This window comes from Neomonachus schauinslandi, chromosome 4 (genome assembly GCF_002201575.2).
Source record: "Neomonachus schauinslandi chromosome 4, ASM220157v2, whole genome shotgun sequence".
NCBI lineage: Eukaryota > Metazoa > Chordata > Mammalia > Carnivora > Phocidae > Neomonachus > Neomonachus schauinslandi.
In genome coordinates this window covers 143,817,252-143,889,340 of record NC_058406.1, presented here as the reverse complement: position 1 = coordinate 143,889,340, position 72,089 = coordinate 143,817,252, and the positions used below count along the sequence as shown (strand labels likewise).

Below are 72,089 nucleotides of genomic sequence, written 5' to 3'. Positions count from 1 at the left end.
AGGAAATACAGGTAAATGTTTTGAGTGGACATAACTGGGTAATGAGGTTAAGGGGGTTTTTTTTTTTTTTTAAGATTTTTATCTATTTATTTGACAGAGAGAGTGGGAGAGCACAAGCAGGGGGAGCAGCAGAGGGAGAGGGAGAAGCAGGCTCTCCGCCCACCAGGGAGGCCAATGCTGGGCTTGATCCCAGGACCCTGGGATCATAACCTGAGCCGAAGGCAGATGCTTAACCGACTGAGTCACCCAGGCGCCCCAAAGTTAAGGGGGTTTCTACTGTCTTCTCTGTCCTCTCTCCATTTTCCAATGTTAAAATTCTTCTATAATAATAGAGAAAGTAGAAAAGTTACTAAAATAATACAATAAAATAATTCATTTTTTGAAAAATTAGTGGGCTCAATTGAGCTTGGTTTTTTAGAACAGGAAATTTTGCCCTTCTTTTTTTTTTTTTTACCTCATGGCTGGTCTCTACGTTTATATAACTGTCTATCTACCTACCCACCTGCCTACCTACTACCTATCATCTGCATATCTATCATCTACAACTGCCTGCCTATCCATCCATCATCTCTATTTACTTTCCTCAGCTGAGCTTTCTAAACAAGTTTGTTCTGGGTTTTGTGTTTTCTCTTATTTAGTTAATAGCTCTTACGGTTATAAATGACTGCTGCCAGTCTTGTTGAGTAGACTTGGTATGTTCTTTGTAGAGAAGGCACATATAATTTTTCCAATAATAAGAGTATTATTATCATAATTCCTTACCTCTCCAAATGTAAACTGCTTCATGCTGTATTTTGTTTAAATGTAGGACCACTCTTATATGCTTTTGAGTAATGATGCGTTATAAAGCACATTTAGCTTAGAATTCCTACAGCAAATTTGTAAAGACAAGCATGCAACTACCTACACTAAGAAATTCATTTTCCAATAAGTAGTTCGTATTTGTTCAAATTAAACATGGAAGTTAAATTCAGTCCTGGAAGATGAATTCTTCCACTCGTACAGATTGGTATTAGTAAAAACCGTTTGGAAAAGAAATCTGTTGCTCAAAGAAGCAATTTTATTTTCCCAAAAGAGATAAGATTAGTAATCAAAATATTGGTATCAATAACAATGATTTTAGTGCAATCTGTGCTCATAAATAATTTTCCATTCCTAAATATTCCTTTATTCTATTACTTGCTAATACATCTAGATGTCATTCTATTCATTGTTCTTTCATCTTATTAGTAATAGCATTTTTAGCAGAGACTAAGTACATTATCTTCTAAGGTGTAAGTGCTTAAGAATTAGATGCTCCCTGGGGCACCTGGGTGGCTCAGAGTCAGCAACCAACTCTTTTTTTTTTTTTAAGATTTTATTTATTTATTTGACAGAGAGAGACACAGCAAGAGAGGGAACACAAGCAGGGAGAGTGGGAGAGGGAGAAGCAGGCTTCCCGCGGAGCAGGGAGCCCGATGCGGGGCTCAATCCCAGGACTCTGGGATCATGACTTGAGCCGAAGGCAGACGCTTCACAACTGAGCCACCCAGGCGCCCCAGCAACCGACTCTTGATTTCAGCTCAGATCATGATCTCGGGTCATTAGGTGGAGCCGGGTGTCTGTTGCTCCCTTAACTGTGTTTTCATGGTGTTTTCCTCATATATCCATTAGTGAAGAAATGCTTTGATTTTCTAAGTGTATGTCACACTCAACTGTAAACCCCTCAAAATTAGAAATCATGCTTTATTCGTTTTTTAAAAAATATTTATTTATTCATTTGAGAGAGAGAGAGAATAGGGGTGAGGAGGGACAGAAGGGAAGGGAGAGAGAGAAGCCTCAAGCAGACTCCCTGCTGAGCATGCAGCCCCATGCAGGCTCCATCTCACAACCCTGAGATCATGACCTAAGCCGAAATCAAGAGTTGGATGATTAACCAACTGAGCCACCCAGGTGCCCCCAGAAGTCATGCTTTATTCTTTTTATGTCCCCACACTTAGGATAGTGCTTGGTAACAAAGTAAGCAATCAATAAGTGATTTTTATGATTGAAGAAAAGGGCAGATGGTAAGAATAGCTGCTCAGAGAAAACAAATCGAGCAGTGGTTGAATCTGAAACTCTAATATTATTGTAATGAAAGAATTTCAAATATTTAAAACTTTTATGTTATCTTACTGACTAATCCTGGGAAGCATTTTTGTATAGGTTATGTTTCTAATCCTCTGGCTCACTAGAAATAGGAGAAAACTTAAAGACAGAAACATTTGTTTAGAGCTTATATGTTTTATTTTAATAAATTTTTCCTAAATGGAAATATATATTAATATCTTCAAGAGATGTTTTCAACTTTTTTAAAAAAAGATTATTTATTTATTTATTTATTTGACAGAAAGAGAGAGACACAGTGAGAGAGGGAACACAAGCAGGTGGAGTGGGGAGAGGGAGAAGCAGGCTTCCCGCTGAGCAGGGAGCCCAATGCGGGGCTCGATCCCAGGACCCTGGGATCATGACCTGAGCTGAAGGCAGACGCTTAACAACTGAGCCATCCAGCCACCCTTATTTTCAACTTTTAGAAACAAAAAGTAAGTCACATAAAAATGCAGATCTTTCTTGTATTGGCCCAACTAAAAGTTACCTATTTATCTCTGATTATTACTCTGAGTTGAAGTTAATGGTATTTCTACCAAGCGATTATGTATTTTGTATACAATAGAGTATTACTTTTGTTTTCATGTACTTTACTTTCTTCTAGTTTTTGTTTGTTTTGTGTTACTAATACAAAGTAGTTAGGAATTTAATTAAGAATTGAGATTTTTGCCTGCACTGAGTTGTTCATTACCAGACACAATTTAAGAGTCAACTAAGGACCGCTAAGAGGATTTGCCTTTGTGTTATGGTGTGGGGAAGTCCTTCTGTGGAAGGTAGAACAGTGGCTCACCATATCTGAAATCCCTGTGAATGTGTTACCTTACATGACAAATGGGACTTTGCAAATGCGATTAAGTTAAGAATATTTAGATGGAAAGAATTTCCATATGAATAAGGACTCACAAGAGTCCTTATATGTGAAAGAAGGCAGGAGAGGCAGAGTCAGAGATTTGAAGATGCTGCACTGCTGGTTTCGAAGAGGGAGGAAGGGGACATGAGTGAAGGGTGAAGGCACATGGGTGGTCTCTTAAGGCTAGAAAAGGTGAGAAAATAGACTTTCTTTGGAGACCTCCACGGAGGAGTGAAGCATTGCTGACAGCTCAGTTTTAGCCTAGTGAGAACCACTTCGGACTTCTGACCTCCAGAACTGTAAGATAATAATAGTTTTGCATTTTTTTTTAATTTGAAAGGAATGTATTGCTCGCCCTCCATAAAAATAGAGCTTTACACACTCACAACTAATGAACAAAATCCTACACTATCCTATTTCATTGTTTTAAGCCACTAAATTGGTGGTAATTTGTTACAGCAGCAAAGCAAACTGATACGCTTCCCTTACGTTATTCTACAAATGCGATATTATTGGTAAGTAAAAAGCTCCTCCCGTCATGCAGGCCAGAGACAGCTGCATGGGACCAGTTTAGATAATCGACCAGTTAGTGTTCATCAGTGTGGCCAGGGTGATTGGTGACCAGCGAGACCAGCGAGAATATGACAATATATGACAATATGTCACTGAGTGACAAACTGACTCAGGCAGACAGAACAGGATGCCTTGGAAAGACTGAGTGACTTGAGGCATAACCTTAAGCGTCAAATGACCCAGAGTAGCCTTGAGAGTAAATGCCCAAGAAGACATGAGAAGGACAAGGCAGGAAATGGTACTCTGCTAACTCATGTATCATGTATTCTAGGTTTAACACGAAATGAGAAAGAATGAGGATGGGGTTCTATCAGCAAAAGAATACAGTTTGATATTTCATGGGCTATAAATTACAGAGCATATAAAGGAAGATCATATACAGAAACAGCATATATTGAAAAATAGGCAATCATTAAAAATACTTTCAATACAGGGGTGCCTGGGTGGCTCAGTTGGTTGGGGGTCTGCCTTCAGCTCTGGTCATAATCCTGGGACCCTGGGATCGGGCCCCATGTTGGGCTCTCTGCTCAGTGGGGAGCCTGTTTCTCCCTCTCCCTCTGCTGCTCCCTCTGCTTGTGCTCTCTGTCAGATAAATGAATAAAATCTTAAAAAAATATTTTCAACACAGACAAAATCGATAGACAATAAACTAAGAAAAACATTTGCCTTATTTATTATATGTGTTGAACTTTCAAAAGCTGACTGAGAATCAAGGGGATAGGTACTTTATTCAAGCTGTTGCAATAGAGAGAATATCCAAAGGGAATGTTTCCTGGAAAATGGGAAACAAAAGGAATTGTATATAGCAAAGATACAAAAGTGGCAGAGTGTCAATTAAAAGTTTGGTGACTAATCAGGCAGGTGCTGCAATGCGAAGCTGCTGAGAAAGGGAGAGTCCCAGTCACCACAAGTGGGGGTAAAAAATGGTTCTCAAGTCCTAGAGGGCAACTGACAATACACGCCGCAAGATTTTTACATGCATGGTCTCTGATCTAGCCTTCCCATTCAAAAAATTTATCAGGAATAAATATCAGAAAAGTGTTCAAAGATTGACTGAAGTCATCCTCGACCTTTGTCTTTCATACACTGAATGAAATCCATCAGGAATTGGTTGACCTTCACAATATATCCAGAATCTGACCCTTTCTTTCCAAAACTGTAGGGGTGGCGGGGGGGGGGGGAGGGGGAGTTGGTTTGCTTTGGAAAAGAGGGCGGGGTGCGGCCCTTTTTTTGCAAAAGGGGGGGGGGGGGGGGGGGGGGGGGTTGGAGAGAGAGAGAGATTGGGAAGAGTGGGGAGAGAGAGAGAAAGGAATGGGGAAATGGGGAGAGAGAGAGAGGGAGAGAGATTTGGCCTGTTTTAGTTCATTACATCCTGTTCTTAGAACTGTAACTCAAAAAAGGAATTGAAAGGAATGGATTAGTCTCTTAGTACCAGGGAGCATCAGGGTCAATGTACATTCAGAAAATAAAGTTTTACATTTCTCCACACAGGCAAAAGATAAGTATATTTGCTATATGAAGATAAATAAATTCTTTATAACTCTTTCTATATATTTCTTTGTAAGGGAGAACACCTCCTGCTGTAATAAATAAACTCTGAAATTTCAGTGGCTTTTAACACAATAAAGCATCTTTCTTTCTCACAAAACACTTCAAAAACCATTGTTCTTGGGCAGCTCTCCTGTATGTAAGTGATTTAGTGTCTCAAGATACTTCCTTCTTGTACCATTTTCAACATGTGACTCCCACGGTCTCCTTGGGGGTCATTTCCTGCCATCTATCTTAGAGAGGAAAAGAGCTTTGGAGGATCATGAAAGGGAGGTTTTTATGGGCCAGGCTAAAAGTAGTCTGTATCACTTCTATGAACCTTCCATTGGCCAGAATTTGGACATACAACTCTCCTTAAGTGCAAGGATGGCTGGGAAATGTAACTTAGCTCGGTTTTTAGGAGGAAAACAGAATGGGTTTGATCAATCAATAAAATTTTATTTTTTATTTATTTTTTTTAAAGATTTATTTATTTATTTATTTATTTGAGAGAGAGAATGAGAGAGAGAGAGCAGGAGAGGGAGGAGGGTCAGAGGGAGAAGCAGACTCCCCGCTGAGCAGGGAGCCCGATGCGGGACTCGATCCTGGGACTCCAGGATCATGACCTGAGCCGAAGGCAGTCACTTAACCAACTGAGCCACCCAGGCGCCCCAATCAATAAAATTTTAAATTAAACTCATAAATGAAATTTTTAAGTGGTAATAAAAAAGATGAACTCTCCAGTGGAAAAATGGCCAATACCAAGGATTAATAAAAATATTCAATAATCATTAAGCATAAAGTTAAATAAGTTACAAAAAAAATCTACCTTTCATATTAAACTATCCATATTAAAAATAATAGTCCATTTATTTTCCTAAGCTGCTGAAAAATGGAGCGTCCCAGTCACCATAAGCAGGGGTAAAAAATGATTCTCAAGTCCTAGAAGGCAACTGACAATACACACCCCAAGATTTTTACATGTGCATGGTCTCTGATCTAGCTTTCCCATTCAAAAAATTTATCAGGAATAAATATCAGAAAAGTGTTCAAAGATTGACTGAAGTCATCCTCGACTTCTGTCTTTCATACACTGCATGAAATCCATCAGGAAATCCTTTAGATTGACTTTCACAATATATCCAGAATCTGACCCCTTCTTTCCACCTTTACTCCTTCTTTCTTACCTATAGTCTAATTTTATTTTTTTATTTTATTTATTTATTTATCTGACAGAGAGAGAGAGAGAGACAGGAGAGAGGGAACACAAGTAGGGGGAGTGGGAGACGGAGAAGCAGGCTTCCCACCGAGCAGGGAGCCTGATGCGGGGCTCGATGCGGGGCTCGATGCGGGGCCCGATGCGGGGCCCGATGCGGGGCCCGATGCGGGGCTCGATCCCAGGACCCTGGGATCACAACCTGAGCGGAAGGCAGCCGCTTAACCGATTGAGCCACCCAGGCGCCCCACCTATAGTCTAATTTTAACACAAGTAGCCATTGTGATCCTTTTAAAACCTATGTCGTATCAAGTCCTCCCCTATCCTAGGCCTCCAAGAGCTCCAGTTTTGTCTCAGAGGAAAAGCCAGACGGGCTGCCTACGATCTGCCCCACCCAGGTCGATGGCAAACTTCTCTGATCTCATCTTTTACTCCTCCTCCCCACCCCCACTCCCCAGCTCACTTTGCTCAAGGCTGCACAGGCTTCCCTGCCGTTCACTGTCCACATCTCTGCTCAGGTATCAGGGAAGCCTACCTAGTTCCTCCATGCGAAAAGGCAACGCGCCCTCTCCACCTTTCTCTCCTATTTCTCCTTACCCTGCTTGATTTCTCCCCATAACATTTATCACCATCTGATGCATTATATGTCCTCACTCGACTGAGTGTTACCTGTCTTCTATTGTAATGAGGTAAGGGGTTTTGTAACCCCTAGAACAGTGCCTGACACATAAAGGCATTCAATAAATACTTGTTGAATGAATGAATAAAATATTGCAAAAATCCTGAAACATCAAAAAAAATAGAGGACTGGTTACATAAACTGGGATGATGCAGTGAAGGGTCAGACAGGTAAGACAGAATCAAAAGCCTAGATGTGCGGAAAATAAAACTAGAATGTGGTTTTGTATTTCATAGGAGGAAACTCTGGGAATACCAATTTCTAAAGAGGTAACAGTTATTTTTCTTACCCAACTGGTTTCTGAAACCATAGGAATGGGAAGTTTCTCATCATAAAATGTGTTTTACATTTATCAACTGCTTCTCTGGTCTCGAAGAGGTTTTTCTGTGAACATGGGTGTCTCCAAGGGCTAAAAGGATTTTTAAAAAGCCATCTATTCTTTGCAGACTGTATTTGTCTGCTGGAGTAGCCATAAGAAAATGACACAGACTGCTTGGTTTAAACAGCAGAAATTAATTTTCTCACAGTTCTGAAAGATGGAAGTCCAAGGTCAAGGTCCAACAGGGCTCAATTTCTGGTGAAGACTCTTTCGGGCTTGCAGATGGCTGCCTCCTTGCTGTGTCCTCAGCTGGGCTTTCCTCAGTGCAGATTCATCGGGAAGAGAGAGGCTGAGAGAGAGCATGCATGTGCGAGTGAGCCCAAGCTCTCTGGTGTCCCCTTTTCTATAGACATCAATCCTATTGGATTAAGGCACCATTGTTATGACCTTATTTAACCTTAATTACCCCTTAAATGCCCTATCTCGTCTTTGTAGCCCCAGCATTTAGTACCAGATACTTGTATTTCTTAGTCAAAAATGTTTTAATCAAGGAAAGCTTGAAGTTGGGGCAGCAGTCATATATTTTTCCATTCTATCTATCTATCTATATCTATCTATCTAATCTTCCATCCATCCAAGTTATTAAACCAACTTAACTCAATGAGGTACAAATTAAGAAATAGTTATAGTTTCCTCTAAATGCTGTCCCTAACATGGCCATTTAAAATTCCCCCTTGCCTCCCATAACATATCTTATCACCTCTTGGGTAGATTCTGTAACTTCCTGGTCAATTTCAGTGATTAAAAATCCATTCAGTCTATAACTCTAATTTCATATCCAAATAAAAGATTTCCTTTTTTCTGTCATCTGCTAGCATTGTGTGTTTTTTTTTTTAAAGATTATTTATTTATTTATTTATTTGACAGAGAGAGACACAGCGAGAGGGAACACAAGCAGGGGGAGTGGGAGAGGGAGAAGCAGGCTTCCCGCGAAGCAGGGAGCCCGATGCGGGGCTCGATGACCTGGGCCCATGACCTGAGCCGAAGGCAGACGCTTAACCGACTGAGCCACCCAGGAGCCCCTAGCATTGTGGTTTGAAGGACCTAAAATGGGGAGGGAATATGGGCTTCTCTTCGTTCTCATTTTTCTACCTTAGGTGAAAGAAAGCAGTTTACCTCTGGGCTTCAGGTCCTTCCTTCCTTTTCGGTTGCAAGCTTCTCCAGGGAGTGGACATAGGGAGGAGTTAGAGGGATTCAAGCGGCCATCATTGTAGTCTTCCTTGGGCTGTTTAGCACTAACTGTTGGACCCACACTACCTGGCCATTGACAGTAGTCTCGCCATGGCAGGTTTTCAGATACTGTATTTCCAGAGGAGGCACAGATGTGAGTTCTTTTTTTTAAGAAGACTTTATTTTTAAAGTAATTTCTACACCCAACATGGGGTTCGAACTCACAACCCCAAGATCAAGAGTTTCATGCTCCACTGACTGAGCCAGCCAGGCGCCCCTCGTGTGAGTTCTTTAGGGACCTTCCTGGTCCACAGTGCCCTGTTTCAATTCCTCCGACTCTTCTCAGCTCTTGCACTCAGTGGTAGACCCATGGGTTCTCGTCACTGGGGGATTTTTTTGCCCTGTAGTTATTTTTTGTGTGGTGGTGCCGCATGCTGGCCCAAGCCCAGCTAGTTCTGTGGTGCTCACTTGGCCCACCAGAAACTCATGTTCTCATCAAAGCAGAGGTGATTGTTGAGCTACACCATAAGCCTGTTTGTCTTGCCTTCATTCACCAATTCTTTTTTCCTGTTCATACAGACTTTAGGAAGATGGGCTAGCCTGTGTCCTAATTTGATGTACAGCTAGAAAATGAGGTGCTGGTTTTCCTTTCATGCAGGTACCCCCAGACTTTGCAAGTAATTCTCTTGGGGCCCTTCTCACTTGGCATTTTGGAAAAGGTTAGGAAAAAGCCACAGCAGAACTTCTCAGGCCAACAATTTATGACTCCAGTAATTCCCATTTTCCTCTTCCTTCTCTGGCTTATATGGATTTAGGGTCATTGTGGTTATTGGGGGACCGGTGTGGCTGATTTAGCATCTGCAAGTACTGACTGCTTCTTTGTCCTCAGCTTGGACCCTGGCTATCAGTTTTGGGTCAACAGGGAAAGTTTGACCCAAGTTCAAGTCACATATCCTCTACAGAACTTTGCATTTAACTCTTCTCTTTTGGAGGGCGCTTCTAGAGCTTATGTCTTTCTTTACACTTATTAGCATCCTATGAGATGTAGGACAGCTATCCCCCATCTTGCTGATGAAACTGAGACAGTGACGGGCAATCTAGGATTAATTAATTGAAAACAAATTCTTCTGTAACTGCAGTCAAGCCTGTAACCCTTCTCAATTGTTTTTGCAAAATGTTGCACCTTTTACAACTCCAGAACATGGCCTTGTTCTTTCAGTTATAACTTTGTCTGCTGGAGAAGTAAACAAAAACCCTTGGAGCTGAAGGTAAAGCTCTTTACCCTAGGCATAGCAGAGTACCCATCCTGCAAGTTTCCCTCACCTGACAACCAGTTTCTTGCTTTCCCAAGGCATGCAATAATTAAGGAGCATTCATGTTACATTCTATATGTGAAATCTAAATCCCTGTTCCCTTGGACCTGACGGTGTTCCTCAAAGTTTTTTAATAGGCATTTCCAAAAGACCTGGGAAAATTTATGCTTAAATACAACCTCCTCAGGCCTGCTAAGATGCTCCAAAATTCTTGCATTAAGCATGCAGACTACACACAGAGATGCTACCCTATATAATTGCAAGGTAAGGTAAATGAATTAGTGAATTTAAAATATAAACATACTCCAGGGGTGCCTGGCTGGTTCAGGCGGTAGAGTGTGTGACTCTTGATCTTGGGGTCATGAGTTCAAGACCCATATTGGGCTTAGAGCTTCCTTAAAAAAAATACACACACACACACACACACAAACGTACTCCAGACCGTTGTACTTTTAGCTTAGTCCAGTCATGCTTATCCCCTGGTTTCCCTTCTAGAGTTAAAAAGGGAGAGGGGTAAAAAAGCTTATATTTATAGCTGCCAGGCACTGATAATTATATTCCATACATTTTCTCTTTTAATTATCATAAATACCCCACAAGGTAGGTATTATTTTCTTTGTTCTACAGACTAATTAGACAAATGAGGTATAGAGAAGTTAAGCTAACTTAACCAAGATTACCACTTAGAGGTACTGAATTCAAATTATATAGAATAATATTCAAATATAATTGATTTCCAAGTGTGGGCTACCCCAGCACAGAGGAGAAAGACTGAGAGATCAAGGGGACAGAGTGGAGGAACCATTCTGGTATGCACTGAGAAAAGCAGTTATAACCCTTACAATAAATATTTAATATGAACATACTTTACATCACATAGATATTCATAAAATATACTTCTTAGAAGGACTTTCAAATTCCGATTTGAACTTCTTCCCCAAAGCATGGTGTTTCTTGAAGAACTCTCCTTTGTCCTTCTCAGTGCTTTTCTTACATCAAATATTGTTTTAGCTGTGATAGGTCTCTATATAGTGACATCTCCCTGCACTCATGTCCCCCTGTATGTGATACCACCACACTTTCCATCAAGAGACTCAATTTATCCCTCTGCTCACTTGAATGTCTGGCCTTATAACTTGCTCTGACCAATAGAAAGTGGTAGAAGTAATCCTGTACCTGTTCCAAAACTTGGGACTCCTGAGGCCTTGGCAGCATCTACCTTTGCCCTCTGGGGAACGCTATTCTGAGACTGCCAGGCCATAAAGAAGCCCAGGATGAAAGTGAGTTTGGAGAGAGAGGTTCAGGCAACCCAGCTTTCTCAGCTGAGCTCAGTCCGCAGCTGAGCCACCAGATGCATCTTTCTGAAAAATATTGTTATTTTAATCCCTAAGTCTTAGGATGGTGGTTCTTCCAAAGCAATAGATAAACCAGACAAAGTGGGACCAGAAGTACAAAATAATAGATTAATCTGACAGAAATTGGTAAAGTATAAAGCAAGAGATGAACGTAACAGAAATTAGTATTGTTCTAACAAAACCCAAAGCACATGACAGTCTTCAGGGCCAGGCAGCAGGTGAATACTGGAAAGGGTAGAGAGGAGACTGTTGGTGCAAGCTAGGAAAGCAGGATGGAAATTGCTCCTGGAGACCAGAGGACAGAGGCGGACCAATTAACTGTTGCCTGTGGTACTTTGGAAGGTAGTGAATGTACATAATGAACCTGTTGATCTCACTAACATAATTTCCTTGTAGAATATAGAAAGTAACAATTAGCTTCTTTTAGCTGTCTTTGATGGGAGGTGGCATTTTTCTATTGCTGCCATAAAAAATTATAACAAACTCAGCAGTTTAAACAGCATAAATGTATTATTTTATAGTTCTGTCAAAATCCTGAGACAGTAAAAATTAAAACAAGATCAGTAGAATAGTATTTAGAGTTTATTGTACACAAAAGAATAGTTCATGAATGCGGTTCCTGAGTGGCTCAGTCTCTTAAGTGCCCAAGTCTTGGTTTTGGCTCAGGTCTTGATCTTAGGGTCCTGGGATCCAGCCCGGGGCAGGCTCTGCGCTACGCAGGGAGTCCGCTTGAGGATTTCTCTCCCTCTTCCTCTGCTTCCCAGCCCCAAATAAATAAATAAATCTTAAAAAAAAAGAAAAAGAAAAAGAATAGTTCACGACTGGGAGTCTTCAAATCCAACACTGAGATGAAGCTCAGAGGCATGCTGTTATTAGATGGCTTATAAGGTGGAAATAAGGACGTTGCTTAATCTTTACAATGATTGAGTATCACAATGGAAATCGACCATGAAAAGAGGCCTCTGAACCTAACTTTCTTTGGGCAGAAAGCAGGAGGCAGGCCGAAGGAGAAGAATATGGGAGGGACATTGCTTGAGACCTGGAGCCTAGATCTGAAAAGGTACCATAGCTTCCACAATCACCCTCTCACCCTCTTCAAACACTGCTCAGAGACTACCAGGCATGTGAAGAGCCTGGAATGGAAGACTATATGGAGAGATGGAGAGAGAACCCTCCCGCCTTCCTCCCCGCCTCCCCTCCCCTCCCTTTCCAAGCCGTCCCTGCTGAGCGAGCCCCTAGCCAATCTGCCAGCTGAATGAAGCTTCCTGAATATAAGCCCAGGCAAGAAAGATAGAATAGCCACACAACTAATCTATAGAATCATGAAAAATAACAAATCATGTTGTGTTAAGCCACTGGGTTGTGGTATGGCTCAGTAGTAGATAGCTAGAATTGTAGCTTAAGTAGCTCAAGTAGTAAGATGTAGCTTTTACTAGCTCACACATCATCTGTTTATATTGTACTATTATTCCAGAAGACACATTACCTCATCCCCTGAGTAGAGATGGAAACATATCATAATCATAAAATGCCTTGGATCGAGATGAGTATTATTTAATGTTTATTGAGTAACCATAAACTACTGTATTATTTTAAAGCTAGAATGAAGTGATACTCACCTAGTAGAAGTTTTTCCTTTTTATGAAATTTCGGATTGCTGCAAATATAATCTCAATATACCTTCTACCTTTCATAGTGTGAGTAATTTCCATTAGCTGTGTCACCCTCTAATGAGTTCTGAAATGGATAGAGAAGCCATATAAAGAACTAAAGAAAGAAAAAAAAATTCTTTATACCTGGGCAATAAAGAAACCCTAGTTGTAGAGAAATAATGGAACAATAAAAACACTGGTCAGATGGCAAAACTGTCATCTTCATAAAAAAATCAAGACATGCTCAACGCTTTTCCTGCTAACAATTTGCTTTAGTAAGATTCTGGTACTGTGTAGGTTTTCCTCATACACTCCTTTGCTTATTTATTTGGCAAATATTTATCCAATCCTTCCTAATGAGCCAGGCATTGCGTTAGATACTGGAGACACAATAGTGAATGAGTTAGTTACAGTTTCTGACTCACAAAGTCAGTTGGGAATAAAGGGCAGGTGGATAATGGAAATGTAAATGCACTGTTAAAATAGTGTGATAGGTGACAGGACAGGACACCATAGTCATAGGATTTTGCTGATTCTTCTCAAGTTTCTTTAACTCAATAGCTTCCAGGCTGCAAATGTAAAAAACAAAAACAAAACAAAACCAAAAAACCTGCTATTCATTTTGTAAATTGTTCATTTTTTGCAGGGAGTGCTATATCTTGACCCCTCACTTTTCAGGTTTCTGGAGATCTATAAATGCCCTTGGATTATATCATATGGGGATCCTTATATGGTGTTGGGTCTTCATACTACTGACCCATAAAAGATGCTGCATAATAGAAAACATTATTCTTTGATTTTCTCTTAGGATTTCCAGCTGATGCCTAAATGTTTTTTTTTTTTTTTTTTTGGAAGAAAGAGTATCTTCAGAAAGCAAAATGAAGACCCTTCTTAATGTAATATGAGAAGTAGTTTCAAATGTCTAAAGTCAGCTTTCCTCATGACCCTTTAAAATCTACAGCTGGGACTACCAGCCTCATTTTTTGTTTGCTTTTGACTGTGCTACCACACAGACATCTGGAGGATCAAGACCATTGCTCTACTGATTCCTCTTTGTATACCCAGTAAGCACACCATATCTGTTTGTTGAATGACTCAAAAATCATTGAAGAAGAATGATCTTTTGAGACCTTCACTGTTTTCCTATTGCCTTTTTTGTCAGGCATATTCAAAACTTTGATTTCTAAACCGTTTTAGCAAACCACCAAAATAAGAAAAGAAAAACATAAACATGAAAACATGCCGGTAACTAGCTTTTTTGTTTTTTACTCTCTTTTACATGCGAAATATTATTTTAAAACACTAGCTAAAGAAAATATTTTTTTAATTGACTTACATCATTCATAAACTTCATTTTTGTATAAGGTGTCAGGGACAATATAGTCCAAAACAAAACTAAAATTTTGTCAAATTAACCTTGTAAAAGCCAACAAACTCTGCATCGTTTCAATAAGGTACTGTTACTAGCATGCCAAACACCTACTAAAAAACAAGGACAAGCAAGGAATGGCACCGCTCTTGCAGAAATGTATTTCCTCTCAGACAACAGATGTTGAGAAGTGATTTTCTAACAAAAGCAGCAGCCCCCAAGAAGGAATTGCTAACCCTGGGAATCAGCTTTCTTCGATAATTGCTGCAAAGTTGGACAGCACAGAATCCCTCCTCCTCCCCCGCTCCAGGAGCTAAACTTGAGATCTGTGTTTGCTGTAGTTTTTCTGTAATCAAGTCACAGGCCTTTTCTCTTACCTCCTTTCAGGTTGCTCTTTACCGTTCTTCCCCCTTTTCTCCTTAGTTAAGGAAATGTAAAGTACAAAGAGGGGAAGAGTTGCAACCCCTTCCTCTCGCCTCCTCCGCCCCTCTTTCTGTTACTCCGCACCTTCCGTTCCCCGCCTTTCCCGAGCAGCCCTACTGTGTTCCCCGGCTCCTCCTCCTCGCCTTCTCCCAGCCTCCCCTCTCCCCTCCCTCCCCCAGACAGGCTTCCCAGCGCGCCGCCCTTCCCCCGCCTGCCGATCCCGCACCCTCCCCTCCCCCAGCCTCCGGCCTTGTGACACATCCCGGGTCCTTCCCGAGGCGGCAGCAGCTGCGGAACAGCGCTAGCCTCCACCTCCGCGGGAGCCGCAAGCCCCGGCTCAGCCTCCCCGCCGACCCCGCGGCTGCTGCAGCAGTCATGGCTGCTGATGGGGTGGACGAGCGCTCGCCTCTGCTGTCAGCATCCCATTCGGGAAATGTCACCCCTACGGCCCCGCCGTACTTACAGGAAAGCAGCCCCAGAGGTAAGGCCAGCATGGACCTTTCTACTTTTGTAGGGAAAAGCCTAGAATGTTAAAGACCCGGGAGCTCTAGCTCCGAGGTGGAGGCGAGCCTCTCACTTGGGCTGGGAGGCAGGGATGCTGACTGCGCCTTACCGAGCCAGAGCCTGCTTTCCTGAGAGCTTCCCCGCAGGGCTTTTGGTGGGGTAGGGTGAGGTGTGAGCGTGAGTGTGTGCGAGTGCGTGTATTTCACCCCTTCTCACCCTCTGGGGTGTGTGTGTCTGTGTGTGTATTTCACCACTTCTTACCCAGGGGTACAGGATGTGACATGAATTTCCCAGGCTGGGCTTTACCGTTTTAGAGCAGCCCCTAAGTGCAGCTGGAGGAGGGGCAATCTTTCACAATCATTCATAAATCCTTTCAGGTTGCCGAGAAACCCCTAGTACTGCTCACCTTGGGATCTGTCCTTGAAAGGGCTTAGCTTGAAAAATAGGCATATCCTGCCATCCCCCCCACCCGTGCTCTGTTCAATCAGGGAATTGTCTTACCAAAAGGAATAGAATTAATCAATATTCCTAATATGTCCGAAATTGCTGCCCTTCCTTATTACTCCCCTTTCTTAGGAGTGTTAGCTTTAGTGGTGAATGAAGAAGAATAGAAAGGAAGATGTAATATTTTTGATTCGTATCTGGGTGAGATGGAAATGAACTTACTTCTAAAAGTAACCCAAGTTAATCCTGCATGTATTTCTATTTATTTCACTTCTCAAGATGGAATCAAGAAAGATTTGATAGCTGTGGGATCTGAAGAAGTGTGTGGGGGGGGGAGGGGGGAGGGTTATTTAGCAAACTATTCAAAGATTTATCTTTGTTCCAAGCCTTTTAGTGGCTTTCTATAGTAGAAAGAAGGTGGAGTCAGGATTTATAGAAAAGGGAAGGCAAGACTTGAAAAAACCACTCAGTTATGAAAAGAATGGTCAGATATGGCACTTGCAAATGTAGCTTAAGTGCGTCTCTCTCTCTTTTTGGCTGAATATGAGAGGAGTTAAAAACCCAAGGAGACAAATGTTAATGCTTTTGAAAATAGAGGCAGATCATGTTTCTTGTAACACAACTTTTTCTAAGTTCAAGTCTGGAATTGGAGCAGTTGTAGAGCAGGTTGAACTTGTTTAGTATTTAAAATTTCCACTTCATGCATTACAACTTGAAAAGGAACAATGTAGGTCTTAATCAACACCTAACAAGAAGCAGGACTAAGGAAAAAGATGTTTAGCTGTGAATAATTCAGTGTGATCAATGAGTTGAGAAATAAGGTGCAAAATGGAACAGAGACTCACCTACAGAAAACCCACAAGTCATGTTTGTATTAAACTTGTGTTAGAGACATCAGTTGGGGGGATTTCCTTTAATGCACAGATTTGATATTAATATTTTACTGTTATCTAAATTGGATGGTCTAGAATGAGTTTAAATACTTACAAATGAATGTTGCAACTTCATCAAATCACCTTTTTAGGCAAAATATTTGCCATTTATTAAAAGACAAAGTTTGGATTTAAGCAACTGTCCTATAACAGATTTTCATGCCCTCTATCTTCTATCTTTGTTTTTGTATTTTTAGTCATAGTGGCTAAATTATTCCCCCAAAATATTCATGCTCATGGACCTGCTTATAGATTTATTTATCATTTGCTGTATATTTGTCTAATCTGATAAGACCCCCTCAAACTACACAGTAAGGTACAAATTGCAGTTCAGCCACTGAGAAAAAGAAGTTTCATTCCAGATAGCTAAATAACTGAAGAAATTCAATGTATTAAAAAACAAAATTCAATGAGTAAATTTTAAAGATCTTATGGGCTTTATTTAATGATTCATGACTCTATAGCATCCAATCTAACAGAAAGGAGCTTCAAAAAGGTGTACTAAATGAAAGACTTCCGTAGGCAGAAGGGAGTGGGGGAAAGGAAGTTATCCTGGCAAAAAGTGGATTGGTTGTGGCAAGATAGATAACTTTCCTTTAGAGCATGGCAGTGGTCTATCAGGCAGATGACCTCACTAGTGCTAATAAGGCAGTTCCTGACTGACTTTAAGATTCCATTCCTGGAAGAAGCCAAAAGTGTAATTAAGTCTCTGTTTGGTGATGTGGAGCTTAGCATGAGTGCCTCCATTTTGAGCCTGTTCTCTTGTTTTTAACAAATGATTTAGCAAAAAGCCGTTTCTGCCTTATGGTAGAATATAGTTTTGTTTGTTTGTTTGTTTTTAAACTGGTGAATAAGACAGGTTAGATAATTAGAAACACTAATTTCATGTGGCATAATACCTAGGAAGCAAGAAGCATAAATGAGAAGTAAAGACATTTTATGTATTGGCATTTTTGTCAGAATATCTTTTCTTAAATAACAAATAAGCATCTTCATAAATATTTTGAGTAATACATAAGATCTGATTCTAGGAGACCAATGTTATTTACTTATTGGCTGATTTAATGGGCAGCGTGATGCTCCAGAGACTGTTCTAGGTTAACAAGACCGACCAAACCCATCCTTTCTTGGAGCCCATGTGGAAGTGGGAAAAAAGCATAAAGAAACACAGGGCTGAATTATTATTGTAGGAAACACTCCGTCGTTAGACCAGATGTTTTCAGTAGTTTACAAGAATTAGAGTTGAAGGTTGGGATTTAAAAGACCAGAATAGAATGTACTTTTTGATAATGAACTTTGTTTTATGATACCATTCATAATTACACACTTTTTTTTTAAAGTAGTTAAGAGCCATAACTAGTGAATATTTTCTCCAATCAAACCCTTTGCTCTTTGTGTCACCATCTAAGGACAGGAATGTTAGCTCTTACTCTGAGATGAAATATTCCATTTTAAGTTGAATGTTGGTGAAGTGTTTATTTATAGACAAGTTATTGATAATGTAGTGGAAAGCAGTTAGTTTTTTGCATTTGGTTTTAGCACAATGAGAATCATGTGTGGTCTGTGTAACAGTCCGCCTGGGTTTCTAAGTTGAATGCTTCTCGTGGTCTTTATTGTCAATATTCGATCCTGCATAGAGTAGGAGATCACCTTTCCTGTGATTAAAATGCTCCGTTTGGTACATGTGTCAGCTTTTGTTAAGGCATAGAAATTACAATCAAAGACAGTTTTAGGCTCATTTAAAAAAAAGATTGGAAGAAATACGACAGAACTTACACAATTTGGCTATATTTAATTGATTTCTTTACTATCTGCGGATTTTACAGGTAGGATATGGCAAAAGAATATGACCTTTACATTTATGAGACTTCCTCTGTGAAAATGGTTTATATTTGGGGTTGTCTAATTACCTATATATTTACCTTGGGAATGTGATTACTTCACTATAATTTTAGAGGAATTGTTATACAGAGACAGTTTCATTTACTTAGTTTAGTTCATTCATTCAGCAAATAAATATTTGAGTACTAGCCAAGCTCTTTGTGGTAGGATGGGAAAAACAGATATGACCCCTCTTCCAGTCTAATGAGGGATATTGAGACACAAATTACATAATCATTTAAACAAATGCAACGTGCAGTGGCGATGAGGACAGTGCCAGAAATGTATCCAGAGCCATGAAAGTATGTAGTAAAAAGATTTAGCCTGGTTAGGGAAGACAGGAAAAGCTTTCCTGAGACTTCATTGAGATTTTTAGAAGTTGAACTTGGCAACGGGGGGACTGGAAGAACATTCTAGACTAAGAAAACAGTATGAACAAAAGCCTTTAGGAGGATAGAGTATGGTAAGTACAAGGAACTGAAACAAGGCCAGTGTGGCTAAAGTGAAAGCACCAACGGAATATATTGCAAAATCCGATTGGGGAAGTGGGTGTGGTTGATATTCTCTAAAGACCCACCTCTCACTCCAAAGAGCCATGCTTTTTGATATTCAAGTCCTTGGATAGGTCCCCTCCTTGAATCTGGACTGACCCTGTGATTCAGTTTTGACTTACAGAATAAAGTAAAAGAGAGCTGAATGACTTTGGAGACTAGGTCATTAGAGGTCTTGCAGCTTTCACCTTAGTCTCTTATAAAGTGCACCCTGAAGAAAGTTAACTTGTCTTGTAAGAATTTGAATGCACTGAAACTACCTTGCTTTGAGGAATCCCTAGCTAGACACGTGGGGAGACTACATGGAGAGAGGGATGCCTGACCAGCTCTCAGACATGTGAGTGAAGAAGCCATCTTGGATGCCCAGCCCAGTTGGGCCTTCAGATGGTTCCAACCCAAGCCAAATTTTTATTGTACCTGCATGATAGATTCTAGATGATTACCATTCAGCTCAGGCAGAACAATCCACAGAATCATGAAAGGTAGTATTAAACTGTTGTTTTAAGTCACTAAGTTTTGGGGTTATTTGTTCTGCAGCAACAGATGACCAGAACAATAAGTATTGCTCAGTCCAGGCAGGGTATTATTGGTCATGTTGAGAAATTTTGCCTTCAGCAAAGGGATGATCTGGTTGGATCTTTATTATTATTATTATTATTTTTAAAGATTTTATTTATTTATTTGAGAGAGAGAATGAGAGAGAGAGAGAGCATGAGAGGGGGGAGGGTCAGAGGGAGAAGCAGACTCCCTGCCGAGCAGGGAGCCCGATGCGGGACTCGATCCTGGGACTCCAGGATCATGACCTGAGCCGAAGGCAGTCGCTTAACCAACTGAGCCACCCAGGCGCCCGGATCTTTATTATTATTATTATTATCATTATTTAAATTGAAATATAGTTGGCACACAACGTTACATTCATTTTAGGTGAAGAACACAGTGATTCGTATTTATGATATGCTATCTCGCCACGTGAGGCTACCATCTGTCACCATTCAACACTGTTACAGTACCATTGATTATATTCCCTGGGCTGTACCTCTTAGCCGTGTGACTTATTCACTCCATAATTGGAAGCCTGTATCTCCCACTCCCCTTTCTCCATTTTGCCCACCCTCCCCCCGCTCCGGCCACCATCAGTTTGTTCTCTGTATTTATGGATCTGTTTCTTTTTTTTAAAAGATTTTATTTATTTATTTGACAGAGAGAGAGACAGCGAGAGAGGGAACACAAGCAAGGGGAGTGTGAGAGGGAGAAGCAGACTCTCCGTTGAGCAGGGAGCCTGATGTGGGACTCGATCCCAGGACCCTGGGATCATGACCTGAGCCTAAGGCAGACGCTTAACGACTGAGCCCCCCAGGCGCCCCTATGGATCTGTTTCTGCTATTTGTTTTGTTTTTTAGATTCCATATATAAGTGAGGTCATACAGTATTTGTCTTTGTCTTATTTCACTTAGCATAATACCCTCTTGGTCCATCCATGTTGTCATACATGGCAACATCTTATTTTTTTTATGGCTGAATAATATTTGAGTGTGTGTGTGTGTGTGTGTGTATACTACATCTTCTTTATCCATTCCTATGTTGATGGACACTTAGGTTGCTTCTGTATCTTAGCTATTGTAAATAATGCTGTAGTAAACATGGGAGTGCATATATCTTTTTGAATTAGTGTTTTCATTTTCTTTTGGTAAATACCCAGTAGTGGATGGAATTACTGGATCATATGCTATTTCTGTTTTTAATTTTTTGAGAAACCATATTGTTTTCCACAGTGGTTGCACCAATTTACATTCCCACCAACAATGCACAAGGGTTCCTTTTTCTCCACATCCTCACTAACACTTGTTGTTTCTTGTGTTTTAGATACACAGGTGTAAGGTGATAGCTCATTGTGGTTTTGATTTGCATTTCCCTGATGACTAATGATGTTGAGCATCTTTTCATGTGTCTGTTGGCTATCTGTATGTCTTCTTTGGAAAAATGTCTATTTTTTTAAAGGTTTTATTTATTTGACAGAGAGAGAGAGAGCACAAGCAGAGGGAATGGGAGAGGGAGAAGCAGGTTCCCCACCAAGCAGGGAGCCCGACGCCGGGCTCGATCCCAGGACCCTGGGATCATGACCTGAACCAAAAGCAGACACTTAACCAACTGAGCCACACAGGCACCCCAGAAGAATGTCTATTTTTATTATTTTTTAAATCATTCTATTTCTGGATTAGAGCGTGAATGAGAGGGGAGCGGGAGTCAGTGAGGATAGATGACTCCAGTGCCTACAGTATGATTCAGGCAGATTTGAATAACTGTGATGATAGCAGGGACCCAGGGGGGTGGAGGAGGAGAGACAAGATGACATTAAGGAAGTACAGACGGCTTGATGATAGATGGGCTGTGAGAGTGAGAGGGAAGTGGCAAGGAAATCTCCCAGAGTTCTGGTGTCCACAGGCTGACGGTGTGATTGCCTCGCTGAGACAGAACACCCGAAGAGCAGCAGGTTTGGGGGAACACAGATCATGAGCTTAGTTTTAGCTATGATACATTTAAGATGCTTTCAAATATCCAAGAAGAGGTGGCAGATAGGCAATTGCATCCACAGGTGTAGACAGAGAAATGAGGCCTGGGCTGAAAAATATAAAATTGTGTTATTTGCATATTGGTAACAGCTAAATAGACGGATGTTGGTTCAGAGCTTCCCAAGGCCCCACCGGTGTGCCAAGCAAGGTGCTGAGATAGAACATACAGGGGTTAAGATATTGGTTCTCCCCAGTCCTTAGAACAGCAGAAACCTTTAGGCCAGAGGCCTCCAGCTCTGCATAGCTATAAACCTATTGTCACTTTCTCTGGGTACTGAGATGTAAAAAAGTTTGGGAAGCTATGTATGAGACTACTTAGGGAGAAAAAATAAAAAGAAGAGAGCCTAGGACAAAGCTTTGAGAAACTCCCACATTCAATGACTTGTTAGAGAAAGATGAGTCTCCAAGAAGACTGATAAGTAGCTTCCAGGAAGGTCAGAGGAAAACCAAAAGACTCTTAATATCACAGAGACAAGGAGAAGAGAACACTTCAAGAAAGAAGCGGTCAAACATGTCCAAAGCTGCAAAGAAGAGCAAATAGATAAGGATTCAGAAATGTCTTTTGAATTAGTGACCTCAGAATTGTTTCTATGTGTTTATATTCAAATCCTTTGTAAAGAACTGAAAACTTCTTCATTTCCGTCTAATGTCGATTTACTTTAATTGTAAAATCACTTCAAAGCCACTTCACTACCAGGAAGAGGCTAATATTCCTTTATTCTGAAACACTTAGGTTTCCTATGAAACATAACTAGAAAGGCCTTGTCCTTTTCTTTTCACCTTTGTTTCACTTTTTAAAAATGTGTAAATTTGGAATTGCTTAAGAAAATGTTTTCAGTGGCTAGAAACTAATTTGGCTTCTGGGTTAAGAGATAAGTTATTTACTACGTACTCCTGTGCTTTTCACTTAGAAACTGGATGGTAAATAAGGTGTATTTATAGTGATCCTCATCTGTCCTCTACCTGGAGAAATCTAAAGTTAGAAATGGTGCCTTAGTTTGAAGTGGGGCAAAGTCTCATCTCACTTGGAACTATGTTCTGTACTAGACTAGAGTTCTTTTTTTTTTTTTTAAAGATTTTATTTATTTATTCATAAGAGACAGAGAGAGAGAGAGAGAGAGGCAGGCTCCCTGCTGAGCAGGGAGCCCGATGCGGGACTCGATCCCAGGACCCTGGGATCATGACCTGAGCTGAAGGCAGACGCTTAACCATCTGAGCCACCCAGGCACCCTAGACTAGAGTTCTATTGAGTATCTTAGTTTAGGTTGCTGTCACAGAATACCATACACGGGGTGGCTTAAACAGCAAACATTTATTTCTCACAGTTCTAGAGGTTGGGAGGTCTAAGATCAAACTGCCAACAGATTCCGTGTCTGGTGACAGCTGGTGTCAGGTTGCAGAGGGCTGACTTCCTGTATCCCCCTCACTTGGTGGAGAGAGAGCCCAAGAGCGCTCTCCCATTCCTTTCCTAACAGCACTAAACTCATGCATGAGGGCTCCACTCTCATGACCCAATTACCTCCCCAAGGCCCCACCTCCTGCTACCATCACCTTGGGGTTTAGAGGTTCAACCTGAATTTTGAGGGGACATAAACGTTCAGTCCATTGCACTGAGTTAGAGTTCTTGAATATATTTGGGCCGTCTATTAAATTTCCCAACCTCCTTGCATCCTTGCAGAGTTTAGGGTTGGCAGGAAAAGATGATGCAGACCTGGGGCCCTACACCACATGCATAACCCACTGTAAGATTAGATTAACTTTTCATTTTATTTGCCAAGAATTCTGAAACCCACTGGAAGCCAGGTTGTCCCAATGAGCAGAGATAGAGGCGGCATATTTGAGCAGCTCCCTGCCCCTCCCTGAAGGCCTCAATAGGGGTGCCCCTCCCTGAAGGCCTCAATAGGCGTATGCACCAGCTGTGATACCAAGCGTGGAGGGTCTTGCTGAAGCTTGATTTTGTGATATGCTGAAGCTAATGCCACATTTAGGAGAGTTTTTTCAAATCGGTTCTTGAATCAAAATCTGCTTCACGGGGCGCCTGGGTGGCTCAGTCGTTAAGCGCCTGCCTTCGGCTCAGGTCATGATCCCAGGGTCCTGGGATCGAGCCCCACATCGGGCTCCCTGCTCGGCGGGAAGCCTGCTTCTCCCTCTCCCACTCCCCTTGCTTGTGTTCCCTTTCTCGCTGTGTATCTCTCTGTCAAATAAATAAATAAAATCTTTAAAAAAAAACAAAATCTGCTTCACTTGGGCCACATAGAGCCCAAGCATTGGTGAAGGGTATCTGCTTCCAGTTTTCCAGTATTGTGGCAAGCCCATTTCCTATTCTCATCCTTTCCTATTATTTGGCAGGCATCAGTCTCCGTGATTTTTTTTATTCTATTTTATAATGCCCACATTTCCTCCTGGCTCTACCCAGCATCTTTAATGCATTAATCAAGATGTGTTTCAGTCAGTCAGTCATCCTTTCAATATCTGAGTGCCTATTATACTGTTCCAGATGCCTGGGAGCTTACATTCCCGCTAGAGTTACATCCAGTGAGCGCTATAGTTTCCGAGAGTGAAGAAAATAAAGCAGGGCATGAGGATGGAGAGTAACCGGTTGCGTGGGGAATGTTTCAGATTGCTTCGGGAAAGAGACCTCAGAGATGACAATTGCTCAGAGACCTGAAAAATTCGTTGGAATTAACCATTGGAAGACAGAGGAGGAATGTGCCAGGCCACTGGAACAGCAGGGATAAAACACGACACTGTTGCAAAACACGGAGGGCAGTAGGCTAGAGCGTGATGACTTAGGGGCTAAGTGTGGCAGAAGGGACTGGGGGACTGGACTAGGGAAGACAAAGGAGATTTTGTAGGTCACTGTCAGAGCTGTTGTGTTCTGAGGGTAATGGGAAACCATGGGGGCTTTGGAGCAAAGGGGAGACATGAAATACTTAGTTTTTAAGAAAATCATCCTGGGGGTACCTGGGTGGTTCAGTCGGTTAAGTATCTAACTCTTAATTTGAGCTCAGGTCATGATCTCAGGGTTGTGAGATTAAGCCCGTGTCAGCCTCCACGTTGGGGGTGGAACCTGCTTACAATTCTCTCTCCCACTCCCTCTGCCCCTCCGTCCCTTAAAAAAAAAGAAGGAAAGTCATCCTGGTTGGTATGTGGAGAATGGACTATTGGGGGAAAGATAAGACACTAAGAAGACATGAGACTAATCAGGAGGCTGTTAATGCGGCATAGGCAAGAGGTGATGTTGGTCTGAACCAGGGTGGAGGTGATGGAGGCAGTGGGATGTGGCTGGATTCAGGACATATTAAACATAGAGCAGCAGGGGGGCGCCTGGGTGGCTCAGTCATTAAGCGTCTGCCTTCGGCTCAGGTCATGATCCCAGGGTCCTGGGATCGAGCCCCGCATCGGGCTCCCTGCTCGGCGGGGGGTCTGCTTCTCCCTCTCCCACCCCCCCTGCTTGTGTTCCCTCTCTCGCTGTGTCTCTCTCTGTCAAATAAATAAATAAAAATCTTTAAAAAAAAAAAAAACATAGAGCAGCAGGACTTGCTGTTGGAGTAAAGATGGATGGAAAGAAATCACAAATCTCCAGAAATGACCCGAGCAACTAGGAAAAAACTGCGCTTTTTTCTAAGGTAGACAAACAGGAGAAGGAGTTAGGTATGTGGGGTGGGAGGGGAAGAAGGACAGTGGAAATCAATATTCTGTTTTAGACATGTTGAGTTTGAAGTACCTTTAGTCCTCACTTAGTTGGAGGTGTCAAGTAGGCAGTTGGATGCAGAAGTCTGGAGTGTGAGGAGACATCAGGGCTGGAGAGTGAATTTTATTCAACAATTATTTACCATCGCTGTGAGAACACTTCACTGTGGTGAGAGGTGATGTTCTCCATTTCCCATTTATTTCCAAGGGCTCTGCATGTTGTTTTCAGGAGAGTCAAACTTTTAGGGTAGAGCATTCCGTTAAAGTCTTGCAAGATTGCCAGATGGATACAGATGTTCAAGAGGCGAGTTAGCCAGATGGATGTTCCTAACTGTCTTTGAGGGCAATAAGCAACTATCTGGAAAGTGATCCAAACGGGGAAAAGCAGACAACACTGGATACAGCTTTGAGCTCAGCTGTTTTGTGTTTTACTTTTGTAAGGATGACGAGATGTTGCATACACTGGGAATGACATCCCTTTAATAGCTCTTAAGAGGAATACCTTTTACCTGCTGTTTTCTGTTCTTTTGAGAGAATTTCTCTACTTTTTTGGGGGGCGGTGGGGAGATACATTGGAGTTTGTGTTGCTTTGGCACATTTCAAGATTCTTTCCTTTCCCTGATTGCTGTTGTAAAGTGAATTTCTTTTTCTCTGTAAGAATAAAAAAAAAGTGAAAAAGAAATGGAAAGCATGGCTCCTCTTCCTGGCCTTCAGGTAAGTTTGTCAAGCATCGCATAACTGCATCCCTTTATAGTCTCAGAGGTGATCTTGCCACCACGTATGGTTTACCTGACACTTGAGTTCTCTCTGCCAGTGATCAGCTGTTGACCTTAGAATAGTTACTTTACATCTTTGTGCCTCAGTTTCCCTACCTAACAAGGAGTGATTTAGTATGTTCCTTTTTGCTTTTATATACTATGACACAGTTGTTCTTGGTAGGGAATCTGGATACATCTAGGAGAATGTATCCATAACTTTAAAGTATAGGTGGTTGTTATCTTACCTCTTTTACTTCCAGTGTCTCTCATTCACTTAAATTTCTATTCCATTATCCTTTGAAAATTGGAAAGATTCTATATTGAACATTAAAGAGTATTACATGGCTTTTTTAAGCATTGGAAGCCCAACCAGCATGCAGTATTTTATTCTGTAGAATGTATTTGTATGTGTCACCTGACTGGTTAGGGCGTTCTATCAAAGCATGTATTTCTAAAGGTTATGGCAAAATCCTGCTTCCTCCCATACTTTGTCAAGTTGAGATATTTAAGCTTGGTAGACTCATAATAGGGATTTTAAAACCGTGTACAAGAAAGCTTCTAATTGTTCAACATTTGACCATGTGATTTCTACAGAGGAGAATTTAGGGGAAGGTATGTGACAAGATGAAATTTTATAGTTTCAGAGATTAAATACGAAGATTTCACAATCCAGAGGAAAAGCAACACATGGGGATGGTAGTGAGTAGATTTAAAGTGAGAAGACTTTCACAAACACCTGAGTCGTTATTAATCTTAGGCCGTAAGATGTTTCCCAAAAAACACATTGATTTCTACTGAGCTGAATGGATTCTACCAATTAATACAAAAATATTTAAAAAATTTATAGGAAAATGATTTTTCAAATTTACAGAATTCAGGGATCCTGTTCTGGTGATTCTCCATATAGAATACTTTGCCATGCTCAACAAAAGAGTATTTGCATTTGTTACCAGCCCTAAATGAAGACACAGGTTATTATTAAACTATTAGACATACCTGAATACAAGATGTTATGTTTTAGAGCATGCCCCACATCTCTGTATGGGTCCTTGCCCTTGCCCTTGCCCTTGCCCTTTGCATTTCAGTGTGTTGTGTTTGATTTGGTCCATTACTCCAGCCTGTCAAGGTCTTAATGGGAGGGATCCGGTCCTGAAATGGAAAACACATCACTGTGTGTACATGCTTTTCCTTAAGACCATACTCATTGCCTCATACTGGTATCACTTATTAGCCACTTCTAGTCTTTTCTAGATAAGGATATACTATTTACTTCCTATGAGTAAATGAGTAGGAAAGGGATTTTGGAATCTAAAACATTCAAATTCTATGCATTCATCAAAGCCATTTTCTTTCATATAATTCTTTCTAATGTATATTACTGGAAGATCTATATTCCCAAAGCAATATCTCTCAACATTTCCATTGTGTATCTTTTTTTTTTTTTTGAGAGAGCAAGCGTGAAAAGGGGGTGAGGGGCACAGGGAGAGGGAGAATCCCAAGAGAGAGCCCCACACAGGGCATGATCCCACGATCTGGAGATCATGACCTGAGCAGAAATCAAGAGTTGGACGCTTAACCAACTGAACCACCCAGGTGCCCCTCCATTCTATATCTTAATATTTATTTGTGTATATGAGCCTGTTAAGGGAGACAAGGAAGGAGATAGGGTTCCTGTATCTTTCATCACTGAGTCCCTTTCATAGCCGCTTGCAAACGATCATATACATCTAGGCACTCAACAAATGTGGAATGAATGAATGATAGACTGAGAAAGCAAGAAAGGATGGCATGACGGGGATTTTGAAGTCACTCAGGGGGTGAAGGTTTTGCAGCTCCAGTAACAGGAGAGCAAAAACAAAGTGAGCCGGCAGAGCAGACAGCCAGATCTCCTTGCACGTTAGAAGTGCCCGCATGGCAAAGGAAGGAGCTCCAGGGCTATACCGTCTGCTGGCTGTAATGAGGAACTTACTCTCCTGGATTAGCTTCTGGATTTCTTTAGCAGTCTCTGTATTTTGAAATGAAATTTAACCCATGAGGTAAAAATACCTAAGCACTAGAATTTAAGGGACTTGGGGCGCCTGGGTGGCTCAGTTGGTTAAGTGTCTACCTTCAGCTCAGGTCACGATTTCAGGGTCCTGAGGTCAAGCCCCACATCTGGTCAAGCTCTCTGTTCAGTGGGGAGCCTGCTTCTCCCTCTCCCTCCTTGTTCCCTCTGCTTGTGCTTCCTCTCTGTCAAATAAATAAATAAATAAATAAATAAAATTTAAAAAAAAAAGAATTTAAGGGACTTATTCACTAAATATCTTTATATACTTACTGTATGCTTAAAAAATAAATACTGGTTTTAAGAAGTTCATTTCACTCCATTTTTGTGTCTAGAATCTTTTAATCCCTAGGTCATTTTTTAAATGGGTGAAATATTTAAGATAGGAAAATACTGAGTATTATATTATCATTCATATATCCTACCATCTAATTATGCTGGACCTTGGGTTTCTTTTTTTTTTTTAAGATTTTACTTATTTATTTATTTGACAGAGAGACGGAGAGAGAGAGAGCACAAATGGGCGAGCAGCAGGCAGAGGGAGAAGCAGGCTCCCCGCTGACCAGGGATCAGGACCTGGGCTGAAGGCAGTCACTTAACCAACTGAGCCACCCAGGCACCTGGGTTTTATTTTGTTTTGTTTTGTTTTTAAGTAATCTCTATGCCCAAAGTGGGGTTTGAACTCACAGCCCTGAGATCAAGAATCAAATGCTCTACCCACTGAGCCAGCCAGGTGCCCTGATTATGTTGGAACTTAACATTCTGCCATGCTGTTTCATATATTGAAGCAAATAAAATTACGAATCTGGTTGAACTTTTTTCCCTTCCTCACATACTGAGGTCATTTTCCCTCCTATATTCTCTCTTATCTAAAATGTCTTGTAACAGATTTGGGGCTCAATTATATTTGAGTATATTTTAGAACTGATTTATGAATACTTGTAACCTGTAAGTTATCATTTAGTGTGCATACTTAGTTATATGTAAAGGAGTGTCTTCCTTTCTTTTAGAAATGCAGCCTTTAGAAATGTAGATACGTAGTGAAAATGAGCTGTCTAGGAAGAATGACAGAATAGGAATTCTTTATCTCCTTAGGCTATAGGAGGAGTTTCTTAATTTCTAGGCAAGTCCATTTTTTGCCCTGGGAACAACAATTTCTTTTTTTTTTTTTTTTAAGATTTTATTTATTTATTTGACAGAGAGACACAGCGAGAGCAGGAACACAAGCAGGGGGGGTGGGAGAGGGAGAAGCAGGCTTCCCGCTGAGCAGGGAGCCTGATGCAGGGCTCGATGCGGGGCTCAATGCGGGGCTCGATCCCAGGACCCTCGGATCATGACCTGAGCCGAAGGCAGACGCCCAGCGACTGAGCCACCCAGGCGCCCCAACAATTTCTTTTTCTGTACTGAAAGTAAATGTCTCTCTATTTTTCTTGAAACACATGCTTTCTTGGAAGCAATATTGCAAATAACAAATTATGAATGTGGCCATGCATGTAAACAATATGATTGCCCATAAGTCATGTCAAAAAAATTGCATCTTTTGAAATAGAAATAAACACAGTTGTTGATAAAGTGAAAGAATACATAATTTGGGGCCCTTGGGTGGCTCAGTCAGTTAAGCATCTGCCTTCAGCTCAGGTCATGATCTCAGGGTCCTGGGTTCGAGCCCCACGTCAGGCTCCCTGCCTAGCGGGGAGCCTGCTTCTCCCTCTTCTGCTCCCCCTGCTTGTGCTCTCTCTCTCTGTCAAATAAATAAATAAAATCTTAAAAAAAAAGAAAACATAACTTATTCACTGTCAATACTTGAAGAAAGTGCTAGTGCCACAGATGAAATGCATTATTAGAATGAGGCAGAAATATTGCCTTATGAGAAACAGAGAGGGCAGAGCACAAGTTGGTCATCCAGGAATTGGCCATTGGCAGGTCAGTGGGCATCCTTGCCGGCGTCCCCAGTTATGTGGCAGTGTTTTGATACAGCCCAAATGCCTGAGACCACGGAGGGAGGGAAAGAAAGAGATTAATAGCTCAGAGTGGAATTCAGTCCCCATTATTACCTGCTAGAGAAAACGCCTGGTTTGCTGTTGCCTTGGGCACATAAGCTCTTACAAGCAGTATTGGGGGCATTCGGATGTAGATTGGTATTGGTTCCAAGCTGATATTACAACCACACTCAGTAAGGTTAGGCTGTTTCTCTAGAGCTACTGTTTGTAGAAAGGAGCGAAAGGAACAACGTGGAGAAAGGTTGCGGTGTTGGAGGAAAGCTGAACTGTGCTAGACTGACTCTGCCACCAGCCTGCTCCCCTGACACACACTCCGCCTTAGGCAGAATTAGATGCCGTCTTCTGTGCTCGCAAAGCGCCCGTGCACGTCCTTAGCACACCCAGTTGTACTGGCACTTTTCCCGTCTTTCTCCATGTTAAGAACATGAGCCCTTGAAGCCCTGGAGCCTGTCCCGTTACCCATGGCATTCCTGACGTTCCTCTAGCGCTGCGCCTGGTGCACAGTAGATGCTTGAGACCCAGCGCGTGCTCACTACCTCCTGGGAACCTGCCACGGTGTGTCTGGCTGGCTGCTGCTTTCCTCCTGAACGGAGCTGAAGGCCTCTGGACTTTCCCTGGCATCAGAGCGTAGAGCAGGGCCTTGTATCCCATCCTCAGTTAACACAACTAGGAGTGCCGGGGAGCAGCAGTCCAATGTAGAAAATAAGCAAATCCATGTAGTAGGGTTGTGGGCATGCCCATTTCATCTCATAAATCCACGCCGACATTCTAACTCCCTAAGCTTTTGATTCTTCTTCTGCGCTATGCTAGCGATGTTCTGACATCACAAGTCCATTAAATATAAGGCCGAGTCTCACCAACAGACAAGCAAACTGACAGAGAGCTACTTCCACCTTTAAAACAAACGTCGAATCCAGAGCATCTGGTAAATCCACCCATATGATTAAACTTGGCTCAACTCAGTGTTATGTTCCATCCTCTTTGGTTTGACACTCTCAGGATCTACCCCCACACATATTCTCCAAGTTTCTGACAATATATATTTTCAAAACCTTGCAATTCTCTTGATGTATAAGCTGCTGCTTCCTAGTCATGCTTTCTACTTGTCCTCCTGGGACGTGTTGAGATCTGAGCTTAGTTCTGTGTTTTGAGGCAAACAGAGGTGAGGATGAGTCTTAAGGAGAATGGCTGTCCACTAGCGAGACAGTTTTCCTGTGAGGGAAGGCTTGTCTCTTCAAACACAAGGAGAAAAGCTGCTTTCTACTCATAAGGGAGGCTCAGAGTGACTCAGAGTTTCTCACTTCTGTTTGGCTACAGCTAGATGTCTCTGTTATATGTTTCAGGGGTCCACCCCTTCACAATCAGTGTTCCAACTTTCACAGAGAGCTTGGTAAGCCTGTGGATTTACCTGACATTATAGTTTTGAAATCTACACAATTGAATTTGTGTTTGATTTACAGCAGGATAAGCCCCGTGACAATTGGATATAAAAGATACTTTTAGGGCTGCAGTAGAAGTTCTCTGGTTCTCTGACCATGACTTGAGCTGAGAGTTTAAAGACCTGAGCTTCTCATTTCCTTTCTGTAAATGCTCCAGTGTATTCATGGGAATCCACCCCATATCACAATCTGTGTAGTAATTATTGCTGCCATATGGTCTAGTGAAGGGGCCACAACTATCACAGTCATCTATAGGGGATAATCTGATTCATCAGGATGCCACTGCAAGCCATCAATTTCTACCATACTGTGTCCCACTGGTAAAGGAGCTCAGCACTGCATTTGAGCCCAAGGCATGATCAGACCATTTCTCCAGTCCCATTTTTCGTAAAGATTTATTTATTTGAGAGGGAGAGATTGAGAGAGAGAGAGAGAGCAGGGGGAGGGGCAGAGGGAGAGTGTGAGAGAGAATCTCAAGCAGACTCCACACTGATCCCAGAGCCAATGTGGAGCTTGATCCCATGACCCTGAGATCAGACCTGAGCCCAAATCAAGAGTTGGATGCCCAACCAACTGAGCCACCCAGGCGCCCCCTCCAATCCCATTTTTGAGGGTCAATTTCCTGGGATTACTCTTGGCATGAGTTTTTGTATCAGTTAAGACCTGAAGATAGAAACCATACAATGCAATATAATAAAATTGTTAATTAGGTATGAAGTTGTTCACTAGGTACTTAAAAGGTAAAAATACTATCCTGAGGTATCAAGTAGGTATCAGATGTAGGAAGCAGCTACCATGAGGACTAGGGCTGAGAGAACAGAGGGAAGGGATTAGAGTCATTAAGATGTAATAATTTAGAGGTGGGGTCCTACAGAACTGAGACATGACTTCTAAGAGGCACTGGCCAGCTGGTGCTGATGTCCCTGAGCTGGGGAGAAAGACAGTGCACTGGGGAAAGGGCTGTGAGTCCCTTCTCCCTCCCCCAACCTTGCAGGCTCCCTTTATCACCTCCTGCTCACAGATGTAGCCTGCAGCCTGCTCACAGATGTAGCCTGCAGCCAGCTGGCAAAGCTACAGTGTGGTCTGCGGAGTTTCAGCTCCAGCATGACAAAGCAGAGAAGGGTAGATTGGAAGCTACGGGTCAGTAAGGTAATAAGTAGCATATTTACCCTTCCATGCTGACTTCAGCCTGATGGAAGCTTCTGAGGGTTTCATGGTTCTAGAAGAACCCAAGAGTCTCCCAGAATAGTTTTATTTCTTTGGTTTCACAGAGGGGAGGAACAGAAGGTGGTCTTCCCCTTCTCAGTGCACAGCTGGACTGGACAGGTTTCACCCTGGAAGTAGAAAACCCATACTAGCCAGGCTCACTCTGTCCCTAATCCATATTCTCCACAAAGATCCTAAGGAAGAGAAAAAGCCAGCCAGGGCTTTCCTCACAGGCTGGCCCTTTACACTTTGCTCACTCATCCTGTAATCTTAGTGTCCTAAAATATCTCTCATTTTAATTGGATGTCATGTTTCAATTTTGATACCACATCTTTGTCAAGGGCCTGAAGGGGTGAGTATAAAGAGTGCATTAATGAAGTAAGTGAATTAAACTGGAAAAGATTGCCATTGAAGAGGCTTATAAAGGAATAACTGAGCTAAGAAAGGCCAGAGCAGTGCAGCAAAAACAATTTCAACCTTTAAAATGCTGGAGGATATATGGTAAAAAAAAAAAAAAATGAAGTATGGATTAATACACTAGGATGAATTAGCAGGACAAGGGGCTGTTTGGCATAAAATAGATAAATTAGGTCTGTGTTTATGATGGGAAAATGTAATTTGATCACCTGTGGGTTTACAGAATAATAATGGTTCCTTTGGAGTGTTTCGGGAAGACCATTATGTATGCCTTGTGATCCATATTCTTTCATATCGTCTCTTTACGAGTCTCGGTTTTTCTATTAAGTTTTTTTTTTTTTTAAAGATTTTATTTTTATTTATTTGAGAGAGAGAATGAGAGACAGAGAGCATGAGAGGGAGGAGGGTCAGAGGGAGAAGCAGACTCCCCGCCGAGCAGAGAGCCCGATGCGGGACTCGATCCAGGGACTCCAGGATCATGACCTGAGCCGAAGGCAGTCGCTTAACCAACTGAGCCACCCAGGCGCCCCCTTTTTTTTTTTTTTTAATTTTCCCTGTCTTCCTTCCCCTCTTCCCTTTTAGCTCAGATCTGATTCTTGTCTAAGTGTTTCTACAGAATTCTAACTAGTCCTTACGTTTTTGCCTGTATTAAATTATTCACCAAGAGGGAAAACTGTTACTGTGGAGAAATCTCTGGGAGTGTAGTCAGCTCTTGACTTTGCTGAAGGCTGTATACAAATCTATTCAAAAGTTAGAACTTCTAGGCCTCAGTTTTCTCTTCCATAAGTGGAAGAAGTTAGACTATGTTATTCCTAATATTGCTTTAATTTCTAACATGCTATAACTCTGCAACTTTGAAGGAGTTTTTCAGGATTGGGGACTACTGGTCTAACAAATACTGCTCACATGGAGGAAAAAAAGATTTTTCACTTAGGCAAACCCCATAGAGAAAGTGAACATTGTTTAAATAATAAGACTCTTCCAAAATGAAGACTTTTTGTGGCTCTCAATATCTAATGATCCTGAGTTCTGAGATGACAGTGGACCTTTTATCCAGGGCAGAAATTTGAAATAGGTATGATAGTTGTGATCTGCTGACTTTTAAAGTGAAAAGAGACAGAAAGAACGATCTAAATTGCCAATTATTATGGGTTTACTAACTGTGGAAGATATCTCTGAAATTAAAAGTCCCTCACAAAAGGAGGTGGAGTTATAGATGAAGGGTTTTTTGGGGGTTAAGTTCAAGACATATCTCTATATTGGCTTAAGGCTGAAGTAATGGACAGAGAATTGAGACAATAGGCCTGGAAGCACTGCTTAGTGGAGCAATTAGGCTGCAGCATCTGTCATTCTATTGATCTCTTGGACTGATTCCATTTATATGGGAGGCCAGGCCAGTGCCTCTTGACTACCTCACCTCTGTAAGTGCGTGATTTGGAGGCTATTCTTCTATATAGTAGAGACCCTTTTTTCAGGGGGGCTTACTCACATGATAGGTAGAACCCAAGCTCCTCTTCAGTGAGAGCAGCAGTAATATACTTAGTGTTATTTTCCCAAGAGAAATAGATGTGTCTGAAATATTGCAGTGATTCGCCCGTCCATCCAACCGTCCGTCCATCCATCCATTCGATGAATAGTCACTGAACATCTACCATAGACCAGGCAGTATGACAAGTGCTGGTGAGTCAGACACGACTCTGGTCTCATGGAACCTACAGCCTCTCCCATCGTAAATTTCTGATCCTCACTTGTTTTTCTTTTCCCCTCCCTCCTCTTCTCAAGCCTCCAAAAGATTCAAGCATATTTTTGTCATAATCGAAAGCTTTTTTTGACAGGTTAAAAATTATGTGGTACAAATCTTAGAGAAAAAATTCACGGGGTTTTGTTGGCTGTGATGCACTTTATTTATTTATTTATTTATTTTTAAGATTTTATTTATTTATTTGAGACAGAGAGAATGAGATACAGAGAGCATGAGAGGGAGGAGGGTCAGAGGGAGAAGCAGACTCCCCGCCGAGCAGGGAGCCCGATGCGGGACTCGATCCCGGGACTCCAGGATCATGACCTGAGCCGAAGGCAGTCGCTTAACCAACTGAGCCACCCAGGCGCCCTGTGATGCACTTTAAATGCTTTTTTAATCCCTCATTGGGAGTTTTAGATTCCTCTGAGCAAAGCTTTTGCCTTTTGGAGTAGATGGGCTTTACTGGCCTTTTATGAATGCTGCAGTGTGTGGCCTCCCCTTGCCCCTCATCCTCAATGCACTTGTTTTCTTTGTGAAATTCTCGTCTTTAAATTTCTTTTCTGTCATATTATGTAAGACGGAGACCTGGAATTATGGGAGAATCTACTTCATGTTACTTCATAACTCAAGAAAAGGCAAGAGATGAAACTACTTTTATTAATAATGCTAATAATTATTAAAGTAACATTTATTATTAAACACCAGGCAGTGTGTCTAGAATTTCTAGTGAGGTATGTATTTGTTTTCTAAGAACAATATCTTCTTTATTGAGATCTGATAAAGTAATCTGCAAATTGCAAGGGCCCCAATGTACTGTTGACTCATTGTTTCTTTAACCTGTTTTCCTTCTTTTTTTTTTTTTTAAGATTTTATTTATTTATTTGAGAGAGAGAGAATGAGAGAGAGCACATGAGAGGGGGGGAGGGTCAGAGGGAGAAGCAGACTCCCTGCCGAGCAGGGAGCCCGATGCGGGACTCAATCCAGGGACTCCAGGATCATGACCTGAGCCGAAGGCAGTCGCTTAACCAACTGAGCCACCCAGGCGCCCCTGTTTTTCCTTCTTGATTAATATATTGCAAGTCACTCTGGATCAACCTCAAATTCTTTCAAGGATTTAAAGCTATTTTTATAATTTAAGACATCCATGGCTTCTTTTCCAATTCAGTATTTGGCTGTGTTCTGGTAGAAGCCTCCCAGAAATGTATGTGTATTGTCATTTCAAAGTGGTCTCTTTCAGAGCCTGACTGCTGTGGAAATTTAGCTTATCATGAATCATTTATTATTATTTTTTAAAGATTTATTTATTTTAGAGAGAGAGCATGTGTGTGCAAGTAAGGGGAGGGGCAGAGGGAGAGAATCTCAAGCAGACACCACCCCCTTGCTGGGCGTGGCGCCTGACCGGGGGCTCAATCCCACAACCCCAAGATCATGACCTGAGCTGAAACTGAGTCAGAGCCTCAACCGACTGAGCCACCCAGGTGCCCCTTATTATGAATCATTTAAATGAGTAGCACTTATTGCTAATCCTTTGCTAGTCTAAAAAAATCTATATGATAAACCTCAAGGATGCCAGGTGGTAATATGCAAATTTTAAACATTCCATGTTGTACTATGCTTTAAAAAATACCACAGAGTTTAGAATCTAATTCACTGGATAGAAAATCTCTGTTTCAAAAATAACTCTTTTCATAATTAGCTATTGTGATTGTATCTTAGAGTATCACAGAAGCCCTTCGAAATACCAGTTCTCTTTAGGGGGGCTTCAATCATGAATCGTGTGTTGAGGTGTGGCCCATTCTAGAAGTCCTAAGACAATACCTTTCCTGAAAAGGGCCTCTTATGCCTGTAATTGAGGTAGCTACACAATGGGGTTAGACTATCCCCTTTAGAAATCCCATTCCAGAGTAGTACATCTAGATTCTTTTTCTCAGACTTCCACAACAAATATATACTTCTGGTAGATGAACATGATTCTGAAACGGGGCTTCTACCCTTTACCCAATCAGGCAAACTTAGGACTCAAAAAACTGTGTGTGTGTGTGTGTGTGTGTGTGTTTCTTTTTTAAGGTTTATTTATTTTAGAGAGCGAGCACGGAGTGGGAAGGGGCAGAGGGAAAGGGACAGGGAGAGAGAGAATCCCAAGCAGACTCCCTGCTGAGCACAGATCCTGACACACATGGGGCTCAGTCCCAGGACCCCGAGATCATGACCCAAGCCAAAACCAAGAGTCAGACGCTCAACTGACTGAGCCACTCAGGTGCCCCTATTCTGGCAATTTCCAAACACACACAAAAGTAATAAGAACAAAATGACTATCTATATCATCATACTTATTCATTATCAACATTTTGCTAATCTTGTTTCATCTCTTAGACCATTTTTGCCTTAGAGTATTTAAACCAAATCCCAGAAATCATATATTTTACCCACAAATACTTAAGTGCATTTCCTGGATTTTTAATGGTAAAGTTACAAATTTGAGATAAAAAAATGTTAAGTTTATTTTTGTTTTGTGTCTGAAATTAGCATTGTTCTATTCCAATTAGCTTTGTTCCATGTTGATACGTTTAGTTTTCCTACATTCACTTTTGTCTCTCCTTAGCTGCCACCAAAACTGTTTTGTTGTTGACATGGCCAACAGTTACATGCTGGTCCCTTTATAAACACAGCATGACGGCTGCACAATTTATGGGTATATATAAGTGATTTAGAAACTTTGCTCTCACTGACTGTTTCTCTTGGTAACCAGATCATTAGTGTCAGATTCTTTAGGCATGAATCATCACTTTCCCATTACAAGCTCTCCGAATTTCTGCAGGAACAGAGTGGATACGTTGTGTATAGGTTAGTAAAAGGAAACCGGATCATTTGGGTAGACCGAGGCAAACATGATTTAGATTTTATCAGAGGAAGAATTATTCTACTTCACAATGTAGTCCCATGTGTGTTTGTGCTCTGAAACTAGGATAAGTTGGCTAGTTTTGAAAACATAAATACAAGAATGAGGTCATTTGTGATAGTTTCTGCTTTACCTCTATTCTCTGTAATACGGCTGGCTCTGATTCAGTGACTGATAACCTTTTCAGCGGAACTCCCACCTCCATATACAGCCATTGTCAGCCCTGATGCCAGTGGTATTCCAGTAATAAACTGCCGCGTGTGCCAATCTCTCATCAACTTGGATGGCAAGCTTCACCAGCATGTGGTTAAGTGCACGGTTTGCAATGAAGCTACGGTAAGTGGGGATTTCCCTTAATAAAGCATAAATTGTTATCTGACATCTTGTCTCTAAAGGAAATACTCCAGTAATGTTACTTAAAGGTAGATGTGGGCTGGATATAGATATGGCCGTATTTTCTCATCCTTTCTTTCTTCTCTCTAGTTCTCTTTTATCATACAAAGATGTCTCCAGGTGTTTAAGGCTAATTCCATTATGAAAATTTCATGGTTAATTTAAATATAATGCCATTTGGCTCTTTTTTTTTTTAAGATTTTTATTTATTTATTTATCAGAGAGAGAAAGAGAGCACAAGCAGGGGGAGCAGCAGAGAGATAGGGAGAAGCAGACTCCCCGCTGAGCAGTGAGCCCGATGTGGGGCTCGATCCCGGGACCCCGGGATCATGACTTGAGCCGAAGGCAGACGCTTAACGACTGAGCCACCCAGGTGTCCCGGCTCTTTACTTTTTAACATGAGACTGACCCTAGTCAGGTATTTATAATTATCCTTAGTGTCTATCACATCACAACTAAATCCATTTTGATTTTCACAAAAATGAAGATATGCCAAATTTCACTTCAAATGTGGACTTTGTACTTACTATGTCGAAAATTATTTAAACCTGCTTTACATCTGTAGGATGTCTGTATGGTTTTTCTGGACTTAAGATTATGCATTTATTATTGATGTCTGTGCCAAAGTGTTTACAGATAGCTTGGTATTTTATTCTATTTGCTTGATAGTAATTTAGAGAAATGTTCAAAAAATTTGAAGGGCACATTTTTTTTTTAACTGAACCTGGTGAAGAACAACTACATTTTAAGTAAAATTTTTAGTTTCAAGTAATGAACTGGAAAGTGTATACTAGTTAGATTAAATATATTTCTACTTTTATGGTTAGGCTTTATTTTTATTTTTAAAATTTCAATCTCTCTCAAAATCTGCAATTAAATATCAATTGTTGGTATTTGTATATTTTTCCTTTCCTCAAAAAAAGTCAGCCAAAGATTATTGTGTCTCTAAGAACCATGAAACATGTATACTGGGCTTTATATGTTTTATAGAAAAGTCATAAACTAAAACCTTAAGTCATGAAGCAATATATTTCATTGCAAGTATGGATTTTTTATAAGGGACGTCATTTGGAGATGAACTTTACAGTGTAAATAGAGGCGATGCCTACAGAGCCAGCTCTTTTCTTTTTAGGTTGAACACTCACTAGCAAACTTAACATTAACCTCCGTAGCGCTCATTTTAGAGTTAACAACCAAATAAGAGTTGTCAGATGGCTATTAAAACAACAACAACAACAACAACAAACACCCAGTACCTGAAAGGTTTCATTTTTTTGTCCTGTTCCACCATCCCTACAAACTTTTGTTCTTTAGTGAGTATAAAAAAACTTTTAAAGCTTTATATTTACCCTTGGAAATAAACAGAACAGGCTATGGATTTAACGAACAGCCTCAATCTGGCTACTCAGAAGTGATGAGTTCATTTTTCCAGAACAAGAGGATTTGGGTACAAATAAACTACTTCTGGACATAAAGAAAATTGTGCTGACACTTTTATATCATTATAACTCCTGCTAAGTAAGGAAATATAAGTATTTCTCAATATTCTAGAGAAAATGAATAGTACCTAATTAGATTGCCTTGTGTGGAATCAGTTATATTACAGGGAAGGAGAAGAGGGGGAAAATGTGTGTGAGGAGTGCTTTAACAGATGACTTGCCAATGTTTGCAATATAATTTGATCTTGAATTTATGAGTGAGGAGGTGTTAGGCAACTAGCAGCTTCTCTGGAGAAATTCTCGGTTGAAAAGAACAGATATATGGACCAGGATCCAACAGAGCAGCTTCTGTTCACTGTCACCGTTCCCTGTTCAGTTTCACTGTGGTTCATTCTCCTCATGTCACCTAAAACAAGAGATCGGTGTGTCTGTTCTCCTCGGCAGCCACCTCTGATAGGAACCTGATATTCCTGAGGAGATTAAAAAAACGAAACATAGCAAAGCAAAAAAAACTAGGCTAATGAAAGTCCTTCTTATTTCAGTAGATGGAATTGGGAAAGAAAAGAGAGAAGTTGGGGGAGAGAAAAGATGGACAAATTTTAGCAAGGCTTAGAGAATACAGAATTTAAGGTTAAGGGAGAAGCAATTTCTAGGGCAAGTTAATGGAAAAGTTGAGAAGTCCTAGAGGAAGAGTGGAACTAATTGGCTGCATGATTGATTATGAGTCTGAGATCTGGAGGCTGATGGACTGGGGTTTGAATCCTAGCTCTGCCACTTGGTAGCTATATCCTTGGGATTTAGCTTCTCCACACTGTGGTTTCCTCAAGTAGAGTGGTATAATAATAATACCTACCTAATAGAGTTGCCCTTGGGATTACAGGGGTAAAGTGCCCAGCACAGCACCACTCACATACAAGTTCATTTTACTAAGTGAGAATATTAAAACTTATGCATAAGGACAGTGCCATTTTCATCCCCATTTCCCTGCAGATCAGACATGACAAGGCATGGGCGGGCAATAAAGACCAGTTCTTCTAGTTCAAGTGCCTTGCTTTATAAACGAGGGAACTGAGGTCTAGAAGTAAGGTGGGAATAAAATTTTAAAAAGTTTGTCATTTGCCAAGTACACATTTACTTAATGGGAAAATTTGGATATACAGGAATTAACCCAATTTCTGGTTTTCTTGATATTTTAGATTGGATAGTAACACATTCTGGATGTTTATAAATCTTAGATATTCAGATTTTATCTGTTATATAGTTTAATAAATTGTTGATGACTTATTACTAACTTTTATATATTTCTAACAAGATTGTTTACTTAAATTTTTTAATTTTTTTTTGAAATGTGTTACAGATTCACAGAAAAGTTACAAAAATAATAGTACATATTATGTACAGAGAATTCCCACAGACCCTGTACTCACATTCCCCAATTGCATTAATATTTTGTCACATTGGCTTTCTCTCTAAATAAATAAATAATCTTTTTTTTTTTTTAAGAAGCCTTTAAAGTAACTGCAGACCTGGGTCTCTTCTACCCCTAAACATTTTAGTGTGAATTTCCTTTAAAAAAAAGGAAAAAAAGACATTCACTTATATAATCACAGTACAATGATCAAATGCAGGAAATTAATATTAATACAATGGCTATTATCTGATCTTTGGACCTAATTCATATTTGCTCAATGGTTCCATTAAAAAAAAACACACAAAAAAACAACAATATGGTCCAGGAGTCAATCCAGAGTTGCATGTTGTATTTGGATATCAGTATGTCTCTTTAATATCCCTTAATCTGAAATGTACTCTTTCTTTGTCTTTGATTGCCTTGACATTTTCCAAGAGTACAGGCAAGGTGTTTTGTACAATGTTCCTCATTTTGGGTTTGTCTGGTATTCCCTAATAATTGGATTCAAGCTATACATTTTTGGTAGGCATGCCCAGGAATGATGATCTAGTCCTCTCATTGCTTCATGGGTTATTTACTCTAACAAGCCTAAGTCCTTATTTATTTTATTTTTTTAAAGATTTTTTACTTATTTGACAGAGAGAGAGAGAGCACAAGCAGGGGGAGCAGCAGAGGGAGAGGGAGAAGCAGGCTTCCTGCAAGCAGGGAGCCTGATGTGGGGCTCGATCCCAGGACCCTGGGATCATAATCTGAGCCAAAGGTAGACGCTTAACCGACTGAGCCACCCAGGCGCCCTGCTAAGTCCTTATTTAAAGGAGTGTTTTGTGGGTTTTTTTGGTGTTTATTCTTGCTTTTGAATTTACTGTAAAGTTTAAAAAATGGTAACATTAAGAGTTATTGCAAGTTGTTTGTTTTTTAAGTTAAAAGATATAATAAAATTAATCCCTTCTTATATTCTAGGCAGTAAAGAAAAGTTCAAATTTGTTATATACTCCTCTTTGTCCACTATTCCTAATGAGTTTGCTCTTCCCAAACAGGTGTAAGAACCTTTAGTGAATATTTGCACCTGGTAGGACAGATAGTTGGCTTTGGTCTTAAAACTTTAAAGGAAAACAATTCTTGTTGTGAACTTAAATTTTCTTCTCATATTAAAAGGGCACTGCAAACTAATTTTGAAATATGCCCTTCACAATTACATCTCAGCAGCCCCCAAATTTCATAGAGTGCTTGCCAACATTTGAGCTATTTAAAACCACTTATGATGCACTTTTCCTTAACCTGTACTTTGGTACAACTATGGGGAGCCGAAGTTTTTAAGGAATCATTTCCTTTTTATATACAAATAAGCTTTGGCAATCTGTCCTTTGGTTAATTTGCTGTGTTTGCATTTTCTTCCCTTATCTAGCCAATCAAAAACCCCCCAACAGGGAAGAAATATGTTAGATGCCCTTGTAATTGTCTCCTCATTTGTAAGGACACATCTCGGCGAATAGGATGTCCGAGACCTAACTGGTAAGAGATGAAGATTCATCATTCATTTATTCATTCATTTGTTCATCCAACAAGTACTTATTAAAGGCTCATTATGTGCCAGGCTTTGCTCTAAATAACCTTTGTCCTCAATTACAGGACCTAGATTATTATTTTTTCTTTGTTAAACGGAATGATGTGATTAGTTTGAAATTAATGGTCACAAGTATTCATAAGATATAATATTCTTGAATGAGCAGTGAAAGTTTTCTTGATGTTATATAAGTACTTAATGCACTCTAATAAATTGTGACTCCTTAAACTTATTTAAAAGTAACCACTTATCCCCATTGTTATATTATACAGTGAAGTTATTAAGAACACTTGTAATAAGGGTATTTATAAGATCTCTAGTTGCAACCTGCAGGCCAGTGTTATCTGAGTGAATAGAATAAACCCATTCTGTAATTCGTGCAGTCAGGTGTTTAAACACTTGCAATAAAGGTGTTTCCAAGAACACTATTTGCAAGCCATTTCAGATGTCTATTCTATCAGTGAAGGGAGGTGACACCCAACTGTAATACACACACACACACACACACATATAGTGATTAAGATCAATTCAAATAAATATGTTTCAAAGAAAAAGAAATAAAAACCCAAAAGGAACCACCTAGTTTACTTTTGATTTAATTCATCTTAACCTGCAAGTGTTTTAGTCATCATTGTGTACCTCACTGTGTGCTATATGAGTCTTTGCTGAACATAATCTATGCAATAAATTCTGGAACTATTTGATAAATCCCATTATAGAAGCACCTAGATAGAAGTATATCTAGGCTTTCACTGTGTTTTTTCTGTGATTTCTGGCTTTTTGACCATTAAAGGAATCATTTGCAACCCCATCTGATGGAATAGACAGAAAAGAAACCTCCCATTTTCCTTTTTGTCCAACTCTGGTTAAATAGACATCAAAGAATACCAGCCTACCCAGAGAAATTTGGCTGTGACTCAGCACTTTGGTACCTTCATGGCACACACATATTTGCTGATGCAGAATATTTTAACTTGGGTAGTCCTCCACCAAACTCAACTTGTCTTCCTAGATAGGGAATGATAAAAAATTTCTAATTTGAACCTCTAGGAACTTGGAAATAGCAGTTAAATGGTTCCCAAGGCCATTGATTAGAACCAACACCATAATATATGGTTTCCAGCACAAATATTAAAAAACTGTCATTTTTTTTTGCTTTCAAAATTGCTGCTACTTTCTGTGAATTTGGCTTCAAACCTGACAATTTATAAAACAAGTATAATCTATTTTCAGTGCTATGCCAGATATTACAGGTTTTGCCCTCAGTGCATTTGTGGGATAATGAAGTTGTTTCCTTTCTCTCTCCACAGTAGACGCATAATTAACCTTAGCCCAGTAATGCTTATTTCTGAAGAACAGCCAGCTCAGCCTGCACTGCCAGTCCAGCCAGAAGGTACAAGGGTCGTGTGTGGGCATTGTGGAAACACATTCCTGGTAAGTAACCACATATTTGTCATAGTGGCATCAGTCTGTAAATGTAGGTCATGATCACATAGATTTGACCACTGCTCATGCTCTTCTAGTTTTATCCAAGCACAAATTAACCAGACGATTAAAAGAAAGCCTTTTTAAGAAAGACATTTAATCACAGGTTCAGCTAGGATGTCCTGCATCTTTTGTGAATTAGATAAGAGGTGGATCCTCTGATTGGTTCATTTGCAAAAAGGGGCCTCTCTGGGTAAACTAATGGGAAACAGTGCCCTTTCCTTCTGAACTTAGCAACATGGGTGTCTTGGCTTGGTGAGTGGGTGAATCTAAGCTTTACTGTCACCTCCTCAGCAGAAAACAAAGTGCATAGGCTCATGTGGTGGCCCTGCTTTGTGGTTTCTAGATTCAACACAAATTCTTATTATAATTTACCAATTTTTTTCTGATTTTTAAGAAATTAAACGGTGTCTTTAATTAGATAAACTACTTGGAAAAAAAAAATAAGAAGGTGTAAGTAGTTAGATATAAGCAAAAGCTACAGGAGTTCTTGTTTTACTGCTTTTAACTTTAACCCTAAGTTTGATTTTTAAAAGTTGATTTCATAATGCTTTACTCTGTCAGGAAGATTTTCTTTTGTTATTCAGCCATCATAGGAGACAACAAATTTTCCTTAGAACCTAAGTATTAATGAAAACTTCCAGAGTGTGAGCATGGGCAGGGCTGAGGTCACAGTGGTCTTCCACTGCAAGATCTTCTGTCTTGGGATAAACTAAGAGATGAACCCATTTAAGAAAGTGTAGATGATTTGCTTTTTTTCCTTCTTTTAGAGTAATTCATGTACATAATTTCAATGTCAAATAGGATTATAAAGCTTATAGTGGTCATCTCTAAATACCATCCCCCGAACTCTTTCAGCTGCCCTCCTGGGATTTACCTACATGTGTTTAAATTGTTTGCTTATCCTTTTTTCTTTTTGTTTAGGCAGTTTTAGATATTACCTATTACTCTGTACAATGCAGGTTGAGGATTTAGCACTCATAACACCCTTTCCCCCAATCATTGTCCTTCTCTCGACTCCATGATCCAAGTAGAATTTTAGTATTTTAATTCAATTAATGCTTAGTGTTTACCTTTTTTATGATTAGGTAAATTATGTTCACAGCTGAGCCAAGTAGGATACTATATTTCAGTATCGTATGGTCTTTCAAAATTTTTTGAATTTGTTAATTGTCTGTCCTCCTTTTGGGGTGCTTGGCTGGTGGTCTACCCAATCAGTAGAGCACCCAAATCCTGATTTCTGGGTCATGAGTTCGAACCCCACATTGAAAATAGAGATTACTTAAAAAAAAGAATAATTGTCTCTCCTCCTTTTGAATTTGTTTAATTGTCTATGTACAAATCATTAGTTCTTCCCATACTCTTTTAAAGAACTATAAAATTACTATCAATATAGTCAGACACATCAGGGAATCTATTACTGAGGTTTCCTGCTACACAGCTGCCATCATGGGATTTCCCTTCATCATTATCCTAGGAAATCCTTTTTCCTTTTCCTGTTTTGGATCTTGTGTCATCCTCACAGCTTTTGGTTTATTCCTTCATTTTGGTGTAGCACATCCTTTCTTAGCTTTCTGAGAAAAGATGCAAGGAAATAAATTTGACAGTTTTACTTCTTAAATAGTTTTTATTTTTATTTTTAAAGATTTTATTTATTTATTTATTTGAGAGAAAGAGCGAGAGAGCACAAACAGGGTGAGAGGGAGAAGCAGGCTCCCCGCAGAGCAGGGAGCCGGATGCGGGGCTCGATCCCAGGACCCTGAGATCATGACCTGAGCTGAAGGCAGATACTCAACCGACTGAGGCACCCAGATACTCAACCAACTGAGGCACCCCTCTTAAATAGTTTTTTTTTTTTTTTTAAGATTTTATTTGTCAGAGAGAGAGAGAGATACAGAGCACAAGCAGGGGGAGCGGCAGGCATAAGGAGACGCAGACTCCCACGGAGCAGGGAGCCCAATGTGGGACTTGATCTCAGGCCCTGGTATCACGACCTGAGCCGAAGGCAGACACTTAACTGACTGAACCACCCAGGCATCCCTCTTAAATAGTTTTTAATCTGATCTCACATTTACTTTATAGTTTGTCCAGATGTAGAATTATAGTTTGCTAATTGTTTCCTCTCAAAAATTTAAAAGGCTTTTCTCCACTGTTGTTGAGAAATTCAACTGCTGCTCTGATTCTATGTCCTTTCTATCTGACTTTTCCTCTTTTCCTCTCTCTTCTTTCATTTTCTCCAGTGCTCTCAAATTGCATTAGAATGTCTTAGAATGGATAAAGGAGATATCATTCTCACACACACACACACACGCACACACACACATGCACACACAGAGGACTATTACACAACTATAAAAAGGATGAGACCTGCCATTTGTGGAAACATGGATGGACCTTGAGGGTGTTATGCTTAGTGAAATAAGTCAGACAGAAAGACAAACATATGACTTCACTTATATGTGGAATCTAAAAAACAAAACAAATGTCAAACAAATAAAAAGCAGAAACAGACCCATAAATACAGAGAACCAACTTATAGCTTCCAGAGGGGAGGGGTGTAGTGGGATGAGTGGTGAAGGGGAGTGGGAGACACAGGCTTCCAGTTATGGAGTGAGTAAGTCATGGAATAAAAGGCACAGCATAGGGAATAGAGTCGATGAGATTGTAACAGTGTTGTGTAACAGATGGGAGCTACACTTGTGCTGAGCATGGCATAACATATAGTTGAATCACTATGTTGTTCACTTGAAACTAATGTGACGTTGTATGGCAACTATACTCAAATTAAAAAATTTTTTTAAAATGATGTGTTTTAGGGAGAATATGTTTGAACTCATTGTCTGGGTACTCAGTGGGTCCTTTAGAGTCCACACTATTTCTTTTTCCTTTCCTTTCCTTTCTTCTTTCTTTTTTTTTTTTAAACATTTTCTTTTTAGTTTTGCCTTTTTCTTTTGCCTACTGGGAAACTTACTCAGCTATGTCTTCTAAACTTAATGCAAAATTTTAATTTCGGATTATTTAACTTAATTTTTAATTTTGAAGAGTTTTCCTATGTTCTCTGGTTAATTTTTTTCTTTTTCTAAAGAACATTCTCTTCTCTATGGCATCTTTCTGAAACTATTAATTCTGTTTTTTTTCTGAAGTATTGTTCCTTATGCCTTGTCTCTGTTTTCTCCCCACTTTTTTTTTTTTAGTGATAGAGATTTTACTGAAGAGTTCATTTATATTTGAGGGTCAGCACTGATTGGAAGCTCTATTCATGCAGCAGGAGTGAAGCTTCTTCTTTCCTTCCTTCCTTCTCTCTCTCCTCCTCCTTCTTCCTCTTCCACTTCTTTTTCTTCTCCCTTTTCTCATTTTTTGAATAACTTAGTATCAAGAAGTCTTCTTTGAGGGCAAGTTTCTCTGGGGAACAGTCCTCCGGTTTCTTGTGAGTGATATGCCTGGGAGACAGCATTTAGGAGTTAAGAAAGGTAATGAGGAGAGGGTCTCATCCACTGTTCAAACCACAGACTTTAACTTAATTCCTTTTTAGAATGGGTTTTTTTTTTTAAAGATTTTTATTTATTTATTTGACAGAGAGAGACACAGTGAGAGAGGGAACACAAGCAGGGGGAGTGGGAGAGGGAGAAGCAGGCTTCCCGCCGAGCAGGGAGCCCGATGTGGGACTCGATCCCAGGACCCTGGGATCATGACCTGAGCTGAAGGCAGACGCTTAATGACTGAGCCACCGAGGCACCCCCCTTTTTAGAGTGTTTTATTTTTGCCTTTTGCTATGTCTGGTGTTTCTAAGTTCATGAGCTTTCTAGTCCAGTTTCTTTTCAGAATAAATCCTTCTTTTCTTGCACGTACTGGGGAGAGAGGGCTTTCTGGTTTTGTGGTGTGTAGGGAAGAGTTTATAGCTGATAGTGCTGTTTGTGTCACTACTCCCAGCCCCACCTTGGAAAGCGCGTATTAGCCCCAAGAGCTGCATCGCTCTGCCTTTCTTCAGTGTGAATAGCTTTACATTGACATAGCTCTCTGCAGACAGCCCTAAACTTTCAACATCCCTTTCACTAGGTCAGCTGCCAAGTCTCCATTAACTTTCCAGTGTTCAAAAATTGGAGGCCATTTCTCCTCTTTATCCTTATAGTAGTATACATTTTGAAATTCATTTCCTATCATTTTAGTCAAGTTTGGGAAAGGAAATGGAAATGCATGCATCTATCTGATTTACCACATTTAATCAAAATTGCTAGGATTTTTCCAGTCTAGTAGGAGAAGATAAATCTTCCTTACATTTATGTTTTATTGATTAAATCAGTGACTGAGTACATAAATTAGATATAGCTTGTGGGAATAGTTAATAAACTTCTTTTTGAAAATTACTATATACTGCCTTTTTTTTTTTTTTCCTATTTAGGAAAGTTTATTGAACATTACTGCATTCACTTACTGAAAGAAAAATTTAATTGTCCCTGAAGGTACCCAGTCATTTTGCATGATCTATACCCTAATTTTTTTGTATTAAAAATATAGGTTAAATATGAAATTAGTAAAATACAGCATATGAAACTTCATGCTGAGCAAAAACACAAGTCCAAAAAATGTTACTCTCTATCAGTAGAATAGTTTCCGCAGTATTTAAGATGTTTCCTACGTACGTCATATTTGAATGCAATTTTTAGAACCATAGTTAAAGATATTTTGCAATTTGTCAACTGCAGGTATCCACATTTTCCTTCCATCACATAATCTGTTCCTTTGATTAAGTTGGCAACATCTGCTGGGATCACAGAATGCAGCAAAAAAAAAGTAGTGGTTATTTCTCAAGATCTGAGAAATCTGTTCCACCTTTAGTATAGTTTCCTGAGATTTCTGCTCCACTGAAGTCAAAACCAGGATTTTCTTTCTGGAATCTCTCTAATGTAAGTTTTCTCTGCATTTGATCTTACACCCAAGGATCAGTTGCATATTCAGATTCTAGAAGAGAAGCCCAACAATTTGCTGCATCTTTTTTTGTCTTTGTAAGAACAATATGGACCATTTTCTGTCCTCCAAAGTAAGTCCATGCTCCCTCATCAGCTGTTGTAGAATCAAAGAGCTTGCCCTTAATGATCTTGCGACCACCCAGGGCGAGTGCCACATGCCGGCTCTGCAGGCCATACCGGCTGTCTTGGGCGCGAGTGCCTCGTGGCACCTGAACTTCAGTGAACACCTCCAAGGTCTGGGACCACTGGCCCCATGGCATCCCGCATGGAACCACCCCACTGCTCTCCTCAAACAGGGCCAACATACTCCAGTAGCCTCCCAGCTGCAGCTGCACGGAGTGAGGTTATACTGCTTTATTGTAGGGTAATAGACTCTGTAGGTTTTGATAGGTATCAAGTGATTTGACTAAGTTAAATATATATTAAATATATTTATTATTTTCTTTCTTATATGTGAACAAATTACATTTTGAAATACCATTTTAAAATCTTCAAAACAGATTTCTTTTCAATTTACTTCAGAGAGCTTCCCTCCATAATTACCTTACATTTGCATTTTGCTCAGTTATATTTTGTATTCTAAATCCTTGCCATGGATAATCTTATAGCTACCATATAAGTGAGCTGATTTCATATGTTCAAAAACATATACTGAGTGCGTATCAGGCATTGGGCTACATGCTGGGGAAACAGGAAGGCACCTTTCCTGCCCTCATGGAGTTTTCTAATCTAATTGGAGAAGAAAGACAATTAAAACAAGAATTACGTGAAGTGTGTTTAGACTACAGTAGTAAATAACAGAGTGTTCTTAGTGCACACACAGAATTACCTGGCCTAGAAGAAGTGACATTATTCTCAGAGTAATGGAAAGCTTAGTAGAGCTTTACAGATAATTCTGTATATAAGAGTGCTATGTATGGAATGGATTGCATCAGGGCAAGCCTGCTGAGGAACAAGACTAGATGTTTGGCTTTTATTATCCAGAAAAGTGAAGATGATGGTTGGGAATAGCATAAAGATTTTCAGAGAGAATTGACATACTGACAAGAGGGTAGATAAGGGAATGAGGGAAAAAAGAAAATCAAAGACATTAAAGAGTTCACATTTAATTTTTTGAAATCATCTGGCAGTCAATTCTAGAGAATGATCCAAATTGAGAGATTAAAAGATATGTGTGACATGGTTTCTATTACTTTAAATTTATGCATTTAGATCTTTTCACCCTAGGAGAAAATTACTAAAGTAATGTGCATTCCAGAGAATAACTTCTAAAACTAACTCTTACTTACTTAATATTTAGTGTAGGCAAGTGAATCATATTAGCATATTAGCACAGTAAATATGATTAAAAACTTTAATTCTTTAGTGAAAAGCCTGTTTTGGATTAATGTATGGTATTTAAAGATGATTTAAAAATTTTTAGAAAACAAAGATTTTCGTGATTAGGGGAGCACAGTACATACCTATGGGGTGGCTATTACTTTTGAGAGTTTCAGATTAATGAGAGATATTCAGTGTCATAAAGAATAAATAGACCACAGATCTCTTAATTCTGACTCAAGAACTTTGCCTTATCCTTATTATAATGCCGATCACAAATAGTCTTATATCCTTTGTAGTATGTTCTTTGTCCTTCAGGCTTTTAACTATTAGGATTCATTTACTTTTTCTCTACCTTGTTTCAGCCTTGCCTTACAAGGCATAGAAACAATTGAGACAAGTTACGAAGTTCAATGACATTGAAAAGGAAATACGAAAAAATCAGGAACAATGAAAAAAAGGGCAGAAAAACATGATAAGTCATACATAAGAATATAAATATGCATAATATTTAATTCTGCAGTTAAAATTAGTCTGGATTTTAGCTGTGAGACTTCTAGAGTCTTTGAATAGAGGAAAACATGATCTATTAAAAGATATTCATGATTTTTTAAAAAAGATCACATAGAAGAGGGTTTATTGGAATACTGTGACCTGAAAAAATTATTTCCATGGATTAAGATAAAAGAACAATATAATGGACTGTGTCCTCAACAACCTTCTGTTTATACCATCTTCTAATATATCAATGTTATAATGCTAAAGTTAAGTTTACTATGAATCCACTCTATTCATATTCTTCATTTCACAGCCTGGCTGGAACCATGGGTGATGTTTAGAAAAGTTAGATTTGTGTTTTCCAAAGTATATTCAATAGAACACTCATTTTATAGGATAATAATAGGTGTTATGTGAATAAAGAGTTCCATGGTCATTGGGAATTGCTAGAATAAACAAAAAACTAAACACAATTTTTTTACAGGTGTATTCTTTAGCACTTTTAGCATGCATCATTGTTACTATCCAGGAAGAGTTTTAATATAGTATTTACAAACATTTTTTTTAAAAAGATTTATTTATTTATTTTAGGAGTCGGGGAGGGGCAGAGGGAGAGAATCTCCATGCAGGCTCCCTACTGAGCACAGAGCCTGATGCAGTGGGGCTTGATCTTAGGACCATGTGACCAGGACCTGAGCCAAAACCAAGAGTCGGACACTCAACTGACTGAGCCACTCAGGCACCCCTACAAATATTTTTTAACCTCTAAGCCATTTTGATGACATCATCTAGTCAGAATGTTTTGAGGGATATTGCTTAGAAAATAATTTTCCAGAAGAATAAAGGGAATACATAGTCTTTAGCTAGCCCTGCATGAAAAATAAAGACGTTTTTTAAGACACTGAACAGTGGAGTTTAATTTTGCATTTCTATGGGGCAGGTGTTCTCTCTTGCTGATGAAAGGCAGGTCCAGATGCTTTGTCAACCAATACCTGACTGTGGGGTTGGCATGCCCTAATAAAAACAATCTACAATATGTACCAGAACCATAGACGATCGTTCAAACTTTGCTCTGAAGTGAGCCTGTGTATTTCCTTCAGTCAGGGTCAGATTTTCCTTATTTGGACACAGGACATATAGTTTGGTGTCATTGCAGAGAGTAACAATAGTTTTAAAGTGAATAATTCAAAGTAATGACACCAGTCACCTATTGTGTCCATTAAAAAATAAAATCCAGTAAGGTACTATTAAATGATTCATTTTTAGCAGTATAACTTTCTTATGGCCTTCTAAGATTGATTAAAAAAATACATCTTGGGGAAACTAAGTTTATCTGTTACATAGAATGGTTAGAAATAAGTCAGATATTAGATGACCTCCACTAAAAATGATTGAATTTTGGAGAAGTTGCCTTTAATCTTTCCGATAGAGAACAGGTAATTTTGGGGAGCCTGGGTGGCTCAGTTGTTAAGCGTCTGCCTTCGGCGCAGGTCATGATCCCAGGGTCCTGGGATTGAGCCCCGCATCGGGCTCTCTGCTCAGTGGGAAGCCTGCTTCTCCCTCTCCCACTCCCCCTGCTTGTGTTCCCTCTTTCGCTATGTCTCTGTCTGTCAAAAAAAATAACTAAAATCTTCAAAAAATAAAGAAAATAGGTAATTTTGGTTTTTTTCTCCTATTGAAGTTCTGGCAATAAAATTCTAAGAGTGCAGAGGCTGCCTTTTAGATTAAAGAACAGTAGTAAGTCAACTTCCTTTCACAAGCAAAGATATTTGCATTCACTTGAATAGAGTATGACAAAATTATTTCTAATAATAGATGCTTTTCTCAGTTTGCTGCATTTAAGTGAGTACTTGGAGATAACAAAACCTGATGTGTTAGGTTGCTGGCTGTATGATTTACTAATTACATAATAAAGCTTTAGCTGTTTTTCCGTTATAATTGAATTTACCATGCATAATCTATGCTGAAATGAAGAGCACTATTAAATGATAATATTGGACTAAATCATCTCCTTAGGTTGGTCATTAAAAATTCTGGAATTCCTATGCTAACATAATATAGCCTTCAAGCTTGGATTTTGAGTTCCTCTTTGCTCAAGGGTTTCATAACTGTCTCCTTAACTACTTTGGTTCTTTTAACTATGAAGAACTTAAATTTGTTATTTATAAATAAAATTTGAAATGACTTTATATGTTCAGCAACTGTCCTAAAACTAATTACAGTAACATAACAAAGGGGCTCCTGGATGGCTCAGGCAGTTAAGCATCTGACTCTTGATTTTGGCTCAGGTCATGATCTCAGGGTTGTGCTGCTGGACATGGAGCCTGCTTAAGATTCTCTCTCCCTCTTTCCCTCCCCATGTTCTCTCTCTCTAAAAAAAAAAAAGGTAGTAAGATTTCTGGATTCTTCACTTAATATTCTGTAGAACTCTAGAAATCTTTGTTTAGCACATTAATTCTGACATTTTTACTATTAAGAATAAGTTTTGCAATACATTAACTTGTTACAAAGTAAGTATGAAAGAAAGATTTACTGGTGCTTGAACAAAAAATGTAGCCTTGGTTTGGCATTCTCAGATGTTGAAAAATAATAATTTTTTTGAAAAGAGAGTGAACATTCATGTGAAGTTCCATTTATCTTGAGACTCTTTGTGCCTACTGTGACTGAGAGATCATTTCCAGCTTAACTAACTTTCTTTGAGGTGTCAAATAAAAATGAAGAAAGAGAAATCTAGGAAAACCCAGATTTATTTGTTTTTTTTTAAGTTAATAGTTTTTAAAAATTAAAAAAGAAAAAAAACTGTTATGCATCAAATACTTTCTGAAAGTTACCTTCTATTGTGTGGAAAACATTTGGATATGTATAATTTATTGAAGCCCTACTATACCTAGAATTGGAAAGTTATGGAAAGAGACATGAATGATTTGGAATCCTAAACAAAAATTAATTTTAATAAAAGAAAAGTTGTTTTGTTGATAAAACTGAAGTACTTAAAAGGAATTCTCCTAAAACCATAAAGGAAACAGACCCTTTGCAAGAAGGAATATAGAAAAGCAAGCAAAATGGAAGATGAAAAAGGCACTTTTAAATATACATTTCGTGGTTAAGAATTATTTTAAATTTATATCGCACATTCCCTCAAAGACTTTAATCTACAACCCAGTAAACCATTACAAGTATCTCAATAACAAGGAAGATAGCTCATTCTATTATCTACATTCACAAGGGAAGAAAATTTGCACCATAGAAAGAGTATCTTTTTGTTACATAGAATAAGCAAGGACAGGACAGAGAGCTGCCTGACTTGAGTTCTCTCTATATCTCATTTGTTTAGTTTATTTACTTTGTGGGTTTCCCACATAATTAGATTATAAATAGTTGCATTTTAGTAATGAATTTGAATATCCATATATTTAAAAGGCTAGTCCTCAAGATTTTTTTTAAAAAGATTTTATTTATTTGTGACAGAGAGAGCGAGAGCGCTCGAGAGAGCATAAGCAGGGGTGGAGGATAGGGGCAGAGGAAGTGGGAGAAGCAGACACACCGCTGAGCAGGGAGCCCAACTCAGGGCTCCATCCCAGGTCCCTGGGATCATAACCTGAGCCGAAGGCAGATGCTTAACTGACTGAACTACCCAGGCACCCTTAGTCCTCAAGATTTAAAGGCAAAACATCTTTGAAGGTCCATGAAATATGTTTTTATTCCTTGGGAATGAACTGAGATCTAAAACTGAAAGAAATGACCCTAATTACAGCATTACGTTCAGATTTCATTATAAAGCCAACCTAGATTGCGTCAGAACCTTGGACAAGTCATGGGAACTGTTGCAGAGGAGAATCCCAAACTTTATTTTAAGGGAGGGGAAGAAGTGTTGAGGGGGGAAAGCTCTTAGGGGGGTTGCTTCTGCTGTGATCCCTGGTAACATTTGAACTAAAAGAAACATCTTATCAGATTGGATAGTTTTCATTTGTTTTTCTTTTTAATCTTTTCTTTTTATTTACAGTGGATGGAACTGAGGTTCAACACTCTGGCAAAATGCCCACACTGCAAAAAAATGTAAGTTTCTCTACCATTGGAAATGCTACTGGAGGTGCTTGAGAACAATTTAGAGAGCAGAATTCTCACTTTGGGAGATTTTGATTTGAAGACATACTGTGGGATGAATACATGTTTAATGTGTTTATGCTTTCTAAAACTTAAAAAAAAGGTATCTTTAAACTGATTACTATATTCCATTTTGAAATGAAAATGATTGAGCTTGATTATCACTCTCCAAAGGGAAATCAATTTCTAAGAAGAAATTACTATTACCAGTAGCCTGGTGAGGATTTACAAATGTCCTAAGAGGCTATAATCTATTGCAAATAATCTAAAATTTATATTTAAAAAATGGGCTGTAATCTAGGAGAAAAACCACGTTTGGAGGTTTATAATTAGATAGATGTTAGCTTTTTTTTTTTTTTTTAAGATTTTATTTATTTATTTGACAGAGAGAGACACAGCGAGAGAGAGAACACAAGCAGGGGGAGTGGGAGAGGAAGAAGCAGGCCTCCGGCCGAGCAGAAAGCCCGACGTGGGGCTCGATCCCAGGACCCTGGGATCATGACCCGAGCCGAAGGCAGACGCCCAACGACTGAGCCACCCAGGCGCCGATGTTAGCTTTTTTCATGCCCCGTCTAGTGAGATTATTCTCTGATAGCAAAGTTTATATAATTATTTACCTATATTAACTATTCAGTATACTTTTCTCTTTTCTTAAATAGTGTACCTAAGGAAATTAACAAAAGGCAATATAAAAATGAGAAAAAAATAGAAGATATTTTGGTTAAAGATATTTTATGGCAGCTCCCCAGATCACCCCAGGATTCTGTGATTTTCTAAGAGGATTAATAGGAATTAGTATATATTTGTACTCATAGCTATGATTTATTATACAAAGCAAAATCAGCAAAAGAAAAAGGCGCATGGGACAAAGTCTGGAGGACATCAGGTGCAAGTTTCCAAGAGTCCTCTCCTATAGAGTCACACAGGAAGGGCTTAATTCCTCCAGCAGGGAATTGTTACAACCCAGGTGAATATTATCTACTGGAGAAGCTCATTAGAGATTGTGTCCAAGGTTATTATTGGAGCTGGTCACATAGGCACCTATTGCATAGCACATACCGAATTTCTAAACTCTCAGAAGGAAAGCAGGTATTCAGCATAAATCATATTGTTTGCACAAACAGTTTGGGCACAGTGAGCCACTCTTATCAGGTAGGGAATTGTGGGAACATTTTAGAAATTTAGGTTCACAGATGCCAGCCAAGGGTCAATCCTGAAAGCAGACCTTTCTACGTATAGCTATCTCAGGCCTGCTATATATTAACTCTTCCTGCACAGTATTTATTTTGATAAAATTTTAATTTAGAGATTATTGTTCTCCACTTATATGTGTGAATTGTAACTTAAGCTAAGGAAATTAAACTGCAGTGTTTTGACAGTTCAACTTTTGAAACTGAAAATATGAGTTCATAGTTTAATTGGTGTGATCCCTAGTACGATAAACACCTTATCTATTTTGAGGAAATCCTAAGAACGATTTCTAGGAGAAAAGAATTGAAAAGTACCTGAATAGAGTGTACATGTAACAAAATCTCTCCATTTATTTCTGCTAGATCTAATTCCAACTGAATCTAGCCCTGTAAGAATAACTTCTTCACAGGATATTTCTGGCTTCAGAGGAACAGACATTTCCTTTTTAAAAATTTATTTGTGAAATTAATCAACTGATTTCTTTGTTGAATTCAGTAGAAGTCTATATGGAGAAGCAAAGTGGATAACCCCAAATAATATACAGAAAAATATATACTTGAGAGACACTCCCCCACACAAGTATGTGAATATGTGTGTGAATGATAAATACTTCTGTGTGTTATCTATATTTTCACAAAAATGAAAAAAATTAAATGGCAAATATCTTCACTAAGAACATTAAATTGGATTAAAAATTCTATGGAAGGGGCGTCTGTGTGGCTCAGTCCATTAAGCATCCCTTAGTTTCAGCTCAGGTCATGATCTCATGGGTTATGAGATTGAATCCTGTGTGGGGCTCCGCGCTCAGCATGAGTCAGCTTGGGATTCTCTGCCTCTCCCTCTGCCCCATCCTCTGTGTGCATGCACATGCTAGCCTAGCGTGCATGCGTTCTCTCCCTCTCTAGAAAAAATAAAATCTTAAAAAAAATTAAAATAAGTAAATAAATAAGAATTCTATGGAAAATAAAAAGCAGAAACTTCCTGTGATTAGTAGATTGTTTGCTAAGCACAGTGATGGTTACTTTATATACAGAGATATATTAGCTATAATCCTTCCAGCAATCCTGGAATGCAGGAATTATGATCCTCATTTCACAGATGAGGAACTGTTAGAGAGGTTAAGGATTTTGCTTACGTGATTTTGCTTGGGTCATTGTTTTAGAACAGTGGCGATATTTCACTACTAATAAAGAAGCGTTGAATGTCTCGATAGCCTATAATTGGTTAAAATATCACAAGACAGTGTATTAATGTTAAGAAGAATTTATATCAATTACTTAAGGAACAACTTGCATAGAAATGCACATGGAATAAGTCTGCTTAAAATCATTCTTAAAGGAACATTTATGGAATTGGAATCACATGCTAAACATGGGAGGACTCAGGGCATCTGTTACTTATTTGAGTAAAGATACTGTTATCACATGAACACTCATGGCTTGTATCTACATTTGTTTTCCTTTTGAATGTTCTTCTTCATAACAAAATGATGAGTCATCTGTTAAGATTCTAAGGAATCTTCTTTTTTTTTTAATTTTCTTAATAGATTTATTTATTTATTTGAGAGAGTGAGAGTGAGCGAGCACAGGGGGAGGGGCGGTGGGAGGGGAAAAGAGAATCCTAAGCAGACTTTGCACTGTGCACGGAGCCTGAAGTGGAGCTTGATCCCATGACCCTGAGATCATGAGCTGAAACCAAGAGTCAGATGCTTAACCCTGTGCCACCCCAGGAATTTTATTTCTTTCAACACAAGTATAAAATAACCTAAAACTATGTTTAAGTTACAGGGGTTACTAAGTCATTACTATGAAACCATCACAAAACGTGTGCAGGAAAGCTTCCTCCAGTGGCTCCAGAGACCAAAGAGCATTTTTTCATACCACTCTTTCTCCCTGGGGCGATTGTAGCTGAAGGTGAGGCTGTTCTTTCAGTTAGTTGGGCAGCTTGTGGCCACTGCAGGACAGGAATGGTAGTCCTAGCATTCGGAGGGGTACTTGGACTATATTATTATAATAGACCTAAGACTGATAAAGATGGCAGTTTAATCCATGATAATTATCATTGTATCACTGACATACTCCTTTGTGGCTCATCTCCTGACATTTTAAACAATAGTGGACTCTTACTTTTATTCTGCTGTTTAGTGCTTTCTTTTATAATTATGCATGAATTGAGTAAATAGTCCTATGCTAGGTACTGGGTGCTTGAAATAAAAGATGTAACCTTGCCTTCAGGGAACTTATTCTTGTGGCTATAAGGAAGAGAATAGTCAACTATAATAAAGTTTTAAGTCCTTTGAAAGAGGTACACCTTGCATTTTCTGCTTTCAAGAGCCCCTAACGCAGATCAGGGAGGGGAAGGGAACTTGAGAGAAGGCTTCCGGTTGGAGGGTGGTGTATGAAGTAAGTTATTAAAGATGGGTAGGAATGATGTGAAAAAGAGTGCAGCATGGTTCTTTGAGGAGCTACCTGTGCAGAGGTACAGTGGAGTCAAAATGTAGATGTGGTATTAAGGAAACAGAATAGATAGGATTGAATGTGAAGGTATGAGAGAGATTGGGGATAGAGGATGACTTTGTATCTGAGAGGCTATAGAACTATTCACTAAGATAGCATTTAGAAGAACTATGCTGGCAGACAGATGCTAAATTCAATTTGAACATATTAGATATAAAGAGACTCCAGGTTTGCTAGATTGGCTGTCTTCATCCCTTGAAATTCATATCCATCCACTTTTCAAACCATCAGTCTTGGATCAGTATGGCCACTGCTTCTCCCTTCCTTTACCAAGATAACTGACATCTGAAAAAAAATTCTATATTGGTTATCTCTTTACAGATGTATAGCTTTACACTTCAGTGAAACCCTTGCTTGATACTAAATTTGGAGTGTCCCTGATTAACTCCCTCTCCCGTTTTCCCAAGCAGTTATCTCCAGGAATGGTATCTCCCTGTTCCTCTTAAACCCCCACCCCTACTACACTACTCACTCAGCCTCAGCATATGAGTTGCCTTCCGTCTCCCGATATGATTGAGGCTATCTGTGAACTCCTTCGTCTTGAATTGCCTGCCTATACACTACCTGTATCTATGCGTACTTCATTTTCTCTTCTTAGAGGGAGGCAGGGCTCTCCCTTTCAGTGCTTATCCCTTCATTTGATCATGGCACCGATTCCGTCTGGAGTGAAATGCAATTAGCCATCATCCCCACTAGGTCATTGAATTTGCTTTAACAAAATTCATATCCCAATTGCAAATTCTAATAGATCTGATCAGTCCTTATCCTGCTTGTTTTCTCTGTAGTAAGTATTTGGTTCTGTTGATCATCCTGTTTTTTTCCTTAAAATTTGTTCTTCTCTTGGTTTCCAGGTACCACTTTCTCCTGCTTTCTTCCCACTCTGAGAACATTCCTTTGCTATTTCCTTTGTTGACTTCCCTTTCTCTTTCAAGTAGTTAAATATTGCTATTCTCCAGGGTTGCAACTTGACCACACTAGATCTTGGTTTTCTCATAGGTTCCTCTGTCATACATGCCATTAAATCTCAACCAAAATGCTACTAAATCACCCCAAGTCTGTCTTTGGAACTTCAGATATATTCAATCTGTATTCACTATTTTCCCTACAGTTATTTCAACCTGGAGGCATTTGAAACCCAGATATTCAACTTCCTTCCACTCTGCAAACTAAGCTTCCTTGTGTGTTGATGAATATACTATACTAATGAATGTTATCCCATCTACCCAGTCGACCAAGCCAGAAATCTGAATGTATTTTTATTCCCCATGTCCAAATGGAAACAAGTCCTATCAATTCTGTCTCTTGACATTTCCATTCTGTTCTCTTATTCTCACTATTCCTCCTTTAGTTCATACATTTAGGATCCCTCTCCAGGACTGTTGTAATAGCCTTCTAATTTATCTCTTGCACAATGAGGTGCTATTTTCATTGTTATCCTAGGTTTGTCTATATATGGTGGCATGTAGAGTATCCTGAGGAAGGACATATTCTACTTATTGAAATAAATACGCCATATGGAGTATTACAGGCCCATTGCCTAAAATCCAAAATCAAACTCCAAACTTCTTAGCGAGGTTTATACAACCCTCCAGGCTTAGGTATTTGCCTAATCTCTCTAGTGATATCTTTATTGTTTCCTTCCACCTTGACACACAACTCATTATGTGCCATTCTCAACAAATTCTACTTACATAAATATACAATACAGTTTCTTGCTTCTGTCCCTAAATCTCATCCTACTGGGCCTGGGATGACTTGGCTGGTCCCTTTCTCATTCCTGTGTACCTGGAAAACCCCTCCTTAACTTCCCAAATTAGTTCATACAGCCCTTGCTTCTGTTACTCTACTACTCACCTACAGAAAACTTCTCTGAAAGAAAGGTTATTCTGCTGCTTGTTTCTTGAACAAAATTCTTACATTTTCCATACCTGAACAATGTCACTGTCATCTGCTAAGATGACTTACTTACTTTCTCATCTATTCACATCTTACTCTGCCCTTAAGCTGCATCTAATAAAACCTTCCCTAGCTACCTCATCTGAAAGTTGTGTTATAAATAACATTGCTTGGCACCATCTTCATTTTTCAGATGTCCTTTATAAGGCCTGTAGTCCATAGGGGAGTACTCTAAAGGGAAAAGTTAATAATTTGAAGAGTGAATAGTTAGATGTTTGGGAAGTCTTGCATGGATCTTTTTTCCTCTTGGGAGATTTACTGTCCATATTTTGTATATTAGAGGCTTTTGACTTTTACATCCAGTAATATGAAAGACTAGTTAACTATAACAAACATCCTTTTAAATGCGTAGTTCAGTTCATATGAAAGTTAAGATACCCAAGGGCCAGAAATGAAGAGGAAAGGACAATCATTGCTGTCATTTCAAATATCCTGAGAGTATTTGCTGATACTGGCGATCCAGGCCCTTGGGTTTCAATGATCGGATGAATGAGAGGAAGGCCTTGGCCTTGCAGAAGGTGGAGAATAGGACTACCATCCCCTTACCCTCAGAAAAAGTCCTTAAGGCTGTTCTTCATGAAAAGAGTGGGTGGGAAAAAAATCCACCAGAAAAGGAATACTATAAAGTAGAGATTTTATAAGAACAGTGAGTTTGAGCCTTATATTTTACCTCATTTATATGGTCTAGGAAAAGCCAGTCTCTGAAATAAATTTAAAGTGGTTTAGGGTTTGTATCATTCTAGGGAGCCTGGCAAAGGAAATGAAAATTCTCTGTGGATGAAGCCACCCCTAAACCATTCTTATGGATTTCTTATATTAAGAACTGCCAAAATAAATTCTCAACAAAAACTACCAACCACTTGAGGAAACAAGGTACTATAATAAACAGAATCAGCACCAGAAACAAACAGTGTAATTAGATTCCCAAGGACTTCAGATATAATTATTAGATACAGAATATGTTATAGCCATGTATAAAATGTTTTAAAAAATAGAAATGAGAAAACAGATAAAAGTTTGAGAGATTCTTGACTCTGGGAAACAAACTGAGGGTTGTGGAAGGGGAGGTCAGTGGGGGGATGGGGCAAATGGGTGAGGGACATTAAAGAGGGGTCGTGATGTGATGAGCGCTGGGTGTTATACGCAACTGATGAATTACTGAACACTACATCTGAAACTAATGATGTACTATATGTTGGCTAATTGAATTTAAATTTAAAAAAATGACCAAGCACACACAAGAAACTGTACACAAATTTTCATAGCAACCTTATTCTTTTTTTTTTTTTTTTTTGCAACCTTATTCTTAATAGACCCAAACTGAAACAACCCAGATGTCCTTCCATGGGTGAATGGTTAAACAAACTATGGTACTTCCATACCTTGAAATACTCAGCAATGAAAGGAATGAGATATTGACAGCTGCAATAGTTTGGATGAATGTATGCTGAGTGAAAAAAAAAAAAAAGTCCCATGAGGTTGCCTACAGTAGGATTCCATTTATGTAACATTTTGAAATGGTGAAATTTTAGAAATGGAGAACAGATTAGTGACAAGGTGGTGGGTGCAGAGGGTAGGCAGGTGGGAGGGACGTAGGTGTGATTACAAAGGATCCTTGTAGTGTTGGAACTGTTCTGTATCTTGACTGTGGCGATGGATACTTAAACCTACATATATGATAAGATTGTGTAGAATTAAATACACACATACACAAATGAGTGTAAGTAAAGCAGGAAATCTGACTATCAGTGGATTGTATCAGTGCCAATATCCTGGTTATAATACTATAACTGGTAGTTTGCCAGATGTTGTTACCATTGGAGAAATTGCATAAAAAAATTTTGAGATCTCGGGCGCCTGGGTGGCTTAGTTGGTTGAGCGACTGCCTTCGGCTCAGGTCATGGTCCCGGAGTCCTGGGATCGAGTCCCGCGTGGGGCTCCCGGCTCAGCAGGGAGCCTGCTTCTCCCTCTGACCCTCTCCCCTCTCATACTGTTTCTCTCTCTCTCTCTCTTTCAAATAAATAAATAAATAAAATCTTCAAAAAAAATTTTTGAGATCTCTCTATTATTTCTTAAACTGCTTATGAATCTACAATTGTCTCAGAATAAAACATTTACTTAACAAAAACAACAACCAGGTAGATTTTAAAAGAAACAATAAAACTTACAAAAATTACAATGCAATGGACAGGTAAAGCAGCAGATGAAGCTGAAAACTGAAGTTGTGGATTAGAAGAGAGAGGTAAGTAAATTACCCAGAATCCATCAGGGACACACAGGTGAGAGTAATGTTAAGACAAATATATATGAGGGCATCTGAAATATATCTGATCTAGAAGGCAAAAACAAAGAATGAGATGGGGCATTTTGAAGAGCTAATCCCTAAAGATTTTCAGATCTATGAAAGACACGAACCCTTAGATTTGAAAAGAACAGTGAAATCCATCCAAAATAAGCAAATGCATTATAGTGAAATTGCAGAAAACTTAAGATAAAGAGAGGATACTAAAAGCAGAGAGAGAAAAGACAGATTTTTTTCTAAAGATTATTTTTTTTTAAGTAATTTGCAGACTCAATGTGGGGCTCAAATTCAAGACCCAGAGATCAAGAGTCACATGCTCCACCTACTGAGCCAGCCAGGCTCCCCAAGACAGATTTTTACTGTAAAAAAAGGATAACAGTTCTGTCAACAAACATCTCAACAGCAACAATGGAACCCAAAAAATAAATTTTAAAAGTACTTAAAAGTATTAAGAGAAATTAACTGTCAAACTGGTATTATAGACCAATCTAAGCCATAGTAGAATAATGAAGGCAAAATAAAGGTATTTTCAAATGCAGACCAATGAACACAAACAACAACAAATCCAGAACATTTACCATCTTGATACCCTCACCAAAGAAACTACTAAAAGATAAACTTAGGGAAAATAGAAAAATATCCCAGAAGAAATTTCTACAAGGCAAGAATAAAAGGTAAACTTGTAACTTGTGAACAGTCATCAGGAACATTGTATAAAATAGCAAAAACAACAGTAATGATAATATTAATGCTAATGAATTGGAGAAATAAAAATACAACAATTGAAATATTGGAGAACAAGAACATATAAGATGGGGCAGAATATTTGAAGTTAAAGCTTTCTAAGATTCCTGTTTTTGTTAGGAGGGAAGATTTACTAAATGATTTTAATTTTTAAATGTTATGTATGTTAAATTTTACACATGACTGCTAAAATAGTAAAAATAAATTGTAAACTTTCTAAATAGTAGGTAGAAAATGAAATAAAAGAATCATAGTTAATCCACGAGAAGTCTAGAAAAAAGGGTGGAAAATCATAGAAAATACAGAAACCACAGAAAGCCAAAATAAGAGAGCAGAAATAATCCATATATATATCAGCTGTCACAATATATGTAATTAGACAGAATCTGTCAGCAAGGCTTGCCAGAAATTATCAGACTAGACGGAAGTCTGTCTTTGTGCAGTTTTAAGAAGAAACTCATGAAATACGAGAGCATAGGATGCAAGTAAAAAAGGGAAAAAGGATCAAATCACAAAACCTTCACCAAAGGAAAGATATACCATGCAAACTCTAACCAACATAAAAATAATAATATTAGTATTAGTTAAAAGAGCAGATTGCTCTCTTCTTCCTTGTACCAGAACTTTCAGAGTCTGACTGGCCACCCAGCTAACCACATTTTCTAGCCTCTCTTGCAGAAGGTTGTAGTCATGTGTTTAAGTTAAGGCAAAACTTTTCTTAATTCTCTCTCCCCTCTTCCATTTGGGCTGGAAAAGGCATCTGCCGCAGGAGACTTGTCACCCATGCTGTCTGACAATAGCAGTTAATCACAGAACAGAGCGGTCTACCAACCCTAAACTGTACATTTACCTTTGAATTCTTATATGCAAGAGAAATGAACTTTTTAAAAAATTTTATTTATTTATTTGACAGAGAGAGCACAAGCACGGGGAACAGCAGACAGGCAGGGGGAGAAGCAGGCTTCCCGCGAAGCAGGAGCCCAACGCGGGGCTCGATCTCAGAACCCTGGGATCATGACCTGAGCTGAAGGCAGACTCTTAATCGACAGAGCCACCCAGGCGTCCTATGAAATAAACTTTTTAAGCTACTGTATTCTGGATGTCTCTATTATAGCATTTTAGCAGGTACCTTAAGTATCTCATATGCTTTAGGGTAAAAAGAATTATTATTATGGTCACTTCGTCAAAAACAAATTCTGGGGGTGCCTCGCTGGCTCAGGTGGTAGAGCATGTGACCTCAGGGTCATGAGTTCAAGGCCTACACTGGGCATGGAGCTTACTTTAAAATAAATAAATAAATAAATAAATTAATTAATTAATTAAAAGAAAAAAAAAACCCCACATAAATTCTGGATTTGTGTGCACCACATAATATGACTTCAAAATAAGTAAAATAAAAATTGATAATTATAAGGACTGTGCTCTTGTAGATCAAGACATAAATATGAAAAGGTAAATTCTAATACTTTTAGAAGATTTTAAAAATATTTTTAAGAGAGGTAGGAAAGAATTTCCTACACAAGGCAGAAGAAAGCACAAACCTGAAAGGAAAATATTGATAATTTTTACTATATTGGAATTACCTTACATTACACTGATTTCATGAATAAAAACTCGTTATCAGAAGATGTTATTTAAAATGAATTTTGAAAACCACAGGCTAGAATCCTCAGCAACAGTAGCATCTTTGTGCCAAATCAGAGCTGAAACTACCATCACGATTTCACCCCACTAACTGTTTGCAAGATCCCTAGTGGGTGTGGTTTAAAAATTTTTAATAACCAAGAATTTGCTCAGTTATTGGCACACTCTGTGAACCATGGTTTTGAGACAATCTATGAACTCACTAAAATTAGTGTATCATATGCATGAGCTTTGTAAAGGGTCAGGAGCCGAATACCTCTATCACGATGTTACTAGCACCCTCTGCTGGACTGACATCCACCTGCATGCCCCCAGCCAGTGGCTGGATAAAGTTCTTACTCAGATGGGTTCACCTCACAATCCTATATCTTAAACCGCCTCAGGCTTCTGCCTCTTGAAAACTATTGAGCCTTGCATGTACTTGAAGGATGGATGAGTCAGACATGATTGAGAACTGACAAAAGAGCCTTGATAATGCTTCACCTTTGTGATCAACTCTTAGATTCAAAAATTAAAAAAAAAACAACAAAAAACCCTTGGTAACATTGTCAGTATCAAGAACCTGTTTACGTTGTTACATTCTATTGTAAAATCAGCTAAACTGCATACTTTCAGCAGGACTTTTGGTGTATAGTTAAAGAAGGGATGGCCAAGCCAGGCACAAATTATCTATCCGAAAAATGGTCTTAAGAGATTCCTTCGTGTTTGGCATTTTAAGGTCATCGTTTGGCAGAAGTTTAGAATTAATAATCTTTCTAAAATGTGCTTTTATCAGGTTTAGAACCTATGTTGAATCTTCTTTTCATGGGTTTTCATAATATTTTAAAACTATTTGTTTAGTAATGGTTTTTGTTTGCTTTTTAAGTAAAGGTTAATCTTGATAAAAAAACAAACCCACAGACTAAAAGAAGATATAAACAGAATAGATAGCTTCCTGGAATAGTATGCAGATTGTGTAAATATCATCTGTGAGTCAGTGAGCTAAAGACAGCCCAAAACAAAGGAATAATAATATGAACAAGCAATTAATAGAGAAAAGAAAACCAGTAGTCAACTAGCATTGGAAAAGATGCTCAATCTTGCTAGAAATCATGTTAAAACCACAGCGAGGGACGCCTGGGTGGCTTAGTCCGTTAAGCGTCTGCCTTCGGCTCAGGTCATGATCCTAGAGTCCTGGGATCAAGTCTCTGACTGCCGCTCCCCCTGCTTCTGCTCTCTCTCTCTCTGACAAATTAATAAATAAAATCTTAAAAAAAAAAAGCAAAACCGCGGTGAAATACCATTCACATGGATGAAATTGTCAAGCATGAAAACAATACCAAGTGTTGAAGTGTTGATGTGGGTGGAACATTGGAAGCTCTCATATAAAGATGGTGAGGATATAAATTTAGCATTTATTAAAGTTGAAGATATGTCTACAGTACAACCCAGCTATTCTGTTCCTAGGAATATATTTGAGAAATTCCTGCATGTGTACATAGGAAACATAAAGGAGTGTTCAAAGCAGCTTTGTTATAATAGCCAAAAATTAAGGTAAAAAAACCCTTGACTGTCCATTAACAGGGAGAATGAGTAAACTGGTACTTTCATACAACAGAAGATAGTTGTGAAAATGAATTAGATCTCCACATAGGAGTATGGAAGAGTCTCATGTAGAGTATTAAGCAAACAAAAAAGGGCAAATCACAGAGGCATAGTTTAGCACATACACATAAGAGGTTGAGCACATGCAAAACAGTACTGCATATTGCATGCAGATACTATGAGATTTCTTTTTTTATGCGGGGCTCGATCCCAGGACCCTGGGATCATGACCTGAGCTGAAGGCAGACGCTTAACGACTGAGCCACCCAGGCGCCCCGATACTACGAGATTTCTTAATCTAGGGAGTAGGTGCTTGTTGCTCATTACTTTATCCCTGTGATAATAGGGCAGTTGAGTTGTAGAGTAACAGTAGGTTATTCCTTTTCTGGGAAGACTTCCCAGAGGTAGTGATTGTGTAAGCTGGATGGTGAAAAATGAACCTGGGTTTTCTAAGGAGAATTCATGCATTGAAATTAATGTACTAAAGTGGATTCTTTGGTTCACAGAAAAGCTGCTCCAATATTCACTTAGGACCTTTTGACTTATTTAATACGTAATTCTAATAAACTGAGTTGGTTTGTAATCCATGGCAGATTAGATTGCCGAGGCATATACACAGGTAAATGAGAAACGACAGCCAGCTGTGAGGTATAAAGGCAGGGAAAACCACCAAATGCCTGCATAAGAATTAAAACTAAAAGTAGTTTAAGACTAACTCTAAAGGCAACGAATCTTATGTGTCCTGGTAACTCCAGATAGCAAGCTGTACACTACATTGATGATGACCCCAGGTTACCCAGATGTTTATGTCTCAGTTCAAGAATTCAGGAATATTTATGATATGTATTTGAAACATTATTCATCAATTTTTTAAAAAAGATTTGGAGTGTAAAGGAAACCATTTTTCTGTTATGCAAAATTAACCTCTTTGGAATAGCACATTTCTAAAGTATGCCTAGTAAGTAATGCATTTCTATATTCCACTTATTCAGCATACATTCCTGGAGCAATTACTGTGTGCTATCCGTGATGTTGACACTGGCCATACAAAAGCAAATCAGATCCTTCATTATCTCATTCGCTAATACAGTGCCTCCTATATGATGTGTTTATGTATTTAGGCTTAGGAAAAGAAGAAAGTGCTAATCTGGCTGTGTGATCTCTGCTGTACTCATACTGTTTTGAAAATTACAAAAATTAAAAGTGTAAATAACTAAAAACTATTGGATTTAAAACTTCAGTTGAGAAGTGTGGTAACAATATATGCTTTTATGAATTTCACATAGGCTTCTTGCAATATGTATTAAAAGATTTTGAAATCTCTTTAATTATGTAATCCTAATTCTAAAAATTTATCTTGAGAAAACAAAGAAAACTAAGCAGAATGCTTTTAAATGATGTTTACCTGGCATTATTTGTAGTAATGAAAACTCTAAGCATCCAGTTAGTAGGGAATTGGTTAAATTATGTTATATTCATCCATCAGAATTCCAATTAGAGAATATTTAATGACCTAGAAAAATGCTTATACTATGTTGGCGAATTACAAAAAAAAAACCCCAAAACAAAACAAAAAACCGGCTGAAGGCAGAGATGCCAAAACACTAAGCGACTATTTATGGTAGTGGGATTATAGGTAATTTTCTTTCTCCTTTTTATTCCTTACTCTATTTTCCAAATTTTCTACAGTAAACATATACTAACTGTTATAACTGCAAAAAATCAAGCGCTATTTATAAGATAGCACATATTTTCCATACTAGAATATATTTTTTGAAATGTATTTGTATCTTGGAAGATCATTATTGACCACAGTGGTTCTTTTGTGGATACTGTCAATAACCAAGGCTTGAACTTTGGTTAAAGCCACTATAATATAATTTATCATTTATGATTATATTAACTCATTAAAAATGGCATTTTTAGGCATGTTCTTGTCTCTCAAAGAAATAAACGGGAGCACATGTCACTAGAGCCCATAGAGAAGTACTCACAGAGATGAGGAGAAACTGCAGGTAAATAATGCTCTCTTTTGCTCATGACTTTGCAGTTCCTCAGTGGGTAGTGCACTTCCACGAAGACGCTGCTGTGCGTATATCACCATTGGAATGATATGTATTTTCATTGGAGTTGGATTAACTGTGAGTATTACTCTACTCACTGTTAGAATTCTTTCTTCTCAACTTTTATCAGTAGTAAATGATGAGGCCTGGGACAACCTTCAGGGACCCTCAAAGAGCCTGCCTCCCTGGCATCCCAGTCCCAGAAGCTTCTGAAGGACTGTGGGCAATCTGAAGCCCAATCCACGGACCTGTTTTTAATGGAGCTTGACCATCCTGTGAGATGGTGTTTTGGGACTCCTCTAAAGGTCCTTGACATTGGGGGCTTTACCACCATTTAACAAAAGCCCATTGTTTTTATTTAGTGCCATACCAAAGTAAAAGCAATAGTCAGTCAGCTCTGGAGGTCTGAAAAACCGTTCTCTTTATTCAAGTTAAGCACAGATTTATTACCATTATGGGGATGGCTTATTTTTAGAGGAGACTGAAGCTAAGTAGTTGGCACTGGGGAGTATTCTCTCCCAGGAGAAGGAGGAGTTACTGATCTTTTTTGCTACCATTGACTTCCCATTCTCCTTTGTCCAACCTGGTCCCATATTATTAGAAACACCCATCTTGTATCATACAACACTAAGGAGTTTAGATTACAGATTTAATTACTTATAGAAATAACATGTTCAAATGGGCTTTTTTGTTTATTTCATAAAATTTATAGTTAATATAACTAGCGGTATTGTCCTACTAAATTTTACTCTGCTAGTGATAGTCAACAAATTCATCAACTCATATTTCATAGGAATATTGTGGCCTCAGGGATATATTTTATAAAAATCACACGTAAAACAACACAAGCTTTTTAAGCAAATATTTGCTTGAAGTTTTTAATCATTTGTTATTATATTGCTTTTTATTTTAGGTTGGCACCCAAGATTTTGCAAGGCGATTTCATGCAACCTATGTTTCTTGGGCAATTGCTTATCTCTTAGGTTTGATCTGCCTTATCCGAGCTTGTTATTGGGGAGCCATAAGAGTGAGTTACCCAGAACACAGTTTTGCATAAGCTTGCTTATAATTCAGTGCTGCCGGTGAGAGTATCTAGCAGTTCTTGATAAGCTACTCTGGACATCTTTGAATCATTCATCCTAATGGATTCCATTCTGGTTTCTGTATTAAGTTTCAAGACTTTGGGAGTATTTTATGAACAAATGCTCATTGCACTACATTATATGCAAATAGTTTGTTTTGCTGCTAGGTTTTCAGGCTCCGAATAATAAAACTGTGTCTTCATGTTCTTTTACATCTCTTAAAGATATTTTTGGATTTGTCACCAAACATTACGTATAACATCACCCTTCCATTATTTTTAAGTCAGTTATTCCATTACTTGCTGATCTGTGAGTATTCCCAAGGAGTGTTTATAAATGTTTCTACAATAGCTTCACATTTGTACTCACATTTTAATTAAACGGTATCAAAATTGCTTGCTTTAAAATCTAAGCAATATGCATTTTGCTTGAACTGCTTACTGTAACTTTAACCTAAGATCATAGTGACCTTATTCAGGAAAAAAAAATTGAGTGTACCTTCAAAGACTTGACATTCTTGTCAGATAAAAACCATTTCTAGATACTGTATGCTTGTTTTTTGTTGTTTGTAGAAAGATACAATATTTTGGTAGTAATTTAAAATACAAGAATGAAATATTTATTTGTCCACAGTTGGAGATAATGTTGGATAAGTGTTTTTTCTCAAAGATCACAGGACTTTTGTCTTTCATTTTTGTCTGCTTTTTTATTTACTAATTATAAAAGTTCTAGTCTAGATTTATGAAATTTAATGTTAATCAGCTGTATGTTTTCCTTTATAGATCTTGGAGGAAGTATTTCACATAACATGTTTTATAATACTTAACCATTTAAACAAAGATATATTTACACTGGGTTGCCCCCCTTTGCATTAGATCATGGTAAATTTTTCTTATTGGGCCAATTATGGACTACTTATATGAGAAGAGAGCCTATGACATTTTACACTAGCTAAAATGTTGAGATTAGAGGTATTTACTCTTACCATTCTTCTCAAATATAGCTGGTCTGATAGTTACCCAATTTATTCAAGAAAGTAGATCAAAGACAAAAAGCAACATAGTTTTCTAAGAATTCACTAGGATTTAAGGAATCAGCTCTTGCACTGCCCGTCTTTGCAGTTTTGAAAAAGAAATTGCTTAATTGAGAAATAATGTTCTAAAGCCTTTAATGTAGTAGAATTAAGATAAAGAGATAATATGAGTAAATTAATTGGCTATTCCAGAGATAAGAGTAATAATTTAAATTATTTATGTTCCTGACTAGTATAAAAATGTACTCATCAGAGAATTTGGAGCAAAATACTTGTAAACTTCAAAGAGTAGATGATAAATGTCTAAATGCAGTAGCTCAGGATTATATGTACCTTAGAAAATACACTAATAAAGATTATTGTTCAAAACTACCTTGTTATATTCCATTTTTTAAAAATAAGATCGTGTTTCCAAAATTGCCTTGAGTTATTCCTCTAAAGGAGTTTTCATGTTTAAGAACATATATAATGTTTCTTTATATAATATTCACTTATGTTTTTTCTAGTATTTTCATGGTTTCATTTTAAAAGTACAGATTTTAAATCTCTTTGTAATACTTTTGATGTAAGGTATGAAATAAGAATCTAATTTATTTCTTAATGGTTAGCTATTTGTAACAGCATTATATATCGAATAATCCAGTCTTTTCCCACTAATTTGAAATCCCACATTAAATTATATGCTGCATGATCATTTTCCTTTTGGACTATAATTCCATGATAGCAGGAACTTTGGTGGTCTTGCTCACTGCTTTATCTTCAGCATTTAGAACAGTACCTAGTGCATTTGTGTTCAATAGATATTTGTTGCATGAATGAATAAATGATTGAATGAATTGGTATGTTGAATTCTCATCCCTTGGATTTGGCCTTTATATTTTGTTACAGAACGTATGGGTGAATATTCATATAATCTTTTGTTAAGGAAAAACTTTCTAAGTAAAACCCCAAAGCAGAAATCATACAAAAGGATTGATAGATTGTATGATAAAAAGAAAAAAAAAACTTCCGTGTGAAAAAAATCATAAGCAAAGCCAAAAGATAAACTGTATTTCCAAAATAGTAGAGAGAATTAATCTTT

The 72,089-nt window shown here is 38.9% G+C and overlaps 1 protein-coding gene and 2 pseudogenes across 1 annotated transcript; 1 reads left to right on the top strand and 2 right to left on the bottom strand.

Annotated features, from left to right (window-relative positions):
- LOC110578867 overlaps window positions 1–786 on the bottom strand; it is an 11,760-nt pseudogene extending 10,974 nt beyond the window's left edge.
- A 14,131-nt stretch (window positions 787–14,917) lies between these two features.
- On the top strand, window positions 14,918–71,419 carry PIP4P2 (phosphatidylinositol-4,5-bisphosphate 4-phosphatase 2). Its single transcript, XM_021688224.2, has 7 exons — window positions 14,918–15,114; window positions 37,900–38,048; window positions 42,361–42,467; window positions 43,830–43,953; window positions 54,793–54,845; window positions 68,881–68,971; window positions 69,807–71,419. The coding sequence occupies exons 1-7, from the start codon at window positions 15,009–15,011 to the stop codon at window positions 69,948–69,950; spliced, it is 774 nt and encodes a 257-aa protein (XP_021543899.1). The 5' UTR covers window positions 14,918–15,008; the 3' UTR covers window positions 69,951–71,419.
- On the bottom strand, window positions 48,803–49,276 carry LOC110578688 (annotated as a pseudogene).
- Window positions 71,420–72,089: the final 670 nt, after the last annotated feature.

What these genes read in the sequence shown, in the direction of transcription:
- PIP4P2 (XM_021688224.2), top strand. Translation starts at nt 15,009, where the DNA reads ATGGCTGCTGATGGGGTGGACGAGCGCTCGCCTCTGCTGTCAGCATCC. An exon ending in ACAGGAAAGCAGCCCCAGAG is followed by an intron (nt 15,115 to 37,899) that starts GTAAGGCCAGCA and finishes TAACCTTTTCAG; the next exon opens with CGGAACTCCCACCTCCATAT. An exon ending in CGGTTTGCAATGAAGCTACG is followed by an intron (nt 38,049 to 42,360) that starts GTAAGTGGGGAT and finishes TCCCTTATCTAG; the next exon opens with CCAATCAAAAACCCCCCAAC.